Source organism: Artemia franciscana, unplaced genomic scaffold (assembly GCF_032884065.1).
Source record: "Artemia franciscana unplaced genomic scaffold, ASM3288406v1 Scaffold_883, whole genome shotgun sequence".
NCBI lineage: Eukaryota > Metazoa > Arthropoda > Branchiopoda > Anostraca > Artemiidae > Artemia > Artemia franciscana.
Genome location: NW_027068793.1, coordinates 27076 through 99164, shown reverse-complemented (window position 1 = coordinate 99164; position 72089 = coordinate 27076). Strand labels below are relative to the sequence as shown.

Sequence of the window (72089 nt, the reverse complement as noted above, 5' to 3'; positions counted from 1 at the left end):
ATCCCACAACACTCATATTCCACCATTCCATGACAGCCAGCAGCCTTCCATTAGAGTCCATTCCATGACAGCCAGCAGCCTTCCATTAGAGTTTTGTTGCACAGAGCAATTAGGTCTGCACAGGAAGATGACAACACCTTTGCAACTCCATGCTGTTAGTGGTGTCAAAACAGACGCCACTTGGATCATAATCAAATTGAGGGCTGCAGGTGTCAATGAAGGTGTTGTACAGTGGATTATGGGCTTCCTTTCTAAAAGATCACAGAGTGTCAGAGTTTTTGATTCACAAGGAACTGCTCATTTCTCTTCTCCCACAACTGAATTAAGTCACTTGCCCCAGGGCACTATTCTTGGACCAACACTTTTCAACTTCTATGTTAACAAACTACCCACCCTTCTTTCAAATCTTATTACTCTTTATGCTGATGACTCAAAACTAGTTGGAAAAGCGGCTCCTCCCTCTGACCAGCAATCAATTCAAACAGATCTTGACAGTCTAGGAAGATGGGCTAACATGTGGCTTCTGACTTTTAATGTAATGCCATGTAATCCATTTTGTCAAACACAACAAGCATCATAAGTATTTCCTTCAAGACAACTTCCTTTCTGCTGTTTCTGATGAAGAGATCTTGGGGTTATTGTAGATCACCAATTAAAGTTTAGCAGCCATGCTAAGTCTATTTCATCTTCTGCAAAGAAGCCCTTGGTATCATAAAAAGAACCATCTCCAGCCGACACCCTAGAGTTTTTATGAAGTTATATAAGGAGCTTGTACGTCCACGCCTGGAGGTTGGAATGTCATTGGCAGCCCCTTTCTTCAAAAAAGATAAGAAGTTGCTTGAGGATGTCCAGCATTGTGCCACTAAGATGGTTAGCAACATGAATGAATTTCCACATTAAGAAAGACTACGTCGTTTGAAGCTGCCGACGCTGACATACCGACGGAAAAGGGGTGACATTATTTTAACAAAAAAAATCCTCTCTAAAAGCACCCTTCCTGGTCTCTTTGCACAGCCCTTGTATTCTGTTACTAGAGGACATTCATTGAAGCTCTCTATGCAGCGTTCCACGAGTAGACATAGAAGCCACTTCTTCAGCCAAAGAATCATCAATATGTGGAACCAGCTCTCTGCAGAAACAGTTTCTGCTACTTTAACTGACATGTTATAGTCCCACCTAGATAGGGAATGGCTCTGCCAGGGGTTCCTTTACAATCGGGAAGCTGCAGAGTCCTCCACAAGAGTCTAATCTAACAGCCACAATCTACACCAAACAAATTCTTTTTTTTTTCATGGAGCATCACAAGGATGGATAATCCTTATATCGCTCCAAGCTGTGATTTAAGGTAAGATAATTTAAGGTAAATAATGTATTTACCTTTGTTCTTGCCTTAGCTAAATTACATTAATATGTATTAACTTACCAAGATTTCTTCACACAGATATATTTTCACTTTCATTTTGCTTTATGACTATTCAGAAATTGTTCTTTTCTATAGCTTTTTCAGTTTGCTGTTGTATTGATACTGCACACCTTGTTCCCCAAAATTTAGGATAAAGCTTAAGGTGGATCTCCGAGGTTTGAAGCAAATTCTATTTCCTATAGCATTGAATACGCAACGAGATTTTCTCCTTTCTCATTGGCTTAATTGCTCTCTTGAGGGTTGTACCAGAATATTTAAATACTGTTAAATATTACGACCGGATTTAAAGGGAATTTAAATTTTTTTTCACGTGTCTAATTGGTAACAGCTGACCATTGAAATTTGGTTGGTTACAAGTCAGATAACAGTTTAGCATTTGAATTTTCACAATGGGCAGAAAAAAAAATAAGAACAAATAAAGGATGGGAAAACCTGAGACATTGGTAAGTTCTATTCCAACGTTAATGTAGATTATATTACTTTTATTCATGTACAAGTTACATTTTCAAACAGTTCGTGGTAACGAACTGTAGTAAGGAGCGAAGGGGCTCAATAGTAACCAAAAATCTAAAAAACGAAGTTTTGATACAAATAGTTACATCAAAAGAATAGCATTTTAATGCTGATTTTAAATATATAAGTTTCATCAAGTTTAGTCTTACCGGTCAAAAGTTACGAGCCTGAGAAAATGTGCCTTATTTTAGAAAATAGGCGGAAATACCCTCTAAAAGTCACATAATCTTAACAAAATCACACCATCAGAGTCAGCGTATCCGAGAACCCTACTGTAGAAGTTTCAAGCCCCTATCATAAAAAAGTTGGAATTTTGTATTTTTGCGAGAAGACAGATAACGGGTGCGTATTTTTTGTTTTTTCTTTGTTGTTTTTTCCTCAGGGGTGATTGTATCGACCTAGTTGTCCTAGAATGTCGCAAGAGGGTTCATTCTAACGTAAATTAAAAGTTCTAGTGTCCTTTTTAAGTGACCGAAAAACTGGAGGGCACCGAGGCCCCCTCCAACGCACATTTTTCTCCAAGGTCACCGGATCAAAATTTTGAGATAACCATTCTGTTTAACTCAGTCAAAAACCTAATAAATATGTCTTTGGGGATGACTAAATCCACCTCAGTTCCCGGGGGAGGGGCGGCAACTTATAAACTTAGACCATTGTTTACACATAGTAGTTGTTAATTATGAAGTGTACAGACGTCTTCAGGGGGACTTTTTTGTGTTGGGGTTAGGGTGGGTCGGGGGAGGGCAGGTTACGTGGGAGGATCTTTCCATGGAGGAATTTTTCATGAGGGAAGAGAATTTCCATGAAGGGGTCGCAGGATTTTCTAGCATCATTTATGAAAAGACAATGAGAAAATATTTTTTTTCAACTGGAAGTAATGATCAACATTAAAACTTAAAACGACCATAAAATATTACTTAACCGACATTCTTGTTGAAGGTTTTCGCCAAACTGAAGCCATGCATAGCCTTCAGTATTTACAATACATCGGAGACGGCGATTCTAGTGTTTTTTAAAAGCTAAGACAAAGTGTTTCATACGGATCATATATCCAAAAAAAAGAATGTGCCAATCACGTGACCAAGAACTATACAAAATACCTCCATAATGTTGTGAAGACAAAAAAAGGGATGCACAGCAAATTTCTTTCAAATGACATAATTCTAAAGCTAACCAAAAATCTACGAGGTGCAATAAAAAAGAACTCGGCTGATGGTGGGTCTGCCGAAAATCTAAGACAACTCTTACGAAGAGGCCCAGAGCATGTGTTTGGTAATCATAAACAGTGTGATTCTGGCTGTGCCAAAAAGAATGGGGTTTTAGAAACTGTGGAGAACCGCTATAATAACCTTCCGAAAACTATTTTGGAGGATGTAAAAATATTTGTAAAAAAGCGGACTTATTAAGAAACGATGCAACGACCAATCTTGCCGAGAATTATATGTCTGTTGCAGTGAAATTCGTCGGCGGAAAACAAATAAGCCGCTCGAAATGTTGGTCATACCATGCTAGGACAAGTGGAGCAAGCCTATTCTACTCCTTGGGCCCGAAATGGCAATCTTCTACATGGAAAAAAACATTTGGCTACAGTCCTTGCAAAATAACAAAAGAATACACGGTGAAAACTTCTAATCTTCGGAAACGGACAAAAACAAATAAGAAAAGATATTACGCAACCATGGGTGGGAGATTTCTGGCCAAAAAGAAAGAGAATCAGAGTTTGCCTAAAGGCGATCAAAATTACGGACCAAATTGCAACAAGCCTGATATGAATCCAGAGGAATTTGAAATCGCAAAGGCTGATTATGTTGCAAAAAATATGAATCTGGATGGAGCCAAACTGCAGGAGATCTACGTAAACACAAAGGGGCAAAATGATAACTGGATATTTCAGAGGAGCAAAAGGATTACTGCCACTTATTTTCATAGAATAGCTTATTGAAAAAAAAAAAAATATTCCAACCGCACCCATAGTCAAGAATATCCGAATTAATTCTAATTTCAAATCTATTCCAATGCTTAGGGGAATTCTACTGGAGGCTATTGCACTGACGGCGTACGAGCAGAGATAGGGAGTATCATTAATAAAAGGAGATCAAATGGGACTACTCATTCATCCAAATATCCAGTTTCTTGGAGCTTCTCTTGATGGTCGCTTAGAAAACGGCACACCAGTTGAAGTGAAGACTGTCCATAATATTCCCAGAGGAATGACCATAAGGGAAGTGGCATCCCAAAAAGGATTGGTAAAGAACTTTTTCCTATGGTCACACAATTCAAAATTGGAGTTAAAGAAAAATCACAAATACTATGCTCAAATTCAAGGTCAGCTAGAAATCACCAATCAAGAAGAATGTCACTTGGTGGTATATCACCATGAGCATGATGTGGAAATTTTAACTATTCCGAGATCAAAAGAGTATTTTTTGTTTATATTACCAAAGCTTCAGGAGTTTTGGAGCGATTGTTTACACTTACGGAGATATTAGACTCGCGATTGATTAGGAACATGCCACTTAGAGAGCCTGCCTTAGTCCGGGCTGCAGCAAATCACGGAATGAAACGGACTTTGGAGCCAGAAGACAGTGGATGTGAGAAAATTACTTGGTCCGACACTGAAAGTGAATATTGAAAGTGGATTTTTCATTGACATGTGAAGAGCATTGACATGCGAATAGTATAGAGATTGTTTAGGGGTCATAATGTATTAGTAGCAGTATTATTAACCTTAACCTATTAGGGTTGTTTGAATAGTAGACTATTATAGGTTAACTATTAGTGTTGGTGAATAGCATATAAATATTAGTAAGTAAATTCTATTTGAGAAATTTCAGCATTCTGTCGAAGTCCAAACCATGTTGATAAATAAACTCTAATTACGTTGAGATTTAGTTGCTACTTTAGGCACTTCCAGGTAAGCTAGGACAGCTAAATTTGGCAGGCGTATCAGGGAGCGGACCAGATTAAATTGGAAATAGTTATTTTCCCGATCTGACCATCTGGAGGGGGTGGGGGCCGGTTAATTCGGCCGGTTATTAACTTACGAACGGGTGACGGGATCTTAACGAAATTTGATGTTTGGAAAAATGTTGCGTCTCAGAGCTCTTATTTCAAATCCCAACTGGATCCGGTGAAATTGGGGGAATTGAGGGGGGAACCTAAAATCTTGGAAAACGCTTAGAGTCGAGGGATCAGGATGAAACCTGATGGGAAAAGTAAGCACAAGTCCTAGATACACGATTGACCTAACTAGAACGGATCCGCTCTCTTTGGGGGAGTTGGGGTGGGGGGTTAATTCTGAAAAAATAGAAAAAATGAGGTATTTTTAACTTAGGAAAGAGTCATCAGACCCCAGTGAAATTTGATGTTTGGAAGGATATCGTGTCTCATAGCTCTTATTTTAAATTCCGACCGGATCCGGTGACATTGGGGGAGAGATGGGAGGGGGAGCCTAAAATCATGGAAAACGCTTAGAGTGGAGGGATCGGGATGAAACCTGGTGGTAAAAATAATCGTAAGTCCTAGATATGAGATTGAAATAACTGGAACGGATCTGCTGTCTTCGGGGGAGTTGGGATGAGGATTGTTAATTCTGAAAAATTAAAAAAATAAGGTATTTTCGAGTGACGAAGGAGAGATTGGATCTTATAGAAATTTGATATTTGGAAGGATATCACGTCTCAGAGCTCTTATTTTAAATCCCGACCGGATCCGGTGAAGAGGAAGTTGGGGGGGACCTAAAATCTTGGAAAATGCTTAGAGTACAGGGGTTGGGATGAAACTTGGTGGTGAAACTAAGTACAAGTCCTAGAAACGGGATTGACATAACTGGAACAGATCTGTTCTCTTTGGGGGAGTTGGGGGAGGGAGGGTTAATTCTAAAAAATAGAAAAAATTAGGTATTTTAACTTATGAAAGAGTGATCGTACCTTTATGAAATTTCATATTTAGAAGGACCTCGAAACTCAGATCTCTCATTTTAAATCCCTACCAGATTCAGTGTCATTAGGGGGGGGGCGGCATTACTGGTACGGATCCGTTCTCTTTGAGGGAGCTAGAAGTTGTTAATTTGGAAAAATTAGAAAAATTGAGGTGTTTTTAACTTAAGAATGGGTGACCAGACCTTAATAAAATTTTATAATTAGAAGAAAATCAGGTTTCAGAGCTCTTCTTTCAAATCCCGACCAGATCTTTTGACATTGGGGGGGAATTGGAGGGGGAAACTGGAAAATGCTTATAAACGGCGTAGATACGTAATTGCCGTAACTGGACTGGATCCGTTTTCTTTGGGGGAGTTAGGTGGTGTGGTTCAGTGCTTTGGTGAGTTTAGTGCTACTGGACGTGCTAGGACGATAAAAATTGGTAGGCATGTCAGGGAGCTGCACTAATTGACTTGTTACAGTTGTTTTCCCCGATTCGACCATCTGGAGGGCTGAAGGGAGAGGAAAAATTTGAAAAATTGAGGTATTTTTAACTTACGAGTGGATGATCGGATCTTAATGAATTCTGATATTTAGAAGTACCTTGTATCTCAAAGCTCTTATTTTAAATCCCGACCAGCATTAAGCCTCTGATTTTCCTTTTAAAGCAATCTATTGATTCTTAGAATTTTGCTAGAGCTCCTATCATATCAGCTCTTGGCTCTTCTTGACCTTGTCACAAGTACCATATGAGCTCTTAGCTCTTGTTTTTGATGAATAGTATATAAATATAAGTAGTTTCAAAAATTTATTAAATACCCCTAAGGGGTTTCCTTCCTCCCTTACCTGTATTTATGACCCCAGGGCAAGGGTGCCTAATGTTTATTATGAACCTTCAGGAACATATCACTTTAAATGACATTAATTTAATAAGTATATGCATTACTCCGTAAAGCAAAGTATATGATTACCCCGGTTCCGAACCGGGGTAATCAGTCATTTATGAACGAGCTTATAAATCATCAACTATATGAGATGATGGAGAAAAACCAAAATATTCTAAGATACGGCACTATTAGGAATAAAATGAGATCCCGTGGAACTAAAATGGACGAATATCCGACGAATACAACTTTAGATTTAAAAAAATAATGTTCGTATATTTTATAGCCCTACAATCGGCGTTTCTTTACTTTTAAGAGCCAATAATGTCTAAAATAATGTGTTTTAAAGAATAACGTTCTTTTTAAAAATAATATTCATACATTTTATAGGCCTACAATCGATGTTTCTTTACTTTTAAAGGCCAATAATGTTTAAAGTAATGTGTTTTTAAGAATAATGTTCTTTTTAAAAATAATGTTCATACATTTTATAGGCCTACAATCGGTGTTTCTTTACTTGTAAAGCCAAACTGTTATCTGCTTTGTAACCTAACAAATTCCAATTCGTATGGTGTTAAAATGATATTGCCTCAAGGTGTTGTTGCCAATTATACATGTTTTCAACTTCCTTTTAAATCTGGTCTTAATGCTAAGGAGATGTCAACATTCTTAATGATATTCTGGCAAACCCCTCAAGGAGTGCTTAAGCCAATTAGAAAGGAGGAAATGTTGAATACTAAGAATTATTGCTAAAAATCATCTGTTATAACTACAAACTTAACAATCTTTGGGATTATTTGTCGGTATAAGATCTACAAAACGACACAAAAATCAAGGCTATATGATTAGTACAACCCTTTTAAACAGTAAAGGAAGAATATCTTAAATGACAAATTTTAAAGGAGACTGATGATAATAAAAAAAAAATTCACGGCCAAAATTTTTTAAATCTTGTGGCAAATGGAGAGGCTACTTTACAATTCTCTACGTCTTCTAAAAGTAATTTTATTGCTACTTTTAAAAATTAGAGGTGTCCCCACTAATTAATTTTTTATGAAGCTCTAAAGAAAAAAATGCAAATTTGTTCGGCCTATTCATGTCAAAGCTTTCAATAAAGCCACAGTAATTTTTTCATCAAAGAATCTGCTTGTGTCTGTTGTTAATACGCATTTCACTGCTATAGGAAAATAGCATTGGCTTCAAACCTCGGAGATCCACCTTAATAGCCTGGCAGGAATAAAAGATTTTCAGTTTGTTAAGTTTATCAGATTTAATTTTAATTAATGCATGCCTGTAGGATATATAACTGAGAAATATCATCTTAACACTAGATTCGAAATTCAATATTGTTTTTTTATCTTGATTCTATAAGCCAAAAAGCCCAATTTGTCACTTAAATGGCAAAAAATGGAGCTTACAGTGGTACTAGTTAGTAAATTTGAAAGAAAATAAAAATGTATGTTGAGTAGTTTGTTTATCCTCTACATAGAAAATAAATTTAAGAAAAACTGAAAGTTTACATGAAAAATTTATAAAAAAAAGAAGAAGTATTAAAGTATGTAGAATACTGATAAGGCACTAACCCTGTTGTCTAAAGGTCCAACATTATCTTATTATTACAATTATTTGGTCCAAAATCTTATTTTTGTTCAAGTGCATTTTTTGCACCTCAGTGCAAAATAATGCACTATGGTACCATTTATTTTGTACCATTATAGATGAGAGCAAAAAAATGGAAATCAACAGAGTAAATAGAGGTTTTGTATATAACTGTGGAATGAATCTGGTCCCATTAGGAGAGACAAGGATGCAATTAACATGGTAGTGACTATTAGGTTTTGAAACAAGATTGAATGGTAGCCTACCAATCTTTTGTTATTGTAGTGTTAAGCTTACAATAGTTAAACACTTATTTACAGAAGAGCACAAGTTTCCTTTTTTACTCTTAACAGGACCAAAGATCTTATTTTGACTAGAAATCATACTTGAATCTGTTAACATATGGTGAGCAACAGAAATATCCTACCAAATAAAGCCAATTAGAAAAAATAGCAAGAACCTAGACTGAGGAATTGACTCTAATATTTCTATCTCATTTCTGTCCTATGTCGTAAACTTCTGTCTTATATCAGATTATTCAGAATAGTACTATGTTTACCTTCTGTTCTTTGACACTGTGGTCAGAGGTGTAGATAAGGGGGTGCCCCCCCCCCAAGTTCCAAGACATCATCAAGCAGTTTCAATGCCTTGGAACTTTAAGGTATCTTTGGCATCTTAATTTAGCTTATGTGTCCACATTTGTTGGTACTCTGGAAAATTTTCTATACATTTTATTCGACGGGCAATGGGTTTTCTACCTATCTTTATAAAAAAAAGACCCAGGATCTGAGACACCAACTTAATACATTACGTGGTATCAAGGGCTCTGGATGGTTTTTATTATCAATTCTTTGGTGTTTTTGAAAACTAGAGTCAAAGAAAAGTAGATTCAAACCAAGATCAAACAAAATGTGTTTTACAAAATTTAAGATATGTATAAATTTGTCTTCCATATAATTTTCTAAACCTTAGAAACAGGGAAGGAGTAGAGATAGAAAGATCTTTCCAGCACAAAATTTATGCTTAAAACTTATTCTTGAGAGTTTGATTCTCCTAACTTAACTAGCCTCCAACATAGCAAAAAGAACCTAGTCTAGAATTTAACTTAAGATCTATTTTTGTGTATTTCATCTGTTTTTGTTTTTTCTATTCTTATTTTCTATTAATAAATTTTAATTTAAGGTACCTGAAGAACTGCAATCTTTGGCCAAAAGCTTGAGAAATTTGGATCTTTCAAATAACAAACTTGCACTGCTCCCTGACTACTTAAGCCATTTCAGTTCTTTAAAGCTGTTAAAGCTTGAACATAACAGGCTAAGTAAAATATTTCTGTTTAACTAGGTTTAGTTTCGACTTGTACTGTTTCTTAAAGCTTTGTGGAATGTGTTCATAATATAAGAATTTTCTGTAATAAGACATAAAGATAATTTTCTTCTTCTTTTTTTTTGGAGCTTCAAAGCCTTAAATACTCTAGATTTTTACTAATTTACTTTTAAGCTAACTCTGTAGACAACCATGGAAGCTACCAAGTATTTTGATCCTAGTCCTCAAAATGGGCCAACACCTTGGATATTCTTTGATATTTTTTGTTGAAAATATTATGTCGAAATTTGAGGGTTTTTTGTCTTCCTTTGTATTTTGTTGATTGAGACATTCAAAAGTGGTATGCAAAAACTCCCTTTGTAATGTACTTCTATGCAGTGACGTATAAATATCAAAATCTTGGGGAGGGGAGCAAAGTTGGAGCCAGTTTGCCCAAATGAAATGAAAACTGAAAAATGAGCCATGTAGTACCATAAAGGTTAAGTTTTACTAAAGAAAACTGACCTGTTTCCATGGATGCTTGAATTATTCAGGCTTATCTTAGTTTTGGCAAGATTTTTGAAGACATTAAAATTCAGGTGGAAGGCAAACTGGGGGGGGGGGCAAGGTTTGGAAGGGGCAGTTGTCCCCCTGCTCTATAGCAAATTAAACACCTGCTTCTATGTACAAATACTGTCATTTTGCTGATTTTATTCCTGTAATCAGAGTGACAAGATCCGTTTAATTGGAATAACTATAAAATACCTGATTTGCTCATGGCGTGGATAATTATGTATCATGATTGGCTCTTGATTTCTGCCTCAAATTGTTAGAACCTATTCTTTTGAACATCATATCTAGTTTGTAGACTACAAGGGCTAAATCATAGGCAGCACAATAGTGCTGCCTAAGTAAAGAGCAATTGGAGAAAATGTCCTTTTTTCCACCCAGGCACTTTGTATAGAAACAACCTTTGCAGGTTGTGCAGATTGTCCCTGCACAAAAATGTGCAGGGCATGCAGATTGTCAAAAGACTCCATCAGTAGATGGAGTCTTTTGATGGAGAGTTAATGTAGATTATATTACTTTTATTCATGTACAAGTTACATTTTCAAACAGTTCGTGGTAACGAACTGTAGTAAGGAGCGAAGGGGCTCAATAGTAACCAAAACTCTAAAAAACGAAGTTTTGATACAAATAGTTACATCAAAAGAATAGCATTTTAATGCTGATTTTAAATATATAAGTTTCATCAAGTTTAGTCTTACCGGTCAAAAGTTACGAGCCTGAGAAAATGTGCCTTATTTTAGAAAATAGGCGGAAATACCCTCTAAAAGTCACATAATCTTAACAAAATCACACCATCAGAGTCAGCGTATCCGAGAACCCTACTGTAGAAGTTTCAAGCCCCTATCATAAAAAAGTTGGAATTTTGTATTTTTGCGAGAAGACAGATAACGGGTGCGTATTTTTTGTTTTTTCTTTGTTGTTTTTTCCTCAGGGGTGATTGTATCGACCTAGTTGTCCTAGAATGTCGCAAGAGGGTTCATTCTAACGTAAATTAAAAGTTCTAGTGTCCTTTTTAAGTGACCGAAAAACTGGAGGGCACCGAGGCCCCCTCCAACGCACATTTTTCTCCAAGGTCACCGGATCAAAATTTTGAGATAACCATTCTGTTTAACTCAGTCAAAAACCTAATAAATATGTCTTTGGGGATGACTAAATCCACCTCAGTTCCCGGGGGAGGGGCGGCAACTTATAAACTTAGACCATTGTTTACACATAGTAGTTGTTAATTATGAAGTGTACAGACGTCTTCAGGGGGACTTTTTTGTGTTGGGGTTAGGGTGGGTCGGGGGAGGGCAGGTTACGTGGGAGGATCTTTCCATGGAGGAATTTTTCATGAGGGAAGAGAATTTCCATGAAGGGGTCGCAGGATTTTCTAGCATCATTTATGAAAAGACAATGAGAAAATATTTTTTTTCAACTGGAAGTAATGATCAACATTAAAACTTAAAACGACCATAAAATATTACTTAACCGACATTCTTGTTGAAGGTTTTCGCCAAACTGAAGCCATGCATAGCCTTCAGTATTTACAATACATCGGAGACGGCGATTCTAGTGTTTTTTAAAAGCTAAGACAAAGTGTTTCATACGGATCATATATCCAAAAAAAAGAATGTGCCAATCACGTGACCAAGAACTATACAAAATACCTCCATAATGTTGTGAAGACAAAAAAAGGGATGCACAGCAAATTTCTTTCAAATGACATAATTCTAAAGCTAACCAAAAATCTACGAGGTGCAATAAAAAAGAACTCGGCTGATGGTGGGTCTGCCGAAAATCTAAGACAACTCTTACGAAGAGGCCCAGAGCATGTGTTTGGTAATCATAAACAGTGTGATTCTGGCTGTGCCAAAAAGAATGGGGTTTTAGAAACTGTGGAGAACCGCTATAATAACCTTCCGAAAACTATTTTGGAGGATGTAAAAATATTTGTAAAAAAGCGGACTTATTAAGAAACGATGCAACGACCAATCTTGCCGAGAATTATATGTCTGTTGCAGTGAAATTCGTCGGCGGAAAACAAATAAGCCGCTCGAAATGTTGGTCATACCATGCTAGGACAAGTGGAGCAAGCCTAATCTACTCCTTGGGCCCGAAATGGCAATCTTCTACATGGAAAAAAACATTTGGCTACAGTCCTTGCAAAATAACAAAAGAATACACGGTGAAAACTTCTAATCTTCGGAAACGGACAAAAACAAATAAGAAAAGATATTACGCAACCATGGGTGGGAGATTTCTGGCCAAAAAGAAAGAGAATCAGAGTTTGCCTAAAGGCGATCAAAATTACGGACCAAATTGCAACAAGCCTGATATGAATCCAGAGGAATTTGAAATCGCAAAGGCTGATTATGTTGCAAAAAATATGAATCTGGATGGAGCCAAACTGCAGGAGATCTACGTAAACACAAAGGGGCAAAATGATAACTGGATATTTCAGAGGAGCAAAAGGATTACTGCCACTTATTTTCATAGAATAGCTTATTGAAAAAAAAAAAAATATTCCAACCGCACCCATAGTCAAGAATATCCGAATTAATTCTAATTTCAAATCTATTCCAATGCTTAGGGGAATTCTACTGGAGGCTATTGCACTGACGGCGTACGAGCAGAGATAGGGAGTATCATTAATAAAAGGAGATCAAATGGGACTACTCATTCATCCAAATATCCAGTTTCTTGGAGCTTCTCTTGATGGTCGCTTAGAAAACGGCACACCAGTTGAAGTGAAGACTGTCCATAATATTCCCAGAGGAATGACCATAAGGGAAGTGGCATCCCAAAAAGGATTGGTAAAGAACTTTTTCCTATGGTCACACAATTCAAAATTGGAGTTAAAGAAAAATCACAAATACTATGCTCAAATTCAAGGTCAGCTAGAAATCACCAATCAAGAAGAATGTCACTTGGTGGTATATCACCATGAGCATGATGTGGAAATTTTAACTATTCCGAGATCAAAAGAGTATTTTTTGTTTATATTACCAAAGCTTCAGGAGTTTTGGAGCGATTGTTTACACTTACGGAGATATTAGACTCGCGATTGATTAGGAACATGCCACTTAGAGAGCCTGCCTTAGTCCGGGCTGCAGCAAATCACGGAATGAAACGGACTTTGGAGCCAGAAGACAGTGGATGTGAGAAAATTACTTGGTCCGACACTGAAAGTGAATATTGAAAGTGGATTTTTCATTGACATGTGAAGAGCATTGACATGCGAATAGTATAGAGATTGTTTAGGGGTCATAATGTATTAGTAGCAGTATTATTAACCTTAACCTATTAGGGTTGTTTGAATAGTAGACTATTATAGGTTAACTATTAGTGTTGGTGAATAGCATATAAATATTAGTAAGTAAATTCTATTTGAGAAATTTCAGCATTCTGTCGAAGTCCAAACCATGTTGATAAATAAACTCTAATTACGTTGAGATTTAGTTGCTACTTTAGGCACTTCCAGGTAAGCTAGGACAGCTAAATTTGGCAGGCGTATCAGGGAGCGGACCAGATTAAATTGGAAATAGTTATTTTCCCGATCTGACCATCTGGAGGGGGTGGGGGCCGGTTAATTCGGCCGGTTATTAACTTACGAACGGGTGACGGGATCTTAACGAAATTTGATGTTTGGAAAAATGTTGCGTCTCAGAGCTCTTATTTCAAATCCCAATTGGATCCGGTGAAATTGGGGGAATTGAGGGGGGAACCTAAAATCTTGGAAAACGCTTAGAGTCGAGGGATCAGGATGAAACCTGATGGGAAAAGTAAGCACAAGTCCTAGATACACGATTGACCTAACTAGAACGGATCCGCTCTCTTTGGGGGAGTTGGGGTGGGGGGTTAATTCTGAAAAAATAGAAAAAATGAGGTATTTTTAACTTAGGAAAGAGTCATCAGACCCCAGTGAAATTTGATGTTTGGAAGGATATCGTGTCTCATAGCTCTTATTTTAAATTCCGACCGGATCCGGTGACATTGGGGGAGAGATGGGAGGGGGAGCCTAAAATCATGGAAAACGCTTAGAGTGGAGGGATCGGGATGAAACCTGGTGGTAAAAATAATCGTAAGTCCTAGATATGAGATTGAAATAACTGGAACGGATCTGCTGTCTTCGGGGGAGTTGGGATGAGGATTGTTAATTCTGAAAAATTAAAAAAATAAGGTATTTTCGAGTGACGAAGGAGAGATTGGATCTTATAGAAATTTGATATTTGGAAGGATATCACGTCTCAGAGCTCTTATTTTAAATCCCGACCGGATCCGGTGAAGAGGAAGTTGGGGGGGACCTAAAATCTTGGAAAATGCTTAGAGTACAGGGGTTGGGATGAAACTTGGTGGTGAAACTAAGTACAAGTCCTAGAAACGGGATTGACATAACTGGAACAGATCTGTTCTCTTTGGGGGAGTTGGGGGAGGGAGGGTTAATTCTAAAAAATAGAAAAAATTAGGTATTTTAACTTATGAAAGAGTGATCGTACCTTTATGAAATTTCATATTTAGAAGGACCTCGAAACTCAGATCTCTCATTTTAAATCCCTACCAGATTCAGTGTCATTAGGGGGGGGGCGGCATTACTGGTACGGATCCGTTCTCTTTGAGGGAGCTAGAAGTTGTTAATTTGGAAAAATTAGAAAAATTGAGGTGTTTTTAACTTAAGAATGGGTGACCAGACCTTAATAAAATTTTATAATTAGAAGAAAATCAGGTTTCAGAGCTCTTCTTTCAAATCCCGACCAGATCTTTTGACATTGGGGGGGAATTGGAGGGGGAAACTGGAAAATGCTTATAAACGGCGTAGATACGTAATTGCCGTAACTGGACTGGATCCGTTTTCTTTGGGGGAGTTAGGTGGTGTGGTTCAGTGCTTTGGTGAGTTTAGTGCTACTGGACGTGCTAGGACGATAAAAATTGGTAGGCATGTCAGGGAGCTGCACTAATTGACTTGTTACAGTTGTTTTCCCCGATTCGACCATCTGGAGGGCTGAAGGGAGAGGAAAAATTTGAAAAATTGAGGTATTTTTAACTTACGAGTGGATGATCGGATCTTAATGAATTCTGATATTTAGAAGTACCTTGTATCTCAAAGCTCTTATTTTAAATCCCGACCAGCATTAAGCCTCTGATTTTCCTTTTAAAGCAATCTATTGATTCTTAGAATTTTGCTAGAGCTCCTATCATATCAGCTCTTGGCTCTTCTTGACCTTGTCACAAGTACCATATGAGCTCTTAGCTCTTGTTTTTGATGAATAGTATATAAATATAAGTAGTTTCAAAAATTTATTAAATACCCCTAAGGGGTTTCCTTCCTCCCTTACCTGTATTTATGACCCCAGGGCAAGGGTGCCTAATGTTTATTATGAACCTTCAGGAACATATCACTTTAAATGACATTAATTTAATAAGTATATGCATTACTCCGTAAAGCAAAGTATATGATTACCCCGGTTCCGAACCGGGGTAATCAGTCATTTATGAACGAGCTTATAAATCATCAACTATATGAGATGATGGAGAAAAACCAAAATATTCTAAGATACGGCACTATTAGGAATAAAATGAGATCCCGTGGAACTAAAATGGACGAATATCCGACGAATACAACTTTAGATTTAAAAAAATAATGTTCGTATATTTTATAGCCCTACAATCGGCGTTTCTTTACTTTTAAGAGCCAATAATGTCTAAAATAATGTGTTTTAAAGAATAACGTTCTTTTTAAAAATAATATTCATACATTTTATAGGCCTACAATCGATGTTTCTTTACTTTTAAAGGCCAATAATGTTTAAAGTAATGTGTTTTTAAGAATAATGTTCTTTTTAAAAATAATGTTCATACATTTTATAGGCCTACAATCGGTGTTTCTTTACTTGTAAAGCCAAACTGTTATCTGCTTTGTAACCTAACAAATTCCAATTCGTATGGTGTTAAAATGATATTGCCTCAAGGTGTTGTTGCCAATTATACATGTTTTCAACTTCCTTTTAAATCTGGTCTTAATGCTAAGGAGATGTCAACATTCTTAATGATATTCTGGCAAACCCCTCAAGGAGTGCTTAAGCCAATTAGAAAGGAGGAAATGTTGAATACTAAGAATTATTGCTAAAAATCATCTGTTATAACTACAAACTTAACAATCTTTGGGATTATTTGTCGGTATAAGATCTACAAAACGACACAAAAATCAAGGCTATATGATTAGTACAACCCTTTTAAACAGTAAAGGAAGAATATCTTAAATGACAAATTTTAAAGGAGACTGATGATAATAAAAAAAAAATTCACGGCCAAAATTTTTTAAATCTTGTGGCAAATGGAGAGGCTACTTTACAATTCTCTACGTCTTCTAAAAGTAATTTTATTGCTACTTTTAAAAATTAGAGGTGTCCCCACTAATTAATTTTTTATGAAGCTCTAAAGAAAAAAAATGCAAATTTGTTCGGCCTATTCATGTCAAAGCTTTCAATAAAGCCACAGTAATTTTTTCATCAAAGAATCTGCTTGTGTCTGTTGTTAATACGCATTTCACTGCTATAGGAAAATAGCATTGGCTTCAAACCTCGGAGATCCACCTTAATAGCCTGGCAGGAATAAAAGATTTTCAGTTTGTTAAGTTTATCAGATTTAATTTTAATTAATGCATGCCTGTAGGATATATAACTGAGAAATATCATCTTAACACTAGATTCGAAATTCAATATTGTTTTTTTATCTTGATTCTATAAGCCAAAAAGCCCAATTTGTCACTTAAATGGCAAAAAATGGAGCTTACAGTGGTACTAGTTAGTAAATTTGAAAGAAAATAAAAATGTATGTTGAGTAGTTTGTTTATCCTCTACATAGAAAATAAATTTAAGAAAAACTGAAAGTTTACATGAAAAATTTATAAAAAAAAGAAGAAGTATTAAAGTATGTAGAATACTGATAAGGCACTAACCCTGTTGTCTAAAGGTCCAACATTATCTTATTATTACAATTATTTGGTCCAAAATCTTATTTTTGTTCAAGTGCATTTTTTGCACCTCAGTGCAAAATAATGCACTATGGTACCATTTATTTTGTACCATTATAGATGAGAGCAAAAAAATGGAAATCAACAGAGTAAATAGAGGTTTTGTATATAACTGTGGAATGAATCTGGTCCCATTAGGAGAGACAAGGATGCAATTAACATGGTAGTGACTATTAGGTTTTGAAACAAGATTGAATGGTAGCCTACCAATCTTTTGTTATTGTAGTGTTAAGCTTACAATAGTTAAACACTTATTTACAGAAGAGCACAAGTTTCCTTTTTTACTCTTAACAGGACCAAAGATCTTATTTTGACTAGAAATCATACTTGAATCTGTTAACATATGGTGAGCAACAGAAATATCCTACCAAATAAAGCCAATTAGAAAAAATAGCAAGAACCTAGACTGAGGAATTGACTCTAATATTTCTATCTCATTTCTGTCCTATGTCGTAAACTTCTGTCTTATATCAGATTATTCAGAATAGTACTATGTTTACCTTCTGTTCTTTGACACTGTGGTCAGAGGTGTAGATAAGGGGGTGCCCCCCCCCCCAAGTTCCAAGACATCATCAAGCAGTTTCAATGCCTTGGAACTTTAAGGTATCTTTGGCATCTTAATTTAGCTTATGTGTCCACATTTGTTGGTACTCTGGAAAATTTTCTATACATTTTATTCGACGGGCAATGGGTTTTCTACCTATCTTTATAAAAAAAAGACCCAGGATCTGAGACACCAACTTAATACATTACGTGGTATCAAGGGCTCTGGATGGTTTTTATTATCAATTCTTTGGTGTTTTTGAAAACTAGAGTCAAAGAAAAGTAGATTCAAACCAAGATCAAACAAAATGTGTTTTACAAAATTTAAGATATGTATAAATTTGTCTTCCATATAATTTTCTAAACCTTAGAAACAGGGAAGGAGTAGAGATAGAAAGATCTTTCCAGCACAAAATTTATGCTTAAAACTTATTCTTGAGAGTTTGATTCTCCTAACTTAACTAGCCTCCAACATAGCAAAAAGAACCTAGTCTAGAATTTAACTTAAGATCTATTTTTGTGTATTTCATCTGTTTTTGTTTTTTCTATTCTTATTTTCTATTAATAAATTTTAATTTAAGGTACCTGAAGAACTGCAATCTTTGGCCAAAAGCTTGAGAAATTTGGATCTTTCAAATAACAAACTTGCACTGCTCCCTGACTACTTAAGCCATTTCAGTTCTTTAAAGCTGTTAAAGCTTGAACATAACAGGCTAAGTAAAATATTTCTGTTTAACTAGGTTTAGTTTCGACTTGTACTGTTTCTTAAAGCTTTGTGGAATGTGTTCATAATATAAGAATTTTCTGTAATAAGACATAAAGATAATTTTCTTCTTCTTTTTTTTTGGAGCTTCAAAGCCTTAAATACTCTAGATTTTTACTAATTTACTTTTAAGCTAACTCTGTAGACAACCATGGAAGCTACCAAGTATTTTGATCCTAGTCCTCAAAATGGGCCAACACCTTGGATATTCTTTGATATTTTTTGTTGAAAATATTATGTCGAAATTTGAGGGTTTTTTGTCTTCCTTTGTATTTTGTTGATTGAGACATTCAAAAGTGGTATGCAAAAACTCCCTTTGTAATGTACTTCTATGCAGTGACGTATAAATATCAAAATCTTGGGGAGGGGAGCAAAGTTGGAGCCAGTTTGCCCAAATCAAATGAAATGAAAACTGAAAAATGAGCCATGTAGTACCATAAAGGTTAAGTTTTACTAAAGAAAACTGACCTGTTTCCATGGATGCTTGAATTATTCAGGCTTATCTTAGTTTTGGCAAGATTTTTGAAGACATTAAAATTCAGGTGGAAGGCAAACTGGGGGGGGGGGCAAGGTTTGGAAGGGGCAGTTGTCCCCCTGCTCTATAGCAAATTAAACACCTGCTTCTATGTACAAATACTGTCATTTTGCTGATTTTATTCCTGTAATCAGAGTGACAAGATCCGTTTAATTGGAATAACTATAAAATACCTGATTTGCTCATGGCGTGGATAATTATGTATCATGATTGGCTCTTGATTTCTGCCTCAAATTGTTAGAACCTATTCTTTTGAACATCATATCTAGTTTGTAGACTACAAGGGCTAAATCATAGGCAGCACAATAGTGCTGCCTAAGTAAAGAGCAATTGGAGAAAATGTCCTTTTTTCCACCCAGGCACTTTGTATAGAAACAACCTTTGCAGGTTGTGCAGATTGTCCCTGCACAAAAATGTGCAGGGCATGCAGATTGTCAAAAGACTCCATCAGTAGCATCTTAGAAACAGCTTACCATGTCAGGCTGGAGCTTCCAGGGAATCGTGAGAGGATATTCAACTGACAAAAAGGAAAAATGTGGCTACTATTATTGATACTATTACCACTGCTACTACTGCTATTATTAGTACAAATACAACCAAGCTGAAGTTTACCATATCTAGCTGAAACTTCCAGGGCATGAGGAAGGGGAGGTTCAACTTACCAAAAGGCAAGATGTGCATGCTACTACTGCTACTGCTAGTACTAATACTATTTCTACTAACACCACACAACTACTACTACTGCTGCTCCTCCTCCAAATACTATTAAAATGATATTATTACTGCTAAGGCTAGGGGAATGAAGGTGAATATTTAAGAGTTGAGGGGAAAATGAAATAAATTAAAACACACCATGTCTATGCAGGGTGTCCAAAGGTTGTATTTCAGGACTAACTTAGAGTTCTGGGAATACTTAGGGGGAGATTAATTAACTAAAAGGCATTATGTGCATGTTCCTACTAGTACTGCTACCACTACTACTCCAACTACTGTTTCTGGTGTAACTAATACTAAGGCTAAGAGTTTTAAGGGGAAAATTTTAGGAAATGGTCAAGGGAAATTCGAACTAAATTGAAACGCAATATGGGCGTACGGGCTATCAAAAAAATATATATAAAGGAAATATAGTAGCAAAAGCTTATAGCATCAAGTTGAAAGCAAAGTGCAAAATATGTTCTGATTTTTAGGAGACATGTGGGTGTCAGCCCTAATTTTCTTAGTTTCTGCTCGTTTATATTTAGACTGTGCTATTTATTGTAATGTCTGCTCGGTTTGGGTTTTATTTATTTATTGATAAGGATTCGTAGTAGTTTTACCGCTTGGAAAATTATTTGACTTCATTTCTGCTCATTTTCGGTTTGATGCACCTCTCTACTTTTAAATGAAAAACTTATTTTGTTAAAAAATTTTTTTAATTAAAAGCATTAGAGAAGGATTCTATATAAGGGTTCTTAAGAGCAATAGATAATACAAATTGAAGGCTGTATTATGTGGAACAATTCATTTGAAATTTCTTCATGTGAAATATTCAGAAATTATAACGGCTGACGGCTGAACTCTTATTCACAGCTCTTATTTACGGCTAACTAATATGATTATAATCTTTTTATATTACTTTAACTTCAAAACCTCCATCAAAACCAATATAAAGGCTAGCACTTATAAAAAACTAGTATAGTTTATCAAAGTAATTTTATATAAAAAAAATAAGAGAAAATATTATAATTATGAATAAAATATTTACCTGTGAAACTCTCTGTAAATAAATGTAAGTTCAATTGTCTTTGCGTATGCGGAGGCACTGTAAGCAGCCTAGTATGATATGACCTTTCCGAAAATAAGGTCTGAAGGTTCTGCTACTACTTTCTAGGTACCTTACCGGTGGGGATAGGAGACATTTCAAAGCTAGAGACAATCTCACTGCAAGATAATTCACTGACTTCACTTCCAGCTAGTTTCGTAAACTTGAAAAATTTGAAGTCCTTGAACCTTTCTGGTAATCGGTTTTCATCATTATCAGTTCAGCTTTTCAAGCTTGGCAAACTTGATGTTCTTGATATATCGCGGAACAAAATTTCAGAAATTCCGGACGGTATTGAAGAATTACAAGTTTCTGAAATGTGCTTGATGCAGAACCAGGTAAGGATTTATATGTTAATTATCTAAGCATAGTCAACATGGAGCAAAAAGCACAAACAATATTAAGAATCCAAATATTTTAATATCTTTGAAAGCAAAGAAATAAAATAATGGTGTCTAGTTAAATAAAAAAAAAACTCTAATTAGCCCTTTACTCCTTGCTTCTTCAATAAAGCATTACAAGTAGTGTGACGTCCCTTGATTTGTGTCATGACAATAGAGGGAAATCACAGAGCGTGAATGAGTGAATTCTAAGCATAAATTTACAATATGACCTTTGGAGGCCTAAAAAACTCCTTAATTCCCAATTTAAACCAAAACACTGAATTTGATTTTTGAAAATTTGACTAAATAATACTTCTTTTCTATGATTTGAATTTGTTTGCATTAGAATGGCTGACTCTAGCTTCTTTCAAAACCGGTCTTGTGAAAAAAACATCTACGTTTATTTTTTGAAGAGATAAGGTATGAAAATGTGCTGTCAAACTCTTAATCGCAATGCACAATAAGTAAAGAGCAACCTTCGTCTGGAGTAACCAACCGTGCATAGGAAAACACGGAATTTTGGAAACTATATGTCCTCCTATCTACTTTTAAATTGGATTCTAAATGTGTAAACTTCCTTTAGTTTAAAATCACCGACCAAAAGCTACGAGTACATTGGAACTTCATGGGAGGAGATAAAAAGTGAAGCTTTGAACGAATTGGAGCCAATTCTAGCAGCCAATTCTCTTGGCTGCTAGCCGAATGTAGGAATTTATAATATATTGAACAGTGTTCTAAATGAAGAGATGAAAATATGTATGTTTCAGTCAAGGCCTATCAATTGGAAAATCACTGTGTGGCCTTTGGGGTTCTAAATTGAGACTGGAAACCAGGATTTTTTTTTTTTAAGGAATGTCATATTTGGTTTATCCTTTATTTTAAAGCTCTAAAAAATTTTCTAGTTCCACTTTGTTCTAACTTCAAAATTTTGCCAACCTATATACTTCACGCTTAAATCCAATAGACATATATTTCCCAGTATGTGCAATAAATATCAAACCATTTTGATCTAATCAGTATATTGAAAGACTTTTATATTGAAACTTTTATATATAGTTGTGCAGGCACAAGCCTGCACAACTGTGTTGGTCTCAGTTGCCTTTACTCTGCAGTGAGTTGTTGGTTCCTTTTATTACCAATATATTTCCATTTATAAGTAAAAATATCCCAAAGGGCTCAATGGCCCGTTTTTTGGGGAAAAAATAAAAATAAATATTAAGTACACTCACACTTAAAATATATTTGGATTCTACTCACTAATCCCCACCCGAGTAGAACTGGTCTCGGCACCACCTACATTTAAAAAATACTTTAAAAAAAACAATAAACAAATAAACATCGAGGAACCAACACTAAAACCATCAGTTTCTAAATAATTATTTTTTTTCTAAATAATTAATCAGTATAAATAACTGATCAATATTATAGTGTTTTAATTTAATTTACTTTTTTTTAATAAGGATTTCTTTAACTGTTTCTTGAAGGAGCCTAGGGTACAGGACCGTCGAATCCCAACAGGAATGGACTTCTAGGGACATATGACAGCAACTATCAAGTCCAAGTGCACTGCAGGGGTGGATGGCGCCAGCACATCATCCTGGTTCCTAGTTTCATAAAGACTGACATTTCTAAAGTTCAAGTAGCCTGGAAAGACTTGAGGGAAGGTCCCCACAGAAATATTTAAATGCAATTAAAAAAATGTGTAGCGTATGAATATCTTTTATCTTCCGAAGTTCAACAGAAATAAGGGCGGTAGACTGCAGGACTTTTGCTGATTTCAGTTAAAGATTATTTAAAGGTGTAAGTATTGATGTAAATGTTGACATCCACACTGACGAGCAGTAACATAAATAAGGGTAAATAAGAGAGAAGTATAATAGACGAAGGATAGAGAAAGGAAAGATTTGCTTCAACTTCTGAATAATTCCAAGACCTCAAGAAACATTCTAGTTAATATTTCTTTTAACAGCGAGAGGTTTCATTTTATTCGATTCTGTTTGTAAACACTCGAATTTTTAGGTATCCAAAATTTCAAAAGGCATTGCAAAATGTCCAAGACTAAAAGTCTTAAGACTAGAAGAAAATTGCTTAACACTTGAAGCCATTCCCGTTGAACTATTAAAAGAATCGAGTGTGAGCCTGTTGTCACTTGAGGGAAACCTTTTTGAGATGAAAGTTTTTTCAGATGTTGAAGGATATTAGGAGGTAAGGCAATCTTTTTGTTTAAATTAACAATATGGTAAGGATAAAGTGTATGACAAGTTTGGTCACATAAAGGCCAATATTTACATCAACTTTGTGATAATTTAGAAGATTTTAAACATTATCTCTGTCATAGTACGTGTTTACGGGATTTCAGATTTGAAATCCCGGAAGAATATGATGGGACATAAATGGGAAGAATATTCGTATTGAACTGAATTTTTATTGTGCGCAGAATACCCACGCTCTAAAAAATGCCGAAAAATTCGCTGTCCCAGTGAGAACGTGTAGATCTGGAACCGAAAAATTTGGATGGTCCAGTAACGAGAGCCTCAAATCCGCTTGTCAGTCCTCTAAATTTTGGTTACGTCTGTGGAATGATTGTGATAAACCTAGAAACGGAGTTGTAAATACTTTACGGTTACTTACTAAGCGCCGCTTTCAGAAGGAGCTCAAAGCTCACCGGGTTGGCCAAAGTGTTGCAATTGCGGAATAGATCGCGAATGACTCTAATAAGCTATGGGAAACTCGTTTGGCAAGTAATAAAACTCGGGAAAGCAAAATTACAATTAGTGAGTACCAGTGGCATTTATATTTCAAAAGTCAGTTCACCGAACCTGACGTTAACATTCTCAAGAAATTTGAAACGGATTTAAATAATCGCTTACGTACTCCTGGACAGGGTACCTTTGCAGTAAGTTCTAGTGAATTACGTGATGTTATACGAAAGCTTAACAAAAGACAGTCCATTGGTTATGATCGCATATGCGCCCTTTATTTACAAAATGGGTCTGATAAGCTTATGTGTCATCTTTTTTTGTTGTACCGAATGATTTTTTGCTGCGGTATAGTTCCAGATTGTTTTTGTGTTGGTCTTATTTCACCGATTCTAAAAAAAGGGAAAGATCCGTTTGAATGCTCATCGTATCGACCTATAACTGTTTCAAGCATTTTTGCGAAGGTGTTTGAATTAATTATAATTAATAACCTGCGTTCTATCTGTTACATGCCTCCTCACCAGTCTGGCTTCCAGCCTAAGCTTGGTTGCTTCCATGCTCTAAAATGTCTGTGCAATTTGTTGATCGATGCAGATAAATCCGGTGGTACTCTAGCGCTTGGAACATACGATGTTAGTAAAGCATTTGATTCGTTGTTGCATCCCCAAGCAATGAATGAGCTTTTAAACCGTGGTGTATCGCAAGACGTCGTTAGACCTCTTTTGTACATGTACCGCCATATGAAAGCAAAAATACGCATACCTGGAAGAATTTGCTGACTGATGGTGTACCAATTCATATCGGGGTTAAGCAGGGTGCGGTTACTTCTCCCACGGTTTATAATAATGCAACCCTTCCAGTTCAGTGCCAACTTTCTTCGTGCTGTATATATAAAGGTACTGACTTGTCGATATTATGTTATGCAGACGACGTTTTTAATATTAGTAGGACTATCAGTGGGCTAGAAAAATGTTTTTTGGATATATGTAAAAACTACAGTGATATTGGACTTTCCCTAAATGCTGAAAAACGTGATGTTTTGATTTTTAATTAAATAGACACGACCAGATCAGATAATATATCTATAGATCAGAATGGTACAGATGTAAAGCCGTGTGCTAAGTTGAAATATCTTGGCCTTCCTATTGGAAAAAATCTGAAGAAAACTAGGCTATTGATGGTAGAAAGTATGGAAACGAAAATCCATCGTGCATATGGTACAATTGTTAGTTCTTAGTTTCATTTGAATAGTGCCCATCTTGCGAGAATTTACAATAGTGTCTGTCCTGCCACATATTCTGTATTTAGCACCGTTTTACCCTATATTAAGTGAATCTGACCATCTTAGGATGAAACGCGTTTTCTTCAAATTTGCTAAGTTTCTGTTGTGAGTTCCTCCGTGGACCCGCAACTCCTATTTGATGAAAAAATATAGCTTGTCTTGTCCGTGTGCTAAGTTAGCTGAGCTGAATGTACACATGTGCAATAAGCAAAGTGGCCATGAATGGCAAAATGTTGTTTTTTGACGTGGAATTATTTTTGTTTGTATTTTAGAATGTAATTACGATATGTTGTTTCTTTCTTCTTTTTTCATTTTTTTTTTTCAATGTACTCCATCACTTCATTATTCTGTATGATGGGTTATAAATAAATACATACATACATACACACATAATGGCGGAATGGCGGAAAAATTTAAAGAGTAGTTGTAAAGTATGTTTAGATCAATGAATTGGTTAATGGACATCCCTTTTCTTATCAGAGGCAACGCTGTAGCCTTGCCTATAGCAAAGGCCTTACGGCTCCAATGTTTCATTGTTATTTATTATCTTTTTTCCCCAGAGACATTTCTTATGGAAGGGTTCGTTGCATACACTTCGGAAGGGGCTTATTCATTTGGAAATGGAAGTCCTAGTGCCTTTTTTAAGAGTCAAGAATGATTGGAGGGCTACTAGCCCCCCATGCCCTTTTTCCCAAATTAATCTGATAAAAATTTTGAGATAGACATTTATTTAAAAATAGTTCAAAGATCATATAATTAAAACTCCAGTGTCGACACAACCCCCAGGGCCTGGGGGCAGACGTTGTAAGTTATACCCTTGGAGTATATATGGTTCTTATGGGGGATGTTTGGATAGACTTCAGAGGGGGCTCATTTGATTGGAAATTGAAAGTTCTAGTTCACTTTTTAAGAATCAAAAGAGATCGGAGGGGAACTAGCCCCCCGCCTCTCAAAGTCTTTTTCCCCTCAAACCCGTCAGGTAAGAAGTTTGAGATAACTGATTTTGTTAAATAGTTCAAAGATCATGTAACAAAAACTCCGGGGTCGACACAACCACCCAGGAACGGGAGGAAGGCGTTGTAAGTTATGCCCTGGGGGCATTTATGGTTTTAATGTAAGGAATGCTTGTATAAACATCAGAGAAGGTCCATTTTATTGGAGATTGAAAGTTCTAGTTCAGTTTTTATAAGTAAAAAGAGATCCAAGGGTAAATAGCCCCCCTCCTCTTCGCCTTTTATCCCCAAACCCATCTGATCAAATTTTGAGACAGCCATTTTGCTAAAAATAGTTCAAAGGTCAGATAAGAAAAATGCCGAAGTCTCTACAAACCCAAACTCCCAGGGCCCGGGGACAGGCGTTGTAAGTTATGCCCTGTGGACATGTATGGTTCTTATGCAGTGTAAGAATCTTGTTATTGTTTGCCAGGGGTTTAATCTCTTGTTTACCAGGGGTTTAATCTCTTCTTGGTATAGCCTTGGAAGTGTTTGTTGTACGAGTTGATTCTTGCTAAATAACATGTGCGATTTGAAAAACAGTTTTTTTTGTATAGAAGGACAGGAGGATTTTGGGGAGAGTAGTCGGTGTTGGTACTTGGCGAGTGTGGTAGCTTTGCTTAGATGTGAGTAGAATAATTTGTTCCTTCTCTATCTCACAATGTTAATTTACTACTTTCTACAGCATGACATGAGTCTCGCTGATAAAATTTAATTACCTTGGAACATTTTGTTCGCTCACATATTAGTTAGTAGTTAGTTTATTTTAATATCTTAAACTTCTTATTTCAGTACGAAGACTAAGCAAGATTGTACTTATATTACAAGTTATAAAACTTTTTGATTTTCTTAATTATCTTTTTAAAACGAGACTATTAAAAACCAAAAACCAAACTTCTTTTAAAAATAAAACCTTTTCTCTTTTTTAACTCTTGTGTTGTGTTAACTTTATCTCAAGTATTAGGTACGGGTTATTTCTAGCATTTCTTATATATTTATTAACCGGCAGAGTTTGATACCTCCACGCTACTCAAACTATTGCTAATTCTCCAGACTCTGTTTAAACCGGTTACAAAATGGTGGCAGCGACGGAGATAAAACCCTCCTCCTAATAAAATTTATTGAATCCATATAATATTAAAAAAAATTTTACGCTTCGCTTAAAAGTCCAAGACCAGAATCTTTGTTATTTCTACGGTACAATGCTTGTCTTTTCTTCTATATATACGGTACAATGCTTGTCTTTTCTTCTATATATTACCTTCTTATTAATTTTTCGCATGCTATTAATTTTTTTTGCATAATTAATTAGCTTATTTTTTTTCTTAAATAGTAATAATATTCTTAACAAATAGCATCACTTCTTGTGGTTTCCACTAAGGGATATTTATTCAGTTCTGGGTAAGTTTATTTGTTTTTTTGGTTAATACAGAGATTAAAAATGCCAAATCTAGGTGGTTCTTTTTTTTAAATAATCTTCTATTTTGCGAGAACTGTATGGTCTTTGAGGCCTTGAAAAGCTCGCAAATTCAATACTATATATGGGGAAGAAAGTGCAATATTTTTATTGACGCTAAAAATCTCGAGTATTTAAGAAAACACAGAGACTTATCAAGTAAGATGTACCGTATCTCCTTATTAATGGATAGTCCATTGTATACTTATAAACATATTCCAGGGACAAAAATGATTGCAGATATTATTTCAAGGCCAAGTAAGGAAATAGTTAGCAACAGCGAAACCCTATCTTTTATTGATGATAAAGCAGAATTTTTAGCAGCAGGGATTTTTAGTGGTCACAAAGTTGACTATTTAGGGTTGGCTGACGAGGAATTAATCAGGGGGCAACTACAGGATCCTGATATAAAAATTATTGTTGATATATTGAATAAATTAAGGAGCTCCAGAGTTGAAAACCCTGCTGCAACGGGCATAGGTCCCGATCTGGTGTCTAAAGGTTCGGAGGGCCCTGAAAAAGAACCTTGGCATCCGGATGAGCGCTCTATTAGTGAGAGACAAAAAGTTCTCCACTTTATTGATCTCCCTCAAGAAGAGAGGAGTATCTTATTGAAGAATATAGCCCCATGGTTTATTCCCATTGCTAATGAACTTGTGTTAATGAACAGAGTTTTATATAGAATAGAATATATTTCGAGTGGTTCTTTTAGGTTGAATCAAAATGTGCGCACAGAATTAATCATTCAAGTAGTTTTACCTAAGAGAATGATTCCAGGTATATTAAAACTTTTCCATGTGCATTTAGCTTTAGGTATTCATGCAAGTTTTGAGCGGACTTTGTGGAAAGTCAGAAAATTTTGCATTTTTGAAAATATGGCCTCTACAATTAAGGAATTTGTTAATAATTGCGATCTTTGTAACCGAGCTAATACGAAAAAAAATCAAACCACCACTTGGGAAAAATATTGTTCCTGAAATGCCATTTTTGGTCTGGGCACTAGACGGTGCTGGTCCCTTTCCGATTACAAGCTCTGGGAATCGATACGTTCTAGTTGGAGTGGATCTTTTTAGTAGTCTAGTAGTATTAAAGTGTATAACCGCTATGAATACAGAAAACACTATAAAATTTCTTTGGGAAAATATTATTGCTTATTATGGTCTGCCTGAGGCTGTTTTAACTGATCATGGTTCAAATTTTGACAATATAGAAAAATGGAAGATGTTTTCCGAAATTAATTGTAAGAAAATTTATAGTAGCCCCTATAATCCACAGTGCAATGGAGCTAGCGAGAATAAAGTTAAAATATTGAAGAAAATGCTGTCTCATTCTTGTGGTAAATTAACTCAGGTGGATTGGGATGACAAGATTCCCCTTATAATCTTAAGCATGAACTCTTCTCTAAATACTGTTCGAAAATTTTCTAGCTTTACTATTGTGCATGGATTCAGTGGAAAATCTTAAGCAGATTTACAATACAATAAACCGACAAACTTAAATTATTTTGACGGCTATGATTCATATGTAACACGATTAATACAAAATATCTGTGAAATTCACCAAACTTGTTTAAATGAGATTAAAATTCAAAGGTCCAAACAGGTGATTCAGTATAATAAAGATTCAAAAGAGACATTAATTGCCTCTGGAGATATTGTATATTGCCGTGACACAACGTCAGTTGGTAGAAAATCGACCAATTATTCTTTTCGTGGGCCGTATGTGGTATTATCCGAAGTGCATAAAAATGTTTTCTATTTGGCTTCTTTGAATCCAGGTGAATTAAGAAAAAGAACCTCAAATGCTAGGCTCCTTAAAAAAGTCAACCATGAAATTTTTTTGAAACATAATCCTCAATTTTCCAAGAATTACCAGAAAGAGATTAACCAGTATAAAGAAAAAATGATGAAATGAACCCTAATTGTGATGTTTGCTCCCTAGAGGAAACAGTAAATAGACCATATGACCTTAGGTCTTGCGAACCAAGCACTCATGTTATACTAAATGATAACTTACCCCTTCTTAGTTCAGATATTGCAAAATCCCAAAAAGCCCCTTCTCTTTCTGAAGAAGACTCTTTTCGTTTATCTCAAAGCGTCGATATGCACAAAAGATCGATAATTGATGAAACACAAAATAATTTAATTGAGCCTGAAAATGTTATCGAAACAGAAAACACTAATGTCTTTTCAAGTATTCCTTGTGCTGAAGTTTCACGTATAACAGGAGAGTCCACATTCTCTGAAGGTGAATGTTTTAAAACTATTCCTACAGCTAAAGAAAGTGAAACTATGTTGTCATTCCCGACTTCAAAGGTTAAAATAAAGGTAGATCAAATTAAAGCAAAACGCGAAGAAAATCCCTTTTATTCCTTAAGAAAATTAAAGTAGCTAAAAACGTGTAATTGAAAGGGAAAGTATAAATGTGTCATGTTTTAAGGTCAACAATTTGGGACCCTAAAATCATTAGTGGGTTGAATTCTCAATCTACAAATTTCAAAATAAGCATCGATGGCTTATATATATTTTTTTATATGATGGTAGCCAATCCTGCAATACTAGTAGCCTAATTATACAATTACCTTCTAAGAGTAAAGTACCTGGTTTATTCTATCTATAACGCTATTAAATTAGTGTCAGTCTTTATTTTAAGCTGAAGGTCTTTAGCATCAGATGAATTGTTTTACGATGAAATTTATACTAATAATTAGTGTATTCCTTGATTTTGGAATGTCGACTAAGAAATCGACTATCATTAGATGGCCAACAACCCTTTGTTCGAAGAGGCATAGGCTTCCAATATCTGAGCGAACTTGGAACTGGATCGAGTGGAAACCACAAACGTATTTTCTTTCTTAGCGTAGAAAAGCCTACCTAAAGGGTTTGAGTTGGCTATTGACGATTTTAGAAGCGGGTTGATCATTGAAACTTTAATGCATGTGGAATGTAGTTTAGAATTTGATTTGATTAATGTTTTGTTTGTTTGCGACTTTCCTCTTTCCAAAATCTTAGATTCCTTTCAACTTTATAAGACTTTTGAGGCTCCTGTTGCTATAAGGGATTCCTTTACTGCTAGCGGTAAGCAAATATATTCAGTAATTACCAATGGAGAACCTTATATTGGGATAGGAGGAGATGAATCAAGCTATATAATATTAGACGAAGGTTTCATGTCATCCTGTTTTTATGTAAAGTCAAAAATTGTTTGTAAAAGACGCTTTGTCATACATAAATTTCCGTCATCCAACTACTGTGCATTTTCTGTATTTTTTAATAAAACAGACTTGGAAAATTTAGTTTGTAAGTGTAATTTAAAAACTTTAGATTTACTTTTTATTCATTCTCTGTCTGATAGTCAATTTTATTTTGCCGGAGGTGGAGCGAATAATCCTATTTCTATTAGATGCTTGAAAGGGAATCAATATAATAAAACATTTTCGTATAGATTAAACATAAATAACTCCTTAATAGTAAATATTCCAGATGAATGCTCAGTTACCTCTGAATACTTTAGAATAAATGAAGAATTCTTTAGTTATAATTTATATAATATATCCGCCAATCTCCCAAATTTAACAATGGACTTCCATAGTGTTATTTTGGAGATTTTAGGACACAGTTCAGATTTAGTAAAGACTTTTATAGATTTTGAAAATTCAGTAGTTCCAAATTTTAAACTGGAAGGAAGGGATTAGTTCTTTTAGTATTCCAATATCAGAATTAAATGAATTGAGCAGAGATATTTCTAATAAGACTAGAGAAAAGAAAATTGTTGCCACTGGCATTTCAATCATGACTTTGGTTATTATCGCCTTATTTTTTTTTTTTTAGTAGTAGTATTAATTTATTAACCAAAGGAAATAAGACAGACAAAATCAATCGGTAGCACACCAAATGCGTTGCTTGCGAGGGTGTGTTACTAACAAAAAGAACAAAAAATAGAAGAAAAAAAAGAACAAAAACAGAAAAACAATGAGTTAATCTAAAATGAGCAGAAAGGTGAAACCGTGTACCGAGAAAAAAAAAATCATATAAATAATTCATACATAATCAAACAACATAATATCATGATCCCGAAGCAAAAAAGGAAAACAAAAGAAAAAAACAATAAACAATTATTTTCAATACTAAATCAATCAATCTCAATCTATTTCAAAGGTATACCTACCAAGAAACCCCACACGCAGCACGGCCTTAAATTGATTAATGGGCAATTCTTTAATACTTGGAACAAGCTTATTCCATAGCTTAGCCCCTCTATAAATAATTGAAAAAGCAGTCCTACTTGAAACTAGGCGAGGAACCTCAATATCTCCACTTGTTCGAGTTCTATGATCATGAATATTAGACCTATCCCGAAAACTTCCTGTAAAACATTCTGGAACGCACCCATAATGGTACTTATACATAAAAACCAGTGTATAAAAATCACGCAATCCGGCTGCAGGCATTATATTTATCATACTATACATTGACCTGACCGAATCCCGGTTCCCTATTCCACAAAGTGATCTAATGGCATTATTCTGCAGTACGCGGATTGGGCGAAGTATTGAGGGGAATGTCCCAAGCCATACAGACGAGCAATACAAAATATACGGATGAATCAGAGAAAAATATAATAACCGTATAACATTTGAAGGAAATAAATGTTTTAGTTTACGGATAATCCCTAAATTCCGCGATAATATTCTACTTATAGCTTTTACATGGCACTTAAATGATAAAATTTCGTCAATAATAATCCCAAGGTACTTAACGGACTTTGACCGTTTAACAATTCCCTTCGATGTAGCTATTTCCATAATCCAAGGATAATAATTTGGGGACCGTGAAAAAATAACAAAATTTGACTTATTTATATTTAGGTCAAGGCGGTTTATCTTCAACCAAAGACATGTCATAGTCATTGCTGCATTTATTGTTGAGGTAAGTTGTTGTTCAGTTGAGGCAACACACATCAATGTCGCATCATCAGCAAATAAGGCTGTAGTGATCCTGGTTCCCGAAGGTGTGGGATTCACTATATCCCCTATTCTAGAAGTAGTTGCAACAGCATTTGGCAGATCATTTATAAAAATCAAAAAAAGAGTAGGCCCTAACACAGAACCCTGGGGGATACCATATTTAACAAGACTCTTACTTGAAGAAAATCCATTAATGTGAACATAATGCTCTCTATTTTGGAGATAATCACAAATCAAAGCTAAAGTAGCCCCTCTTATTCCATAAAATTCACATTTTCGAAGTAGTAATTGGTGGTCAACAGTGTCAAATGCCTTAACCAAATCAAGAAACAGACCCGCTACTCTAAGCTTATTATCAAGAGCTCCATTGATTATCGAAGTTATATATGATAATGCCATCTCTGTGGTTCTCCCTTTTCTGAAGCCAAATTGAATTGGATTTAACAGATTATGCAGTTCCAAATGATCATAAACTCTAGTGTTAATACACTTTTCAAGCAGTCGAGAAATAACGGGTAAGACTGAGATAGGCCGATAATTTCCTAGATCATTCTTATTACCGCCTTTAAAAACAGGGGTAATCTTAGCAATTTTCAAGCAATCAGGAAACGTTCCCCGTTTTAAGCACAAATTAATGAGAGAAGTAAGAATATCAGCAACATAAGGAAACGCTATTTTCAACACCAGAAGATTGAGTGAATCACTACCTGCCGATGTATTTTTCATCCCAAAGATAATTTTCTCTACTTCATCACGAGGGAAGGGTCTCATATACATAGAAATATCAATTGGAGTCTTCATAAAAAACTCCAAGGGAGGATCATCATCAGAAGATACTATACGGGAAGATAAATCTACGCCAATATTAGCAAAATGTTTGGAAACAGCATTACATATCTCTTCGGGTTCCTTCGTTGGTAGGCCATTCTGCATTACTACTTCATCGGGAATAATAGAGTTCTCTGTCGATATCACACTTTTAATTATTTTCCATGTTTTCGCAGGGTTACCACAAGTCTCAGTGAATTTATTTACGAAATATTTTTTTTTTGCATTTCTCAGTAATTTATTCAGGGCATTTCTATAATTTTTATAAATTCTTAAGCAGATCGGATCATTTCCATTATTTATGGCATTCTTATAAAGTTTATCTCTTTTATTAATACAGCGCAACAAGCTAGGCGACATCCATGGTTTCTTAGGATTATTTTTCCTTGATGACGAACGAACCATTATAAATGTTTTTGTCACTAACAAAATTAGTCTATCGTAAAATCTTTGAAAACTCGTATTTATATCATCCGTAAGGTCTATTAAATTATTCCAATCAACTTCTGCAATTGCCTGCTTAAATTTTTGAAGGTTACTCTGGCTAAATGCGTGCATTGGACTCTTAGGAATTATTGTTGCTAACTTTTGGGGAATACAGAGATCAAATCTTGTTGAAATCCCAAAATGATCGGATACATCTGTAATAATAACTCTTGGAGCTGAAAAAAACAAATTTGAAAAAATATTGTCAATTAGCTTTGATGATGAGGTGGTTACTCGTGTGCATATATTTATAGTTGGAAATAAACCATAGGACATACAAAACCGCAAAAAATCCATAGAAACACTCGCATCAAGCTCACTTAGGTCAATATTAAAATCCCCGAGCATCATAAATGGATGTGAACTAGTTGCTAGTTTCTCCAGCTGCTTATCCAAAAGATCCATAAAGATTGGTATGGAGCCAGATGGCGGCCTATACAATATAATAACAAATGCATCTTTAGGTTTCAGCCTAAGCTGAAGAATAAATGGTTCAAAAAGCATTTCCTGGTATACTACTAAGTCATTTCTTACCGAAACCTCAATATCGCTTCGAATATATGCACCGTTTCCTCCATGTTGCCGAAACTGTCGATTCCTATTGTAGAAATTATATCCTGGTATATTTAAAAGAGCGGAGTTGTGGTCATTCAGCCAGGTTTCAATAAGACCGATGATCTGGAAAACGGAAAGATCACATACTTCATTTAAAAAATTAAACGAAGAATTTAATCCTTGGCAATTAAGATGGAAAACATTGAGGCCTCTCGCATCTCCATACTCAGATTGGATTCCATCTTTAAACAAATATTTGGAACTAACAGATCTATAATGCCCTGCTACCCCAATGTCATAACTCCGGTGTAGCTGCTCCGTAAATATACCCCCAAAATCTACATTAGAAGCTTCCAAAGTATTAAGACGGATACTGCTCCGGGAATCACGATCATAATTATCCATTGTCATTAAAAACAAAATAAATCTCGGTACATGGTTTCAATAAACATAACAAACAGACACAAAAAAGAAAAACAAAAATGATCCACATAATAACACAAATAAGAAAAATAACAGGCCATGAAAATATTGCCTGTAACCCGTTCATAAAAAGCTCAAGCTTCTAACACAACGGCTCACAACTTAATAATAAGCACACATCACAATATCATAAAAATACTTAAAAACTAACTTAACAAGACTTCAATAAGACTTGATCACCAAAATACACAAGTTACGGTATCAACAGATTCTTTGCATTGTACCAAAGCACTTTCGCTACAGTGTTATCTTTTTTTACACAAATAACAGGGGGTAAGGTAGGGGGTACCCAGCATTCCACTCCTTTATCCACTAGACATTTACGGATGGCCAGGAGTTCCTTGCGTACAATACGCACACGAGGCGTAACGTCATCACCAATAAAAATATTATTATAAGTGCTTATGCTTACATTTGTAAGCATATGCTTACAAATGCTTACATTTGTAGGTTTTCTAAGCTGGAGACTAAAACAAATTTGGTATAAATTGCTTGCTGTAAGAGCATCAAATTTGCCCTTAAACTGATCACGACAATTGAATAAATTTGTTAGTAGTTTAGGCTCTTTATTTGCGTAATGAAAAATACAAAATCGCTTCCACTTCAGGTAATAATAACTGTTAGCTTTAGACTCTTTCAGGCTATCAATTAAGAATTGTTTATTCTTGTAAGAAAGATTCAAAATCCCTTAAAAATGCTATAAAGGCACATATGGCTGTCATAAGGGAACTGCAATCAATTGTTCTTAGTTTAATTAACCAATAATGATGATATTGAAGCCGAAGAGTTGATAAAATTTACACAAGAGACCCTTCATATATAGAATTTTTTTTTTAAACTGTTCAACTGCTATGATAACTTAGCCTCTCAAATTGTATTATGTTTGGATTTTATGTCATTTAATTTACATGTATATTAGTGATATTTATTTAAACGTTTATTATTTGCGATTATATAACTTGTTGTGATTTATACGACAGGTTAAGTGAAATAGCAGTAATATTTAATTCTCTTTTACCATTGGTTATAGAAGGATCTCTAAAATAAATAAATAAAAAAATAAATAAATAAAATAACATAAAAATTTGTCTAACAATCAATTATTATTTTTTTTTTTTTTCTCTCTTCTTCTCTTTGGACGCAAGCTTAATAGGAAGGAGCGGAATTGTAAGGATCTTGTTATTATTTGCCAGGGGTTTAATCTCTTGTTTACCAGGGGTTTAATCTCTTCTTGGTATAGCCTTGGAAGTGTTTGTTGTACGAGTTGATTCTTGCTAAATAAAATGTGCGATTTGAAAAACAGTTTTTTTGTATAGAAGGACAGGAGGATTTTGGGGAGAGTTAGTCGGTGTTGGTACTTGGCGAGTGTGGTAGCTTTGCTTAGATGTGAGTAGAATAATTTGTTCCTTCTCTATCTCACAATGTTAATTTACTACTTTCTAGAGCATGACATGAGTCTCGCTGATAAATTTAAATACCTTGGAACATTTTGTTCGCTCACATATTAGTTAGTAGTTAGTTTATTTTAATATTTTAAACTTCTTATTTCAGTACGAAGACTAAGCAAGATTGTACTTATATTACAAGTTATAAAACTTTTTGATTTTCTTAATTATCTTTTTAAAACGAGACTATTAAAAACCAAAAACCAAACTTCTTTTAAAAATAAAACCTTTGCTCTTTTTTAACTCTTGTGTTGTGTTAGCTTTATCTCAAGTATTAGGTACGGGTTATTTCTAGCATTTCTTATATATTTATTAACCGGCAGAGTTTGATACCTCCACGCTACTCGAACTATTGCTAATTCTCCAGACTCTGTTTAAACCGGTTACAGCAGGAGATGTTAGTATAAACGTCTGGGAGGGCTCATTTGATTGGAAATCGAAAGTTCTAGTTCACTTTTTATGAGTCAAAAGAGATCTGATGCCCTTCTCCCATGTCTTTTTTCCCAAAATTTCAAAAATTTTGAAATAGCCATTTTGTTAAAAATAGTTCATAGGTCAGATAAAAAATCTGGTGTCGATACAACCCCCAGGTCTCGGGTTCTATTGAAAGGGATGCTCGTAAAAATATTATATAGGGCTTATTTGATAGGAAATTTAAATGTCTAGTTCGTTTTATAGAGTCGAAAGAGATCAGAGGGCAACTAGGCCCCCCGGTGTCCTTTTTTCCGCTAACCCATCCGATAGAAATTTTTAGATAGTCATTTTTTTTTTTAATAGTTCAAAAAATTAGATAACAAAAACTCTGCTGTCAACGCAACCCCCCAGGGCCCGGAGGCAGGCATTGTGTTATGTCCTGGGGATGTATATGGTTCTTATAAAAGAAATGCTCGCATAAACTTCAGAGAGGGCTCGTTTGATTGGTAATTGAAAGTTCTATTTCGCTTTTTACAGTCAAAAGAGATCGGAGGGCAACTAGCCCACCCTCTCCCTCGCCCTTTTTTCCCAAACCCATCTGATAAAAACTTAGAGAGACAGACATTCTTTTACAAATAGTTCAAAAATTAGATAACGAAAATTCTGGTATCGACACAACCCTCGAGAGCCGAGGGAGCGGGTAGGCGTTGTAAGTCATGTCCTGGGGGCACATATGGTTCTTATGGAAGGGACGCTCGTATAAACTTCATAGAGGGCTCATTTAATTGGAAATTGAAAGTTCTAGTTCAGTTTTTGAGAGTCAAAAGGTAATAGAGGCCAACTATCCCTCCCCGGCCCTTTTTCTCCAAATGATAGAAATTTTGAGATGGTCATTTTTTAAAAATAGTTCAAAGGTCAGGAAAAAAAACTCAGGTGTCTGCACACACACCCCCTCCCCCCAGGGCCCGAAGGCCGACGTTATAAGTTATGCCAGGGGGGATTTATGGTTCTTATCAAAGGGATGCTCTTATAAACTTCAGAGAGGGCTCCTTTGATTGGAAATTGAAAGTGCTAGTTCACTTTTCAAGAGTTAATAGAAATATGAGTGCAGCTAGCCGCCCCCCCCCACGCCTTTTTTCTCAAAACCCGTCCAATAAAATTTTGAGACAGTAATTTTATTAAAAAGAGTTCAAAGGTTTGATAAGAAAAACTTCGATGTCGATACTACCCTCCAGGCCCCGGGGGCAGGTGTTTTAAGCTATGCCCTGGGGGGTATATGGCTACTATGAAAGAGGTGCTCGTATAATGCTCATATAGGGCTTATTTGATTGGAAATTGAAAGCTCTAATTCACTTTTTTAAGAGTCAAAAGAGATCGAGGGCAACTATCCCTCCCCCCACACCTTTTCTCCCCAAACCCATCCGATAAAAATTTTTAGATAGCCATTTTGTTAAATTAGTTCAAAAGTCAGAAAGAAAAACTTCGGTGTTGATACAACCCCCAGGTCCCGGGGGCAGGCACTCTAAGTTATGACCTGGGGGCATATACGGTTCTAGTGAAAGGGATGCACGTATAAACTTCTTAGAGGGCTCATTTGATTGGAAATTGAAAGTTCTACTTCAATTTTTATTAGTCAAAAGGTAATAGAGGCCAGCTATCCCTCCCTGGCCCTTTTCCTCCAAATACATCTAATAGAAATTTTGAGATGGTCATTTGTTAAAAATAGTTCAAAGGTCAGATAAAAAAACTCAGGTGTCTGCACACCCCCCCCAGGGCCCGTGGGCAGGCATTGTAAGTTATGCCAGAGGGCATTTATGGTTCTTGTGAAAGGGATGCTCGTATAAACTTTCAAGAGTCAATAGAAATCAGAGGGCAGCTAGCCCCTCCCCCCACGCCTTTTTTCTCAAAATCAATCCATTAAAATTTTGAGAGAGTAATTTTATTAAAAATAGTTCAAAGGTCTGATAAGAAAAACTTCGGTGTCAATACCACCCCCCAGGCCCGGGGACATGCGTTTTAAGCTATGCCCTGGGGGTATATGGCTCCTATGAAAGAGGTGCTCGTATAAACTCCATTTAGGGCTTATTTGATTGGAAATTGAAAGCTCTAATTCTCTTTTTTAAGAGTCAAAAGAGGTCGGAGGGCAACTATCCCTCCCCCCACGCCTTTTTTCCCCAAACCCATCCGATAGAAATTTTGAGATAGCCATTTTGTTAAAAATAGCTCAAATGTCAGATAAGAAAAACTCCAGTGTCGATACAACTCCCAGGTCCCCGGGGCATGCATTCTAAGTTATGCCCTGCGGGCATTTACGGTTCTAGTGAAAGGGATGCACTTATAAACTTCTTAGAGGGCTCATTTGATTGAAAATTGAAAGATCTAGTTCACTTTTTATGAGTCAAAAGAGCCGAGGGCAACTAGCCTCCGCCCCCCCCGCCTCTTTTTCCCAAACCCATCTGATAAAAATTTTGAGACAGCCATTCTTTTACAAATAGTTCAAAAATTAAATAACATAAATTATGGTATCGACACAACCCCCCAGGGCTGGGGAAGGGTGTAGGCCAGTGGTTCCCAACCGGTGGTACGCGTACCCCAGGGGGTACGCGAAGGTCCCAAAATTAATTTAGTCTACATCTTTAAAACTTGTTTCTGACTCAGTTCCAACATTTCCCTCAAAATCAGATAACATAACCCATTGTACGTAATTTCAGACTCATTTTCAAAACTTTCGCTTTCAGTAACCCGCTAATTTTTCTCCATAGCCGTAAGGTCTCGATTTAAACTCAGCGGGTTCAGTATCTTGTCATCTGTTGAAACACGAAGTTCGTGAATTGTGGTTGCAAACAAAGATGGATAGATTCCTGATCAGGAATAACAAGAAGCCGAATGATGGTACCCAAAACTCTGAACCGGCACCTAAGAAGAAGAAATATGACGAATCATCGGTCAAAGTGCGTCGATATTTGTCAGAATACCTAGGGCTCGGATTTAGTGCGACAAAGTCTGATCCAGTGAATGCACAGTGCGTTCTTTGTGGTCAAGTCTTGGCCAACAGTTCCATGAAACCTGCGCATATGAACCGGCATCTCAGTACTGTGCACCCTTCTCATGTCGGTAAGCCCATAGAGTTTTTCAAGCGTAAACAAGAAGCATTAGCTAGTAACTGTTTGGAAATTGCAAAAGTGGCATCAGTTTCTTCAAAGGCTCTCCGGGCTTCGTATGCTGCTTCATATTTAGTTGCGAAACAGAAAAAACCGCACACCATCGCCGAATGTCTGATATTACCAGCACTAGTGAAAGTCAGTGAAATAATGTTTGACACGAAAACTGCTACTGCCCTTCAGTCTATACCTGTGTCGAACAATACCATTTCAAGAAGGATAGAAGACATTGCAAGCGATATTGTCATGCAGGTTATTGAGCAAATAAAGTTGACGAAGATGTTTGCGTTACAGCTTGACGAAAGCACGGATGTGTCAGGTGAAGCCCAGGTGATCGTCTTTGTTCGATATCAAGATTGTTCTGACATAAGAGAAAATATTCTGTTTTGTCAAAACCTACAGTCAAGAACAACAGGAGAAGAACTATTCAAGGTGATTGACAAATTCTTCGCAGAAGGGGGCATCTTGTGGGACTGGTGTCTATCAGTTTGCAGTGATGGAGCTGCCGCCCTAACAGGGAAGAATAATGGGCTCATGGCCTGGATAAGGAAGAAAAATCCAAAGGTGAAGTGGTTGCACTGCATCATTCACAGGCAAGCTCTTGCATCGAAAAGGATGAACGCACATCTGCACGAGACCCTCAACGAGGCTGTAAAAGTGATCAACTTCATCAAAGCCCGACCACTGAACTCAAGAATGTTCAAGTTGCTGTGCCAAGAGATGGGTTCAGAACATCAACATTTACTTCTGCACACAGAAGTTCGCTGGTTGTCTCGTGGGAAGATTTTAAACAGACTTTTCGAGCTTCGACAAGAAGTTCATATGTTTCTTCTGGAGCAAAAATCTGCATTCAGTTCACTTTTTGAAAACCAGGACTGGGTCTGCAGGCTGGATCTTGCGGATATTTTCGACAAACTGAATGACTTGAATCTGTCAATGCAAGGTTTCCGGACGGACGAACTCTCCCTGAATTCGAAGATGTGTGCTTTCATCAAGAAATTGGAGTTCTGGCTTAAAAAGGTTCGAAGAAACAGCGTTAGTGTCTTCCCGACCCTTGACAAGTTTGCGGACGATAGTGAAATTGATAACCTCAACACAATCTGTGATTGTATTCGGGAGCATCTGACAAAGTTGCGAGATGAACTTGTGTCATATTTCCCATCGATTATGAACCAAGATAGAACGCAGGATTGGATCCAAAATCCATTTGTTGAAGACGTGACCTCAAGCTCCGGTCTTAGTGACAAGCTTACAGAGAATCTGATCGAACTTGCCAGTGATCGCGCCTTAGAACTGAAATTCCAAAATGTAACTGTTTCCCAGTTTTGGCTGGAGGTGAAAGGAGAATACAAGGAACTAAGTGAAATCGCCATGTCTGCTTTGTTACCATTCGGATCCACTTACCTTTGTGAAGTGTCATTTTTGGCAATGTCATTGATCAAAACCAAACACAGAAACAGACTGAGTGTACAAAATGACCTTATAATTGCCGTTAGTGACATCGAGCCAAGATTTGATAATATTTTAGCAAAAAAGCAGCCTCAAGTTTCTCATTGATTTTGTACGTACATTTAAGCACCGTCATATTGGACAATAAATCTCCTGTTTTTGAAAATCTGATTTTAGTTAAGAAAAAAGTAAAACAACGATTCTCAAGAAAGGGGTACGCAAACTTTTTGGGCCTTGACTAGGGGTACACGGACCGAAAAAGGTTGGGAACCACTGGTGTAGGTTTTGTAAGTTATGTCTTGGGGTGTATATGGTTCTTATGAAAGAAGTGCTCGTAATAACTTTACAGAGGGCTCATTTGATTGGAAATTGAAAGTTCTAGTTCAGTTTTTGAGAGACAAAAGATGAGGCAACTAGACCCCTTCCATGCCTTTTTTCCCCAAAACTGTCCAGTAAAATCTTGAGATTGCACCTTTGTTAAAAATAGTTCAAAGGTCTAATAAGAAAAACTCCGGTTTTGATACAACACCCCCGAGGGCCCGGGGTCAGGCATTTTAAGTTATAGCCTGGGGGCTTATATGATTCTTATGGAAGAGATGTTGGCATAAACGTCAGAGAGGGTTCATTTGATTGGAAATTGAAAGTTCTAGCTCACTTTTTATGAGTCAAAAGATATCCGCTGCCTTTTTTGATCCCCCATGCCTTTTTCCCCCCAAACCCATCTGATAAGAATTTTGAGATAGCCATTTTGTTAAAAATAGATCAAAGGTCAGTTAAGAAAAACTCCAATGTCGAGACAATACCCAGGTCCCGGGGGCAGGCATTCTAAGTCATGTCCTGGGGGCTTATTTGGTTCTAATGAAAGAGATAACTTCATAAACTTCATGCAGGGTTTATTTGATTGGAAATTGAAATGTCTATTTCATTTTATAAGATTCAAAAGAGATCAGAGGACAACTAGGCCCCCGGCGTCCTTTTTTCCCCTAAACCATCCGATAAAAATTTTTAGATAGCCATTTTTTATAAATAGTCCAAAAATTAGGTTGCAAAAACTCTGGTGTCAACAAAACCACCCAGGGCCTGAGGACAGGCATTATAAGTTATATACTGGGGGCATATATGGTGTTTACGAAAGGAATGCTCGCATAAACTTCAGAGAGGGCTCATTTGATTGCAAATTGAAAGTTTTGTTTCTCTTTTTTAGAGTCAAAACAGATCGGAGGGTTACTATCCCCCACGCCCTTTTTTCAAGCCTATCCGATAAAACTTTGAGACTGCCATTCTTTTACAAATAGTTCGAAAATTAGATAATAAAAATTCTGGTATCAACACAGCCCCCCAGGGCTGGGGGAGGGGGTAGGCGTTGTAAGTTATGTCCTGGGGGCTTATATGGTTCTTATGAAAGGGAAGCACGTATAAACTTAACAGAATGATCATTTGATTTGAAATTGAAAGTTCTAGTTCAGTTTTTGAGAATCAAAAGATGATAGAGCTCTTCTGCTCTTTTTCTCCAATTGCATCCGATAAAATTTTTTAGATGGTCATTTTGTTTAAGATAGTTCGAAGTTCAGATAACAAAAGTTATGTGTCTGCAAAACCCCGCAGGGCCGGGGGGAGGCGCTACAAGCTATGCCAGGAGGCATATATGGTTCTTATGAAAGGGATGCTAGAATAAACTTCAGAGAAGGCTCATTTGAATGGAAATTAAAAGTGCTAGTTCTCTTTCAAGAGTCAAAAGAAATTAGAGGGGCAACTAGCCCCTCCCCCAACCCATTCCCATAAAAATTTCGAGACAGCTATTTTGTTAAAAATAGTTCTAAGGTCAGATAAGAAAAACTACCGTGGCGATACAACCCCCAGGTCCCGGGGGTCGGCATTCTAAATTATGTCCTGGGGACATCTATAGTTCTAATGAAAATGATGCTCATATAAACTTCATAGAGAGCTCATTTGATCGGAAATTGAAAGCTCGAGTTCATTTTATAAGAGTCAAATGAGATCGTTGGGCAACTAGGGCACCCAACGTCCTTTTATCTCCTAACCCATACGATAAAATTTTGAGGTAGCCATATTTTTTAAACTGGTTCAAAAACTAGATAACAAGAACTCTGGTGTCGACATAACCCCACAGGGCCTGGGGGTAGGCGTTGTACCTTATGTCCTGGGGGTGGATATATTTTTATGAAAGGAATACTCGTATAAACTTCGGAGAGGGCTCATTTGATTGGAAATTGAAAGTTCTAATTCGCTTTTTTAGAGTCAAAAGAGATCAGAGGGCAACTAGCCCCCCATCTGCCAGTGCCCTTTTTCCCCAAACCCATCCGCGGATTCGAATCCCAGTTTACCCAATTTTTCAGTTTGGGAAAGGGGTCAGTTGAATGACTCTGTAAACTGAGCCCGAGTCGACCCAGCTCTAAATGGGTACCTGGAGAAATCTGGGGAAGGTAAACAGGAAGGGTGTGCGAAAGCACGGGATGGTTGGCCCCCAGCCCCCCATTGCACTTCCTGGCTGAAGGGTCAATTTAAATTTCAATTCAATTTATTCAAAAAGAAAAGAAAACACATAACAACACTAATAATAAAGATCCTAGAAGCGAACTTGTTAAGGACCAAAACAACAAAAAATTGTAAATGAAAAAGAGAGAGAAAAAAAAGAAAAGAGAAAACAAGGGTAATTAAAGCAAATTGAACAAACATTTAGAGAAATATAATATCAAGATTTTAGTACATTGTTATATAGCGTCCGAAAACTTGTGGATAGCTCGACACTGGAGGGTATTAAATTCCATTGAATTAGATTTATAAATTGGGGATCGCTGGGCGGAACTAGAGATACACCTGGGGACAATGAAGGAACGGTTGGATGAACGGAGACAGTGGCCTTCAGAATTATTACTATTAAAATAAGATAATAAGTGGGGAGGAAGATTTTTATGGTAAGCGGGGTATGCAAAGGATAGATTTAATTTTTTGATGATTTGTTCAAAAGGGATAATACCAAAATCGGAGTACAAGTCCTTGGTGGGATATTGTCGTGGCAACCGAAAAACTGCTTTGACGGCACGGTTTTGAGCAGATTTTAATTTATTGGTAACTGAAGGATAAGTATTGCCCCATACAGATCCGCAGTATGAGATATATGGGTAAATAAAAGAATAATAAAGGGTGACAAGGATATCGGGAGGAAGAAAATAATTCACACGATTAATTATACTAACCTGTCGCAAAATTATGGCTCTGATATAGGACACATGTGTTGCAAATGATAGGCAGGAGTCTATGTGGACACCAAGAAACTTGGCAACTTCGACCTGCGGGAGGAGATTGGTAGAATATTTTAGGCCAAGTGCTGGCTGAACTTCATTTTTTTTCTTAAGGGGTTTGAAATAATACCACCTGACTTTTCTTGCTGTTAATGGTCATGCAGTTAACGAGACACCATTCCTGTACTCTATTCAGAAGGGTTTGAGTAGAGAAGACGACGGATGGTAAATTAGGACCAGTCATGAAAAAGTTGTTATCGTCAGCAAAAAGTACTGGGTGCACTGATGGGCCCAGGTCCGTAATCAAATCAGGAGAAAAAGTATTGGACCAAGAACAGAGCCCTGTGGGACGCCCCTCCGGACAGGTAGGGGATGTGAAGTCACCCCGCCCAGTCTCACACTCTGTACTCTACCAGAGAGATAAGAGCCGAACCATGAGAAAGGAACTCCGCGAATCCCTAGGTTATTGAGTTTACTTAATAAAACACTGTGATCAACCATGTCAAAGGCCTTTGAAAAATCCAGAAATAAGCCCAATACAGTATTTTTAAGGTCAAGTTTGGAACGTATAAACTGTGTGGCGTCTATTAGTGCATGAGCAGTTGAAAATTTGGCACGGAAGCCATATTGATGAGGAAAAATCAACGAATCTGATGAATGATTCTCAAATACAAAGGGAGAAAGACTTCGGAATATAATTCTCTCGAGCACCTTAGATATAACTGGGAGAAGTGAGATTGGACGATAATTGCTTATCTCAGACGGATCGCCTTTTTTATGAATCGGGATAACAATTGCTGATTTAAATATTTCTGGGAAGACTCCATTGGTCATAGACAGGTTTGCTATGTGCACAATGGGTCCACAAATATAGAAAGATACGGTCCTAAGAAGCTTATTACTTATGCCAAAGAAGTCAGGTGTACTACTATTAGAAAGAGATTCGATAACTTGAAGCACCTCTTTGCGATCAGTTGGAGAGAAAAACATGGATCTGGGATTCTTGCTAGGGTGTACCGACTGTGAGAAGGAACAGGAGTTAGCATTTGGAATATTAGTGAAATAATTATTAAAAGCATCCGGTACTAAAATTGGGTCAATTAATCTGCCACTGATGTCCCTAAGGTTAATAGGAACAGATCTTGAATTCCTTTTTTTTGAAAGGATTTCATTTATTGTAGACCAAATTTTTTGCAAGTTCCCTTTGCAGTGAGTGATTTTTGAATAATAATAATTTTTCTTTGCTTCCCGGATGAGTTTGGTATATACGTTTTTGTATTTTTTATAATTAGTCGGTTTTCAAACGCTACTGGTTTTGCAAGCTAACTTATATAGGTCATTTTTTCGGTATGAAGAGATTATCAGGCTATTTGACATCCAGGGGCGTATATGGGTAGTTTTTCGGTTTGATTTACGAACTGGAAAGGTTGAACTAATAAGATCACTCAATCCCTGTGTAAAACTACTTGTGGCTGAATTAACATCCTGACAATCCAAAGTCTTGGACCAGTCGAAGGATTTCAAACAATCCGTGAACCGGTTCATATTCACAGTATTATATATTCTATTAGACGTAGGGGTATTAGTTCTACGGGGTTGAGTAGCTGATAGGGAGGGTAAGGAAAGATAGATTGGAAAGTGATCTGACAGGTCAGAAAATATTATTTTGGAGGACAGGTGGTTTCCCAGGGAAGTGGATACAAAAATGTTATCAATTAAAGTAGCGGTAGACCTCATGGGATCAACTCTAGCAGGAAAAAGGATTGTGGGAAGAAGACCACTTGAGGTAAATGTTTCAAAGAAGGTATCATTGTTATTGCTAACATTTAATAAATTACAATCGAAGTCCCCAAAAACTATTGCCTTCTTTTGTGGTAAATTAATAAAACTAGAAAAATCATCAAACTGATTACAAAAGAAAGGTGTCGGAAATGAGGGTGGTTTATAAAATAACGAAAAAATAAAATAATTCTCGTCTACACCTATGTCGACGATTATTGAATAAATGCATCTATTATTTATAGGTTGTGAGAACAAGAATTCACAATCTAATAGTCTGGTGAATTTTAGACTTGATCGGATGTAAAGAGAAATGCCACCAGAGGACTTGGTTAATTTTCTTTCAATATGAATAGCGTGAAAGCAAGTGAGGGAAATTTCATTAGTATAATCAATTTCTGAAAGCCACATCTCCGTTATTCCAATTACGTCGAAAGGGCAGTAACCATTTGTTAAAATTAAATCTTTAAAATTAGCCCACTTATCCCGTATGCTTCTGATATTAAAGCAAATTACATTAAGTTTGGTCTGTTCCATTAGCTTAGGTTTCACATTTTTCACAAAATCAAAAGTGTCGAGATATTTACAGTTAATTTGGTTTAAAGGGCTATCGGGGCTAGCTAAAGTGTTGGTGGACAGATTATTTTGGTCATCGTAATAATTAAAAACAACATTATTGCACAGTGACAAATTATTAAGAAACGTAAAATCTTGTAAAGTACTTGTACTTGTGTTTGTTTGACTGTTCATTTCTTAAGCAGTAGTTTCTGTGCTTCTGGACATTTATACGAATAACAGGGGTGGTCGGAGGAGCCACAGAGAGCACATTTCATGACAAGTTGACACGGGTTTTCTTTGGAGTTCTGGTGGTCACCAGCGCATTTAGAGCATCTCGGGGAAGCTTTACAGTTATTTGCAGTATGGCCGTAGCACTGGCATTTGTAGCACTGGGTAGGCAAAAACTTGTACTCAGTTATAGGTAGACGCTCGTAACCAATAACAAGGGGATTCTCAGTGGCATAGTTTAGGTGGTCACGTGACTCAAACTTTAATCGAAAAGACCTCGTACTTCCTAACTGAACAACTTCTATACAGTTATTAGCGAGATCGCATAGGTCACTTTTAGATGTTCCGTCAGGCACTCGGCGTACTATACCGAAAAAGGCAGGACTCTTCACTTTAGCATTAATGGATTGCTCTGCAATGCTTAATGCATCTGCCAAAGTATTGGCGGCACCCTTGTCCGACAGAACTACTTGCCATGCATCCCTCCTTGGCCTCAAAACAACTATGCTTGAACTGACACCCCCACAAGCTTTATCCAGGAAATCTTTTCGAGCGTCAGGATTATTCAAGTTTTTTGGTGGATTTTTCACAATAACTGAATAGGACGGTTTTGCGGGTGGGGGAGGTTTCATATCAGGAATAGTTTGTACGACTGACCTTGCTTTATGGTACTCAGCGAAGCTTTTAAATTCCATGTAGAGTTCATTAACCTTTCGAGTTAACGTAGCTGTTGTCTCCCCTGGCACACATGGGACCTGATCTGGCTCGAAAATCAGATACTGAGGTAGGCTGATCTTTTTCTCATCACAAAGATCAAAGGCTCGAACCATATCACTTACATTATCAGTCACTTTGGGGCGCTCAGTTACCCTAGTAATAGAGGCGTCAGCCCACAAAATCTTCTTTGCTTCAATTAACATATCTCCTTTGAAAAAATCGCAAGCAATTTTTACAATATTATCAGCTGAACAACCTGCATTTCTAGCCCGTGAAATGAAATTCAACACGGGATTCAAGACAAGTCTTTCACCTGGCATCATCCGGTGAAATGATCAAATTCCATCAAAATTCGTGGGCGGGGCCACAATAGTTGTCAGTAAAAGCAATAGCAAATCAGGTAGCAATACTCACAAGATGTATATTCAGAAGTTGCGTACACAATTTTAATTATCCAAAATATCCAATTATTCAAAGCAAATTTTTCACAGCACGTTACACAACTTAAATAGTTGCGTACACGATTTTAATTATCCAATTATCAAAAGCAAATTGTTCACAGCACTATATAGCTGTGATTCCCAACCTTTTTCGGTCCGCGTACCCCTAGTCAAGGCCCAAAAAGTTTGCGTACCCCTTTCTTGAGAATCGTTGTTTTACTTTTTTCTTAACTAAAATCAGATTTTCAAAAACACGAGATTTATTGTCCAATATGACGGTGCTTAAATGTACGTACAAAATCAATGAGAAACTTGAGGCTGTTTTTTTGCTAAAATATTATCAAATCTTGGCTCGATGTCACTAACGGCAATTATAAGGTCATTTTGTACACTCAGTCTGTTTCTGTGTTTGGTTTTGATCAATGACATTGCCAAAAATGACACTTCACAAAGGTAAGTGGATCCGAATGGTAACAAAGCAGACATGGCGATTTCACTTAGTTCCTTGTATTCTCCTTTCACCTCCAGCCAAAACTGGGAAACAGTTACATTTTGGAATTTCAGTTCTAAGGCGCGATCACTGGCAAGTTCGATCAGATTCTCTGTAAGCTTGTCACTAAGACCGGAGCTTGAGGTCACGTCTTCAACAAATGGATTTTGGATCCAATCCTGCGTTCTATCTTGGTTCATAATCGATGGGAAATATGACACAAGTTCATCTCGCAACTTTGTCAGATGCCCCCGAATACAATCACAGATTGTGTTGAGGTTATCAATTTCACTATCGTCCGCAAACTTGTCAAGGGTCGGGAAGACACTAACGCTGTTTCTTCGAACCTTTTTAAGCCAGAACTCCAATTTCTTGATGAAAGCACACATCTTCGAATTCAGGGAGAGTTCGTCCGTCCGGAAACCTTGCATTGACAGATTCAAGTCATTCAGTTTGTCGAAAATATCCGCAAGATAGGCCAGCCTGCAGACCCAGTCCTGGTTTTCAAAAAGTGAACTGAATGCAGATTTTTGCTCCAGAAGAAACATATGAACTTCTTGTCGAAGCTCGAAAAGTCTGTTTAAAATCTTCCCACGAGACAACCAGCGAACTTCTGTGTGCAGAAGTAAATGTTGATGTTCTGAACCCATCTCTTGGCACAGCAACTTGAACATTCTTGAGTTCAGTGGTCGGGCTTTGATGAAGTTGATCACTTTTACAGCCTCGTTGAGGGTCTCGTGCAGATGTGCGTTCATCCTTTTCGATGCAAGAGCTTGCCTGTGAATGATGCAGTGCAACCACTTCACCTTTGGATTTTTCTTCCTTATCCAGGCCATGAGCCCATTATTCTTCCCTGTTAGGGCGGCAGCTCCATCACTGCAAACTGATAGACACCAGTCCCACAAGATGCCCCCTTCTGCGAAGAATTTGTCAATCACCTTGAATAGTTCTTCTCCTGTTGTTCTTGACTGTAGGTTTTGACAAAACAGAATATTTTCTCTTATGTCAGAACAATCTTGATATCGAACAAAGACGATCACCTGGGCTTCACCTGACACATCCGTGCTTTCGTCAAGCTGTAACGCAAACATCTTCGTCAACTTTATTTGCTCAATAACCTGCATGACAATATCGCTTGCAATGTCTTCTATCCTTCTTGAAATGGTATTGTTCGACACAGGTATAGACTGAAGGGCAGTAGCAGTTTTCGTGTCAAACATTATTTCACTGACTTTCACTAGTGCTGGTAATATCAGACATTCGGCGATGGTGTGCGGTTTTTTCTGTTTCGCAACTAAATATGAAACAGCATACGAAGCCCGGAGAGCCTTTGAAGAAACTGATGCCACTTTTGCAATTTCCAAACAGTTACTAGCTAATGCTTCTTGTTTACGCTTGAAAAACTCTATGGGCTTACCGACATGAGAAGGGTGCACAGTACTGAGATGCCGGTTCATATGCGCAGGTTTCATGGAAGCGTTGGCCAAGACTTGACCACAAAGAACGCACTGTGCATTCACTGGATCAGACTTTGTCGCACTAAATCCGAGCCCTAGGTATTCTGACAAATATCGACGTACTTTGACCGATGATTCGTCATATTTCTTCTTCTTAGGTGCAGGTTCAGAGTTTTGGGTACCATCATTCGGCTTCTTGTTATTCCTGATCAGGAATCTATCCATCTTTGTTTGCAACCACAATTCACGAACTTCGTGTTTCAACAGATGACAAGATACTGTACCCGCTGAGTTTAAATCGAGACCTTACGGCTATGGAGAAAAATTAGCAGGTTACTGAAAGCGAAAGTTTTGAAAATGAGTCTGAAATTACGTACAATGGGTTATGTTATCTGATTTTGAGGGAAATGTTGGAACTGAGTCAGAAACAAGTTTTAAAGATGTAGACTAAATTAATTTTGGGACCTTCGCGTACCCCCTGCGAGGGTTTCGCGTACCCCTTGGGGTACGCGTACCACCGGTATATAGCATTGTACACAATTTCAATAGTTGCGCAATGAAATAAAAATCCAAACAATAATCCTCTGTAAATTAACCAACCAATATAAACTGGTTTTCATCCATATAGGTCAAAGACTGAATGAAGCCAAGAAACGAAGATCAGCACCGCCGGTAGGGACTGTAAAGTCTAATGCCGTATACTTTACCTTTTTTTTTTCTTTGTATTTACAATATTGCAGCTGTAGAGTTTCTAATGAGTTTGCCACTTCTAGGCCCCATACTTCTCCTCCATAGTGGAGGATTGGCCTTATTTTTGAATTGAACACGTTTATATGCATCTTTAAGTCACCTATCCCCGTCAAATAACTGTTCCTGAACAGCGTTGCTATTGCTGCTTTTCCTCGATATACCATCTTCGAAATATGAATGCTCCATCTTCCGTTCGATGTTAGATGGAATCCTAAATATATTGCCTGAGAGACAACCTTCACAGCTTCACTGTTCAAACTAAAACTTTCTTCATCTTTATTTCCTGTTCATAGTCTACGGCAAAAAATCATTACCTCTGTCTTTTTTGTGTCAATTTCCAGTTTCTTTTCCTCTAAATATTCAGCTGTCAAATCTAACAGAGTTTGTAGCTCCGAAATGGATCTGGCAAACAAGGCAATATCATCGGCAAATAATATTATTGATAATACTTTATTTCCATGGTGTACAACTGGCGCCCACTTTTTTTCAAGGTATTGGGCAAGATCATTTATAAAAATAGCAAAAAGTCTTGGTGATAGGGTACTACCCTGTTTTACACCTTTCACATTAAAAAAAAACTCTAAATATACCGCTTCCTGCTGTCTTTACCACGTTTCTGGTCAAACAATACATCGAAAGAAGAACCCTTAAAAACGGTGGCGGAATTCCTGTTCCTAAGGCCGTTCTAAACAGAATTATACGGTCAACATTGTCAAATGCTCTACTTAAATCAAGAAAAGCCACGTACAACTTTCCGTTTCCCTTGCAATACTTACTAATCAATGCATTTAGAATAAACATTCGATCAGATGGTGAGTACCCTTTACGGAAACCGGGTTGCTCTTCTCTCAGAATTTGCCTCTCATCCAGCCTTTTGTTTAAGATTTTGTCCAAAAATTTTCCAAGACAGTTTCCTAAGCTGATTGGTCGGTAATTCTCGCACAAACTTGCATCAACTTTCTTAAATAGGGGGATAACTACAAGTATTTTCCAAGGATTAGGCCACTTTTTTTCTTCATAACCAAGTTATACAACCCCAGAAGCAGAGGTAATAACACTACCTGTAGTACATTCAAAGCCAATGCTGGAATTCCATCTGGTCCTGGCGCAGACCAATCTCTAGTTTGTTTTATGGCATCTATTACTTCTAACAAACTTCTGACTAACAAAGGTGATAATCTTCTTCTACTAGGGGGTATTCAGTGTGGTCACAAGAGGGGGTTCCGACTTCTTCTGCCAGTTTTTCAAAATTTGGTGGAGGCTGTTGTGTGCCAGATGCTGTGCCTGCTTCTAATTTCTCAAAGAAGGGGGGCCACTCATCCACCTGCGGAATACATTTGGGAGCAGTCATCTTTTTTGATGAAACTCTTTTCTTGAATTCCCGGGAATATATGTGTTGATGCCATGAAAAAATGCAAGATGTAGAGCATTTTCAGTTTGCGTCCAAAATATAACTATTAAACAGGGTGGGAGAAGTGGCAGCCTCCGCTTGACTCCTTTACGAGTAATAATGTGTCTTTTATTGGTTGCAGGAGTACTATCTATGGATTTAAGGATCTTGATACGAACATTAAGACTCCAGGACATATTTCTCAGTGGTCTACTGATTGCATGATTGCCGATCCTCTTTTACAGCATAAAACAACATAGTGATTGAATGAATGAAAGTGTTTTATTGTCCACTTTGAAGGTATAAAATCACAAATGGAATAATGAAAGAAATGAAATACTAAAGATAAACACTAATAAAGTTTTAATTGTTGTTGGCATTTTTACGCTTTTGTTTATTGACGCTAAAGTTTGAGTTCCGCCCATTTGGGCTTGTGGTAGCCGTTTATCAGTTAATAAATCTTATCTTTTTTCACCTAATAAAGAAAAATCAATAATAAAGAAAAATGTCAGAGGGTGTTTTCCTTTTAGTTTTGTTTTGTATTTTCCTGTACTCTTGCTTTTTATTCCACAACATACTTATAGGTTTGCCCAAGATGGTGAAGTCAGGTGTAGGAATCTGATTTACAAGCTTTGATCGCTCTTCAGCACCTTATTTTTACATTCTTTTTAGTTTTTTATTTTGTATTTTCCTGTACTCTTGCTTTTTATGACACAAAATTTGCTTATAGATTTGCCCCAAATGGTAATGTCAGGTGTAGAGATCCGATTTACATACTTTGATCCTTCTCTACCGCCATATTTTTGCCTTCTTTCGTGTGTGTTTTTTGTTTTTGTGTGTACTCTCGCTTTTAATGACACAACATTTGCTTACAGGTTTAACCAAATAGTTTATAGGTTTATAGGTTTGCCCAAGATGGTGAAGTCAGGTGTGGAATCTGATTTACAAGCTTTGATCGTTCTTCAGTGCCTTATTTTTACATTCCTTTTAGTTTTTTTATTTTGTATTTTCCTGTACTCTTGCTTTTTATGACACAAAATTTGCTTATAGATTTGCCCCAAATGGTAATGTCAGGCGTAGAGATCCGATTTGCATACTTTGATCCTTCTCTACTGCCATATTTTTGCCTTCTTTTCAATTTTCGTGTGGGTTTTTTGTTTTTGTGTGTACTCTCGCTTTTAATGACACAACATTTGCTTACAGGTTTACCCAAATGGTTTATAGGTTTGCCCAAGATGGTGTAGTCAGGTGTAGGAATCTGATTTACAAGCTTTTGATCGTTCTTCAGCGCCATATTTTTACATTCCTTTTAGTTTTTTGTTTTTTATTTTCCTGTACTCTTGCTTTTTGTGACACAACATTTGCTTACAGGTTTACCCAAATGGTTTATAGGTTTATAACTATTTTGGAATTACTATAACTATTCCAAATAGTTATGGTATCACTCGTAAGATTTCAAATTATATTGTGTGATATATTATATGCGATATTATTAAAAAATGTTATGAAGGCATCTTTCCAAAATTGAACCCCTAAACGAGTATTCAAACAGTCCAGACCTACATAGAGCGTTCTTTTACATCGAAAAATGGTAGTATGCCATTTTCAGAAAGAATTATAGTGGGGTTTCCGAGAAAAAATTACCGATAAATAAATATATATATTTAAACAATCATTATTTGTTTAATATATGTTATGTCGCTCATGTATCGTAGCACATACATAAGCAGACATGTTAGTCGATAGTAATAATAATTTAAAAAAAAATTCTTAGTCGCTTTTTCTTTTTTGTTCTGTAGTCATTTATTTCTTTCGCTAGCTAGAGATCCAGGACCTATAGATGTGCCCCCTCCTGTACCCCCACGACCAAGAGATTATGCCGAATTTCTATCTTCTTTGGAAAAACACTTAGCTAATAGAAGGGGTAAGCTTTTGTGTGAACTGCAAAAGCATGCGCTGCTTAATTTGAATAATAACATGTCTAATATCACCCTAGTTTGTCTTTACTGCCCTTTTTTAATCCATACGCTCTCTAATTTGTTGTTAGTTCGTATTTTCGACAATTGTTTTTCTTTGAATGACTTTTTACATTTATTAAGTTGTTTATATATTTCGTAGTTTTTTCTTAGTGCTGACTTTAATTAACCGACCCTTTTCCTTTTTGAGTTTTCGTGTACTTTTTACACTTTTTGTTTCTCATTGCATTGTTTGGTCTGTTAATTCACAATGTCGATTTACGACAACATCGATCTTTTTTTAATAAGATCAATTTACAATGTTGATTTACGACAATATCGATCTTTTTTTTTAATGAGATGTATTATTTGCTTCTAGTAGTGGTTTTGAACAAAAAATGTCACATCTTTTCAGATATGAAAACAGAATGTACATACTATGGTCATTTACTGAAATGCTTGAAATAGTATTTTGGGCCTATGTATTTTCGGGAAAATTCGAATTTTATGAAAATTTCGATGTTTTTGCCTTTAATGATTGTATCTAAGGTAGTAACTACACTCTTGTATTTAATTATTCAATTCAGATCGTTTTTAATAATACATGCTAATATATGCTAAATTAATTCCTACGAATCACCGTTAATATACTTTGGTATTTTATCCACTTTATCACTCTTGGTATCGCCACAATTTGACGGGTCATTCTTTTCGAAGCTGCTAGTATTTGTTACGTTAACAAAGAAGACGAATTTGTTTTCTGATCTTTTTTATTTAAGGTTTCATTTGCTCAAGTGTTTGTTTTTCTCTTTCCTTTTTCATGGTATAAAGCCCCCCCCCCCAACCCTAAATTTTCCTGAATTTATCAGTAATTCTTATTCAGATTGTCCAATTAAATTTTTTTATATCATCAATCCCCTACCCCAAAAAAATATCTTTGCATGCTCCTAGAAAATGCTTTGTTATTTTGAATATATAACATATGAATATAATATTGTTATGTATTTGTTATTTTGATTCTAAATATAGCCCAATTAAATCTTAAGAAATCACTTTTAATGCCCTCTGGTATTTTCATTGCTATGTTACCCTGGATATCACTACTACTTGAAGTATTTTACTTGTTAAAGCTACTTGTATTTATTGTATTGACAAACACAATTGTCAAATAATTATATAACTATAATTATATGCAAGAGATTACGGACGAAAAAAATATATTTTTATATTTTTTAAAAATTTTCTCTTTTTCCTTTTTCCTCTTTTACGGTAGGGACTTAGTCATTTGGAGTTTAATAAAATTTTCAATAAAAATTATTTCTATTAAAGTTTTAATTTAACGACCTTAACGAAAATTTTAATAAAAACTTTCAAGTTTGTTATTCTCTTATCGAAATGAATGTTTGGTTTGATGAAGATCTTTGTACATATCTGAGATTTTACGAGCTAGTAATAATAAGTAAAATATTGAAATAATGTTCGATTATTCAACAAATAATATTAAAATATTGAAATAAATAATGTAATATTAAGAAAAATTAGCAATAAAGAAATACTTGTCAATTATTACAGCTAATACTACTAACGACCCATCTGAGGCCAGCACAGCTACGCGTACTTCTCCACCACCTCATTCTTTTCAAAGCTTTTCTATAATCATTAGATAAAGCTCTTATTACTGGTATATAGACGATTTCAATTATGAATTACATATTTGGTGTTACACCATTTCACAGTTACACCGTTCTTATTTTTCAAAATAATTTATTTACTCTAAGAAATATTCAATGTTCATTGGCTGTTTTCTGTAAACTAAAATGAATGTTTATAATAACATTTCTATAATATCTATATATCTATAATATCTATAGATATTATAGAATTAGATAAGAACAAGATAAAATAGAATTAGATGAGATAAGAATAAGATATTATAGATATTATATAATATCTATATATTATAGAATCTCTATAAAATATAAAATAAAACTATGAAAATATATGTTTGGTGCATAGTTTTTAATATCCTCCCCCTCTCTTCCCAAATATTTGTCCGATTCATAAAGGTGACAAAATGGTGTAAAAAAGATGGCCTCATCTTAGGCCAACACAGCTACGCATACTTCTCCACCACCCCATTCTTTTCAAAGCTTCTCTCTGCTCATTAGATGGAGCTCCTGTTACTGGTATATAGACGATTTCAATTATGAATTACATATTTGGTGTTACACCATTTCACAGTTACACCGTCCTTATTTTTCAAAATAATTTCTTTGCTCTAAGAAATGTTCAATGTTCAATGGTTTATAGGCTGTAACCTATAAACCAAAATGATAATCTCAGCTCCCTCTCCCCTTATTGTTCTTAATAGCTTGCCCTTATTGATTTTGATTATATTTTCTCATAATCTCCTTCTCCTCCTAAATGGATCATTAGACCGATTTGTGATAGAAGCCTTTAAACAGTTTGTCCCAAGTTCTCTAAGTTTTTGTGAGAGGTCCTTCAGGTCACTCTTGAAACTGGGATAGTGTCAAGGCAACCATATATAAGGCTGTATCCAGGTGAGGGGTCCAGGGTTTAAACTGCCTCTCTAACCTTAAAAATGTTTCTTCTTGGCTTTTTGGTCTTCTGCCCTAGAGGGTCACTTGTGATCTAAGCACTTTAAACAAGGCTTTGTGTGTACCATTTCTAAAACGATAAAGTAGTTTCCAAGTTGGAATAAAATTGATCTGTTTCAAAGTCGTAAATTATAAACACTTTTAAACTTACAGTACATTGACATAATAAATTAAATGAAGGAAAATGAGTATGGTGATAATAGTATAGTAACAATATATTAATAAGTATAGTAATAATAGTAGTCGTATACCATATAAAGCTCTGTGCCCCTTCGAGATCCTGAAAATCGTATATTTTTCATTCCTATAAATTCTTCTATCCTTCATAAAATTTACGTTTTTCAGTTTTTCCCTAAATTTTAATTGAAATTGTGGACTTTCCAGTTTCGTCCTGTCATTTACCGTAGTTCGCGTTAATCTCAGATTACCGATATCAGGTGGATAAGCTAAATGGATTAATTTGCACTAATTAATAGGTTTCAAGACTACACTGGCTATACACGACATACCAAAAAAAAAAAAAAAAAACAACGAAGAAATGAAAAAATAAAGAAATATGTATGTTATATTAAATAAAAAGAAAAGAACTACGAAAATAATATTCAGCCAAGCCAGTGGACAACGAAAAGAAAGCTGATATTTCTGGGAAGAACTGTGCTAAGTCATCAAAATGTTCATAAAATTATATTTGCTACAAACAAACAAAAAATAATCTTGAAAAATTTCATCAGTAAATAAATTTTGTATTTTTTATAATTTTGTAATAAATTGTGATTAAAATCTATTATTAGTTAATATATTAATGAATCTGTATATTAATTATCAATTAATTATTTATTGTTTCTGTATGTTTATGCGTAATTTTTTTCTTATAATTTTTGCAGTATTTTCAGTTGATTAATTATTGTTAAATAAATTTTCATTGTAATAAACTTAAGTTATAAATCATAAATAAAATAATGAAGTTCAAACCTTGTAATGTGTGTAATTTGTTCACAAATTACAAGCTAAGTTGTTACGCTTAAGAAATTGGTTCTGATTTTTTTTTTCTTGTAATACTAAATTATACAGAAATAGATGTTTCCCAATAGTCAATTTTCAGTTCAACTTTAATTAATAAAAACTGATAATTATCAAATTGCTGAAAAAAGTTCTTTGACAAATCTACATTTTGTGAATTAAAAGTTAAGTTGCTACGCTTGAACAATTGGATGATTCTAGATCGCTGTTGTAAGATTAGGTTACACAAGAATAGATTTCACCAAAATTAAAATTTTTAGTTGAATGTAAAGCAATAAAAACTGAAGTATCAAATTGATTTAATTTTTGAAAATAGCCAAAGAGAATTAGCTGCTTCTGTAAGTATTTCAGAAATAGTTGTAGGTCTACATAACCGCGAAACTGACCTAAAACCTAGAAAACCAACATTTCCATAGACAATTCTCTAACAACTGATTATGGGCTTTGTTTTCTAATGCGAGAATTTCTAATGGACGTATTATTTAATTAAGTATAACCAAAGGAAATGCATTGTTAACCCAGTGGAATGATTAATGACATGTAACATTTATCTTAAAATTGTTAGTGAAAAATAGCTTAAACCTTCAATTTGTCTTTATTATATAAACTCTTAAAATTTTAGGCTATCATTGGGACGTATCGGACTGGGCAAATGCTAGTGTTACGACCGATATTGCTGAGGTTGTGGGAGGATCCACGGTTGACGCAGCCTCTTGCCACTCCCACGAAACCAGTGATTACAACTATGGAAGCAAAGTACCAGGTATTGGTTTTTCTTTTCTTTTTTTATTTAGTTTTAATATTTACTTGTTTCAATTTTTAATTTAGTATTTTATGTATTATTGTTTGTTTACTGAGTATTATTTTATTAGTACTTGCTTACCCATCGCGCATCATTGTGATCTTATTGTGATTTAATTATTTCAATTTTTAACTTAGTATTTTATGTATTGTTGTTTGTTCACTGAGTATTATTTTATTAGTACTTGCTTACCCATCGCGCGTTGTTGCGATCTTAAAAGAAAAGAAATTCAAGGAAAATTCCCCCTGGAAAATTCCAACTTCAAGGAAAATTTCCCTCTTGGAGGTCCCCGTAGACAATCCTCCATCGGTTCCCCGTGTAAATCCCACTTCCCGTGCAGATTAGTAACGATCGTACTTTGAGATTCAAAAGTATTTGAAATATTTCCCCCTGTAAACGTATACTCCTCCTGGAAAATCCCTAGAAATACCGGAAAATAATTTATACTGCAATAATAATTACTGCAAGATGTCTCTGATGGTTTCATTTTGAATTCTAATGAGAGAAAGTAAATATTTTTCCAATATTATCTTTAAACCTTATCAAATACTAAACTTATTCAGTATCAATTTTTTTGCCTAATTTTTGTCGTGCAATAAAAACACGTGCTGGAAATCTTTTTATTTTTATTTTTAAATTTTAAAATAAAAAAATTTTATTTTATTTTGACGAATGTAAGCTCGGCAACGTCTGCTTGTGAAATCCATTTGTAGAATAGAATTTATCGTGTTTACTTTAATACCTAGTTGTCGTTTGTTTTTTATTATCAAATTAGTGCTTTAAAGTACTTTTTCAATTTAATAAAATAATATCTCTTTTTGCATAGAGTAAAATTGAGCAAGCAGTTTTTGGGGCGTGGAGAGGGGAGTATTTAAGGTAGATTTGAAAGCAGTGTTATAACTGCAAAAGTGCTTTTTGTGTCTTGTAAATAAATTAAACGCAATCGATAAATACACTCTTAGGATAACAAGCCACAGGCTAAAATATTAACAAAATCTTAGCTAAATATTTCTTCTAGGTCCATCTTTAGATGAGAACGGTCGTTTAGCCATCTGAGAGCCTCCAGTCGGTGCGTGTGATGCCTCTTTACGCAGCCCTACTGAGCAAGTAAGCTTCGAGCAAATTATTGCTAGAAGTGGTCTACGTTATACTGAGGTCTACGTCTCAGTCAACTTGGTACAGGGGGGAGTGAGATAGCTCCTTTAAGTGAAATTAGTGATTTGAATGACTCTTTACCCTCGCCTGGAAACTATGCGGTCCACCCTAATTTGTACTTACCTGCTCATAAGGCGGTACTGAGTGAAACAGATGTTGAAATGACTTATGCTGATGATAGTGATGATGATGATGCACCATCGTTATTAAGTGTGTCAATTCCTAGTCAAATACGTTTACCAGATGAAAAGTTATCTTTGTCGACAAGTTATGCAGCGCGCCAGTCAATGAGCGATATATCGAATGTATGTGATTTAGTAGAAACGGATTGCGAGGAGGCGGGGGAAATTCCGGGATCAGTTATGCAAACTGCATTATAAGCAAAGAGAAAAGGGAAGATTTACTATGGTGAAAGTGTGCTTTATTTAATTTGTTGACGTCTATGATGCATTTTCGTAAGCCAATCACACTTAATCCTTATTTCTGGAGAGACAAATAGCCTGTCTTTAAAAAATTGACTGGTTTTAATACCTACTGAGTGAAATTTTGGGTCACAATAAAAGAAGAAAAGTTGAATTTCACTTTTTTGGTGGAATTTTGGGAGATATAGATCAGTCTTTTAAAACTTGAGTGGTTTTAAAATCTCCTGTGTGAAATTTCAAGTCACAAAAAAAAACAAAAAGATAAATTCCACCTGATTTGTTTTCCTCTGTGAAAATGTTTCCATTTAAATAAACGAAAGAATGACTCGAGTTTTGAGTCATAAGAGTTTTTTTTAAGTACTCCCTCAATTTCTCTGTGTTACAACTATTTTAACAGATCTATTTTTACAATAGTCAAAATTATATTGTCTGATATTTTTCAGAAGATATTATATTTGGCTTGAAACCAAATTAATTTCAATTCGTTGAATATTCTTATGGTTAATGATATAAAACCAGCGAATATTAACTTATTTTTCGCAAAAATTTGAATGTTTGGAGACCTTTATTTGGCATTAAATTTTGTTTTCAAAAATTATTTAGATATTCAATTATTTTCCATTTTTACAATTATCTGAATATTTTAATCCCTTGTATTTGTCATATACATTTTTTACTAAAGCAACTTGAATTCGTTAACAATTTGTTTTATTAGTAACCCCAATATAAAAACAGAATATGTTTAAAAAGATCAAATTGAAGACTTTCTATCGTATATTTGTAAAATTCTTTTTTAGATTTGAATGGTTTTTTCGATGAAAAAATAACTTTATTTGAAGTATTGTAAACCTGTTTTCGCTAAGTATTAATTTTCAAGTGTTTTAGTAACAAGACAAATTGCCCAGATTAGAGTTTAAACCGGGCTGCTATCCGTCCAAACGGTTCCTCCAGTTTAATGGCAAAATATTGTTTGGACATTCATGACTCCAATGTTGTTATTTAAATTAGATTTTAGAATATGCACATTTTCTTTCAAACTTTTATTTTCGCAGCCAATAGTAATCGAAATATGGAGTTTTCAAGAGATTGTCTAGTGACGAATATTTCCCAGTTGACACTAATTGTAGAAACTATTTGATATTTTAGGTATGTTTGAATTGTTGTATTTGAGAAGTGATAAAGCATATATTAGTCATTTTGATTATTGAATATCGGTGTTGTTAAAATTTTAACTAATTTGGTTTTAGTTCTATTATGAGAAATTGTTTTTAGGGTTTTATTATATTGCCATCTATCAAAAAGGTTTGTCGCAGTAGGTTAAGATGAAAGTATTATTATAATTTGTTTTCTTTTGTTTAAATACTCTTAAAACCAGACGTTTATCCTGTAAAAGTTCCATGGAAAAGCAGGATTAGCTCCAGATTTTATTTCTCTGAAATTTTTTTAGCAGATTTTAAGCAGCAGGCTATACCCTATTTTAGATACCCAAGTACCCTACTTTTTCTTGGGAGGGGGGGGGGAGCTCTTACTATGTAAATGTTGCTATTTAACCAGTTTATCCATTTGCAACCGTCTTTTTTTTTTTTTTTTTTTTTTTTTTTTTTTTTTTTTTTTTTTTTTTTTTTTTTTTTTTTTTAGAAGAAGAAAATATTTTGTTCAAAACAAAACAGATATTATTCAAAGAAGTAATTTGTCAAGCCTTGTAATTTAAAAAGCAATTTATAAAACATTGTTAAGACCTTTTTTTTGTGCTTAGTCGTGTTTTATAACAGCTTAATAGCTAATAATTTAGCCGTTAACCGCTAAATAATTAATAGCTCAAAAATATAATTTTTTTCTTAGATTTTGCTAATGCATCGAAAGAGAAGATATAATCCTATTTTTCTCATGAAACAAAAACAAGACTTATTTATTGACTAAGGACACATCTTTTGTCTTTTTTTTTTTTTCAATAATCGACAATTTTTAAATAACGTGATTGATGATCACCTTACTCAAAGTAAAGTATTAGCTGCTAATTTTAAACATTGTTTAAACTTTTTTCATTTCTGCTCGTAGTCTTAAGATTTTTGCTCCCTATGAACCAAGCAACTTTGTGACTAGCCTATAGTTGTAACAGAATATAATACTTATGTTATCTGATTAATCAGTTTCAGATTGATTAGTTTCAGATCATTCAGATGAAATTAAAATTCCAAGGCCACTAAAATAAAAATGTTTTTTGACCCCTTGACCCTTTCTTGAACCTTTATACCTTAAAACTGTCATTTGTCTTTTTTTCTCTTTTCCTGTCTTTTTCAAAATTCGGAAATTATTAGAATAATATCGCATTTTCGTCAGTGTTGCCGTTTTGAGCTGCGAAAATAAATAATAACAAATAAATAGCTATGTTTGCTATTGCTATTCGTTTATGAAAATTCAAAAAGTAACAATCTGTTGTTTCTTAAAGACAATGATATCTACAAAGAAAAGATACACCTTTGTACCCTGTTTGTTGTCATTTATTTTTAGTTAATTTTTACTGATTTTTCATTAATGTTTCTTTTTTTCTAATTTTTTTTTTAATTCTGTTAAAAACCGCATATGGAGGTCTTTATTAATAAAAATTAAATTCGTGAAAATTTCCAGTTAATATTTGTTAATTTTTTAGTTAATTTTTGAAATTAATTTCAAACTTTTTAAAGAAAAATTTTTGAATGTTATGTGAGCTTCCACTTCATCGATTCGGCTAATCTGATGTAATTTTCAATGTCCTCAGCTCGATATAGATTAAAAATTCTATGGACTAGATTTTATTATAGCTATAGAAAATTATTAAATTCAAAACCAGGTTGATAAAATGTTTTCTTTTTCCAGAAGTATCAAAATTTTTTTCCAATCTTGTAAATTCCGAGAGCTGCCACAAAATAGTCTGATAACCCTTTATTTAATTTACATTCTCCTCAGTATTTTAAGTTTTCTTCACAAAGAATTTGTATGTTCTAAAATGAAAAAAAAACTTTTTTGACAACTCTCCATTTCCACTGTCCTTGGTATTTTAAACGTTCAATATAGATTATGATTTCGATTGATTAGATTTTTAAAATTGAAATATTTACCTTGAGGTATATAAGTTTTACAGGGGGAACACGAGGGACATACAAAACTAAGAAAGCTCTTTAGTATTTTATGTGCAATTATTTTTGCAGCTTCAGAGAGTAGCTGCCATTTTATATGTATATAAGTACATTATACTGTACATCTTTGAAGTAAGTGTAGTTTACGTCATCTCTGATTGGGTGCCACCTTTGCGATGATATTTTTATACGTTACTATTTCAGGAATCTTTTGGAAATTCCTTTGTCAGACATGATTTTTGATTAAAAGTTGAAATGTTTTAATTTTGGCATTTGTTCTTGTTAGATAGTAGATTAGGAAATTTTAAACATAGTCAAAATTAGTTTAATTAAAAATGAAAGAATTAGGAAAAGCCTTTCAGAAATAGGACTTCCTGGAAATAAGGAGATTCCAAAACTCAAAGGACAAAAGGTTTTATCAAAATAATAATTTGTCTGTATGTAGGCTTCCTTAGCGCTAAAAAAAAAAAAAAAATCGAAAACCAAAAGCAATGCTAATAACGAAAACTAAGAGAAATACGAGCTACAATATATATATATATATATATATATATATATATATATATATATATATATATATATATATATATATATATATATATATATATCAAACAGTTCGTGGCAACGAACTGTAGTAAGGAGCGACCCGGCTCAATAGTAACCAAAACTCTAAAAAATTGAATGTTGATATCAATAGCTACATCAAAAGAATCAAATTTTAATGTTGATTTTAAATATATAAGTTTCATCAAGTTTAGTCTTACCCGTCAAAAGTTACGGGCCTGAGAAAATTTGCCTTATTTAGGAAAATAGGGGAAAACACCCCCTAAAAGTCGTAGGATCTGAACAAAAATCACACCATCAGATTCAGCGTATCAGAGAACCCTACTGTAGAAGTTTCAAGCTCCTATCTACAAAAATGTGGAATTTTGTATTTTTTGCTAGAAGACAAATCACGGGTGCGTGTTTATTTTATTTTTTTTTTCATGGGTCATCGTATCGACCAAGTGGTCCTAGAATGTCACAAGAGGGCTCACTATAACGGAAATGAAAAGCTATTTTTGCCAAAAAAAGAATTAATATAAAAATTTCATTTTAATAATTTATGTTCGGAGAGCCAAAACCAAACATGCATTAATTCAAAAACGTTCAGAAATTAAATAAAAAAAAAACTATTTTTTTTAGCTGAAAGTAAGGAGCGACATTAAAACTTAAAACGAACAGAAATTACTCCGTATATGAAATGAGTTGTCCCCTTTGCAATCCCTCGCCCTTTACGCTAAAGTTTGACTCTTTGCCACAATTTTACTTTTTAAAACAGTTAAAAGCATTAGCGTAAAGAGCGAAGAATTGCGGAGGAATTGAGCGGATTTTCTTAAAAATTTGCCACATGGTAAAGATGAATTCTATAATTGTTTAGTTCATTCAGGTTTTTTGCAATGTGTTAATATTTGTGATTTGGTAAAATTTATAATATTTAGTTTACCTATTGTTGCTACAAAGAGGGATATATTAACAGGATAAGCTTGTTTTGGTTTTACTTGGTTGTTTTACATTTGCTGTTTTTTTTTTTCTTTCATAGGCATGTATTTTGGGGGTGATACCTGACACGGGGATGCCATGGATATTCTGTGGTAGCCACAACACTGTGCTGGGTTGAGAATTTAAAGTGGCGAAACCCTATATAGGCCAGTGTATTCTCCTGATGAGCCCTTATGTTGGGTGTTGCCTCTGAATTATTTGTCTATATTATTTTTTCTATTGTTTGGTAAATGACGACATATACTTATTGACGACATGACTGCCTGTCCATGGATTATTCTTTATGGTTGATTGTGTATGGCTATGCTGTTTGACCTATGTGATTGTATGGATGAGTAGGGTTAAGGCCTCATTCAAGTGCTGGTCTATATTTATCACTAATTTAGGAAAACAGTCTTCCTTTTCTCCTTCTGTCTCTCTTTTTTTTTTTTTTTTTTTTTTTTTTTTGTGCTGTTGCATTGGTGATTTCTCTTTTCATGATATATATATATATATATATATATATATATATATATATATATATATATATATATATATATATATATATATATATATATATACATAATAATAATAAAAATTATTAAAACAATGTTTAAAAAAAAAATCAAACATATGCTATTAAATTACTTAGTTTCATTTGTGGGTGGGTGAATACAGCCCATTTAAGATCAGTAACTTGGATTCAGAAAATATAGCATTTTCAAGTCTAATAGCAATTATCATGCTATGCAATTTATTTCCTTCTTAAGTCAAGTTAATGCCTCTCTAATTAAAGTCTTTCTAGAAGAATTAGATTGTTTCTTTTCATCCAAAATCATATATAAGTTACATTTTGTTGAAATTAAGCGTCACACAAAAAATGTACAAACTGTAGACAGTTTTTTAGACAGTTCCAAGAGGGGTAGTTGAGCAAGAGTCAAAAAGTATAAAAAAGGTCTATATAAAAGAAAAGTATATCAAAGTGAGGAGTGTCCATTATTTGGGTTAAATCAGATATTCGACAAAGCCAGCAAAGATTCCCTAATATATTAAATATATTAAATTACTAAATTTAATAATTACAAAATTTAATATACTATTATATTAAATTACTAAACATAAACTGAGAATTGACAGACCCAAATCTGAAAATTTACAGACCCAAGGAGATACTCCCAAACATATCAAACTCCTGTACAAAAAGTACCATGTTTTACTCAAGAAGTGCTACCAAAATATATATATATATATGCATATATATATATATATATATATATATATATATATATATATATATATATATATATATATATATATATATATATATATATATATATATATGTATATATATATATATATATATATATATATATATATATATATATATATATATATATATATATATATATATATATATATATATATATTAGCAAATAATTTCTAGAGTAAACTTACATTAAATGGCCTTCTTGACCAAGCTCAGACGAATTACTCCTTCCCAGGTTCCTGGTTATGTAGTTGCAAAGTGTATCAATATTTGAAGTTGAAAGAAGTTGGAAGAAAAGGAAGATAAGTCCACTAATGGAGACTAGAATATTGGAAGCTAATGTTAGGACATTGGCCAAAGGAGGCTCTGAAATGTGGCTGCTTCTAAAGACAGAAGACTATTTTTTTAATATTCTCCAGAGAAATTGTCTGAGAATTGTTCTAGGCACCCGTTTGACTCACCTTGGGACAAATATTTGGGTGTACTAAAATTGTGGTTCGACCTTATTCCCTAGAGTCCATAAACAAAGCTTGAGATGGCTAGGACACATTTTACGGAAGAAGGGTGGAAAATTGCCAAAGATTATTCTTTTTAACCATCCATCTAGGGCCAATCAATAATCTCAAGTCAATAATTTCAATAATTATCATAGCTGTATTGTATCAGATTAACGACGCTTCTTGACTACTAAGGTCCCTGCGTCGGCCCTGCAGTGCTTTACTGCAGCATGATTCGATCCCTGGGTCCCAGTTATTATCATAGCTGGTTAATTTGACATTGGACTTTTAAAATAAGGCCTATATCTGCTGTCCAATTGTTAGCTAATGAAAATTTGTTGCTAACAATTCGTTAGATCATAATAATTTTTCAAAATCTATGAGACATGACCTCTATGTATAAACCAAGATTTTAAACAAAATTCTTAATTTCAAAAAAAGAGCAAATTAAACTGAAACACAAAGAACGTCTCCACTTGATTCTGAAATGGAAAAATATTTCTCAGAATTTTCAATTTCAGACGCACACTCCATCAGTAATTCTCTGTTAGCTCGAGGATAAATGATTTTTAGTTAAATTCGTGCTAAAATATTTTGTTGATTAGGCAGAAATAAAGTAAAAATTTAAGATGACTTAGGGTCTATTTTAAATTTAGGGTCTAAATTAGGAATAGAATCTAGGGTCTATTTACGAAACCTTAAAGGTGTGCCATATTTCAAAATTTCTGGATCATTTTGTTTCAGCATTTAGTTTCATATATTTGTTTCATTATTGAAAACATGAATGTTTTATTTACATATAACGTCATCACTTACCCTCACTGATCCTGCATTTCCTGGGATTAGCAGGACTGATGTAATTTATCCAGCAGCTAATCCAAATCGTTTAATTTTGGTTATTAAAATTGTTTTACTTGTGTTTCGGGGGTCTAAGGGAAACCCTTTGCAAAGCAAATGATGGATTATGAAAGTTGGAAACCCAAACTACCTTTTCAACTGTCCCACTCCGCAGTAAAGATTTTGGTGCGTAAAACAGCGTTGTTGAATTATATATCCTAAGAATTCTTGTGAAGGAAGAATTTTACCTTTTCTTAAGTCTCCCATGCGCTTGAACCCAGTTTAGTTGAAACAAATGCATCAGTTTGATCAAGATAAAAACTTGGAATTCCTGTATGTTTCCTCACCTGCATCTTATCTTCCTCTTTGGTCCTTACATTCATTGAATATGAGTAAACCAGTAGATATTTTGGTAAATCTTAGTTGTGTAATTTTTTTTCTACCTCAAAACCGTACTGCCATCTGAAAAACATTTTGCTGTTTTTATAGTTAATTTGGGTAAAAGTAAAAATGTGTTTTCCATGAAGCTTGTCTTTTTTGCTAGCCAGTGAGGTATAAAAATGTATATTTTTTTTTTCAAGCCCAAAAGTAGCGAAGTTTGAAGCATTATAGCTCAAAAATCCGCTATGCGGGTTTTGATAACTAGTCACGCGAAACACACAATTTAGTAGCCCCAGTAGCACATAATACTAACCTTGCAACTCAGTAAAGGAATAATTTCCCCTAATTTTAAGGTAGACCAAATAGGTTTAACCCTACAATGACTGTTAAAAACCTTTGAAACTCAACTGCCGATGTCTAAAAGGAGTGCAAGGCCAAAAAAAGGAATTGTCACTAAAAAAGAATGTATGTCAAAAAATTTGCACACTCATGGCTGCTGCCGCTCGCGCAGCTGTTTTGTCAGACGTAGCATAATTTTGCTTAGCGTAGCATAATTAGGAAGTGAAAACACTTAGGCATAATCTTCCTTAAGATAGCATAATCGTAGCATAAACTAAAAAAATATAGAACAACTTGTAATATCACATCTAAAAATAAAACTTTACATACTTTGATATATTGGTCAATTGATACTTTTTGGATACTTTGGGTACGATTTTGGATACTTTGATACTTGATTCTTTTGAAGTATAATTGCCATTCGGTCCATCTCTGATGCTGCTGTTACAGCTGAGAAACCAAGGACTGTTGGATAGTTTGCAAGATGGCTGTGAGGACGGAAATCCTTTTTGAGGTCTCTTCAGTTTTTAAATACCACGATGCCTCTGAAGAAATAGTGTCACAGAAATAGAAATCACTAAGTTTAGTAGTGAATGGATTTCTAAGTCTCATGTAAAAACTTAACAGATACTGATTTCCAGCGGTAGAAGCTGCCATATATTTTGATTCCAGAAGGGACAAATCGAGCAAAATGACTGCACGTTTATGTGGATACAAATTTGTTTAACGAGAGACTTCGCTGACAAAAAAGTTTTTTCAGATATCGCAGACAAGCCAAGAGGGCCTTGTCCGTACTGCATTTGAACGCAGAAAGAATTTTTTATATGCCTCGAACATATTCTTGATGTGGTAAGGTAAAATGGTAGTCGACAATGCTTAACAACCGCTATTACTATTTACCACAAACAAGATATCTGTCAATCGCAAATGATTTTGAAAGAACCCTCTCAACTCTGTCTTTTTTCCTGCATCATCTTCAAAATCTCCATAAACTGTTTAATCTAAAGTTGTATCTAAAAGAAAATAACCACAAGATAGATTTCATTCGTGTTGTATTGTATCGGATTAACGACGCTTCTTGACTACTAAGGTTCCTGCGTCGGCCCTTGAGTGCATTCCTGCAGCATGATTCGATCTCTGGGTCCCGTATTACCAAGCTAAGGTCAAACCCACTGCGCCACCACAGGACATATAGATTTAATTTTTTGCCAACTCAAACCAAGTTTAAATTCTCTTACTACTGCTATAATACAAACGACTTATTGCAACACTAAGCAACCGAAAACCAAGAGAGCAAAACTTTTCGTCAGTTTATTGGCTACATTTAACTCAAGACACGCCACCCATACAGTAACCAGGTCTCCAGGACAGATAGATTAGAACCAGTAAACCCTGAAGTTTTGGTGCAGTCTTTAAACAGCCTATTTTTTCCGATATCGCAGAACAAGCCAAGAGGGCCTTATCCCTGCTGCATTTGTACGCAGACTCCGAAAGAGTGTTTTCTTGGATGAGTGATTTTAAGACTGAAAAGCGAAAAAAGTTGAAGAAAGAAAGGATTCAATCCGTCCAGGTCATAAAGTTGCATCTAAGAACGAAATATACAGTTTGCTGCTGATACGTACCAACACACAATCAGATAAGGGTCTACAACTCTGAAAACCATTATGTAGCCCCTTTGAAAGCAATTTTTGTTCCAAAAGATAAGATGGAAAGATTCGTGCACATGAGTTGCATTTTTTTTTTTTTTTACGTACATGAATTCTCCATTTTGTCCAAATGTTTTGAAAGGAATATAAAAGGTCAAAGTAGCTAGTCTTGAATTATAGCTGACTTCCCTCTAGTCAAGTCAAGTACATTCTTAATCGCGCAAAATAAATTACGAATTTTTATATGTCTCCAATATATTCTTGATGTGGTAAGGCAAAATGGTAGTCGACAATGCTTAACAACCGCTATTACTATTTACCACAAACAAGATAGCTGTCAATCGCAAATTATTTTGAAAGAGCCCTCTCAACTCCGTCCTTTTTCCTGCATCATCGTCAAAATCTCCATAAACTGTTCAATCTAAAGTTGCATCTAAAAGAAAATAACCACAAGATAGATTTCATTTTTTGCCAACTCAAGCCAATTTTAAATTCTTTCGCTATTGCTATAATACAAACAACTTATTGCAGCACTGAGCAACCGAAAACCAACCAAACAAAACCTTTCGTCAGTTAATTGGCTACATTTAATTCAAGACACACCACCCATGCAGTAACAAGGTCTCCGGGACAGATAAGTTAGAACCAGTAAACCCTGAAATTTTGGTGCAGCCTTTAAACAAAAATGCATCTCTCGTCACACGAACCGACAGTGAAATTTAAGTAACAAGTAATAATGGCGAGGGAAGAGGGTGGGAGGTGGGAGTGGGAGAACTCAATATAATTAGACTAACGTGTTGAACTAAAATATTTTTCAATCTCTAAAATCATTCAGCTATATCGAATGTCATCCAAATATTAGGTATTCATTTGTTTTATTTCTTAGGCAATTTTTAGGTAGTTTTTTCGGTTCTCTAGTTTTTACTTGCACTAAAACTAAACTGAAATGTAAATAGCTTAGGAAAACTCACTAGAAGTCTAAATCTGTTTCTTTGTTTGTATTGTTAATTTTAGGTTGTGGCATATTGTTGGATACAGTATCCATAAAATATAAGTAGGGGTACTGATTTTTTTTTTTTTAACGAAGCCACAAAAAAGGTATTATTTAAACAAATCTACGTGGAAGGAGAGTGAAGTTGTTTTCAACTTTCATGGGGACAATTTTTCCTTTGTTAATTTTAGGTTGTATAATTTTGTTGGAGTCAGTAGTGCTAACCCACAAAAAGTAGGGAGGGATACAGATTTTATTTTTTATTTTTCAGTTTAGGTAAGACACAGGCATTTTTTTTAATCTACCTGGGGGATGGGGGTTCAACTTTCAAGATAAAGATACAAAGGTTCTATTTCCATTTTCTTACGATCTTGATATTTTCAGTGATCATGGAAGCCAAGAAATCAATTCCCGAAGATTCTACGGCCCTTTATTTATAATTTACATATTAAGCAATGTCTTCAATATTGTTTTACAGCTTAGTGATTTAAATTTACAGCTTAGTAATCTTGGTAATCTAATTGGTAAGCTACTATTGCCTGAGGTTCATCCTTTACTAGTTTGTAGCTAGAGCTGGACCGAAACTATTTAAAAAGCTTAAAAAAGGAAGAATATTTGTCAATATTTATATTGATATCAAATCAAATTCTTTAATTGTCAAGCGTTGGTTCATTCCCTACAATTAAAGAAAAATCACTCTCTCTTCCCAGCTTTTCTATCATAAAACTTTTCAGCTGAGAGAGTTCCAGCCCCATGTTTTGACACTAAATCCTGATCTGTGAAAATACTTGTTGCCTGCAAGAGTCTGACCCATGCTGGAAGCCGCTGAGCCAGAAAAGAAGCTTTTTTGTACAATAAGTATCGTTTTTCGCTACTGTCGCGAAAAGGGTTGAATTTGTCATCTTTTTATGCATGCTGAAAAAGACCTGACCTTCTTTTCCTACTTTCTCTTCTCTATAATTTCAGATTTCTTCTAATTTTCTTTT

The 72089-nt window shown here is 35.2% G+C and overlaps 2 protein-coding genes across 2 annotated transcripts; both read left to right on the top strand.

Annotated features, from left to right (window-relative positions):
- The first annotated feature begins 13269 nt into the window (after positions 1-13269).
- Positions 13270-63888, top strand: LOC136043731 (leucine-rich repeat-containing protein 57-like). The gene is made up of 6 exons (XM_065728639.1): positions 13270-13381; positions 18343-18483; positions 20935-21203; positions 23268-23453; positions 58752-58892; positions 59950-63888. Exons 1-4 carry the CDS (start codon positions 13270-13272, stop codon positions 23448-23450), a joined length of 705 nt encoding a protein of 234 aa, XP_065584711.1. The 3' UTR covers positions 23451-23453; positions 58752-58892; positions 59950-63888.
- Positions 28656-29141, top strand: LOC136043730 (uncharacterized). Its single transcript, XM_065728638.1, has one exon. The coding sequence runs from the start codon at positions 28656-28658 to the stop codon at positions 29139-29141; it is 486 nt and encodes a 161-aa protein (XP_065584710.1).
- Positions 63889-72089: the final 8201 nt, after the last annotated feature.

Excerpts from the sequence above, each read along its gene's own strand:
- LOC136043730 (XM_065728638.1), top strand. The coding sequence starts at position 28,656 with ATGCCATTTTTGGTCTGGGCACTAGACGGTGCTGGTCCCTTTCCGATT.
- LOC136043731 (XM_065728639.1), top strand. The coding sequence starts at position 13,270 with ATGCCACTTAGAGAGCCTGCCTTAGTCCGGGCTGCAGCAAATCACGGA. Across the intron at positions 13,382-18,342 it reads TACTTGGTCCGACACTGAAA|TTAAGGTACCTGAAGAACTG; the intron begins GTGAATATTGAA and ends ATAAATTTTAAT. Across the intron at positions 21,204-23,267 it reads TGTGCTTGATGCAGAACCAG|GTATCCAAAATTTCAAAAGG; the intron begins GTAAGGATTTAT and ends TCGAATTTTTAG.